Source organism: Heterodontus francisci, chromosome 9, assembly GCF_036365525.1.
Source record: "Heterodontus francisci isolate sHetFra1 chromosome 9, sHetFra1.hap1, whole genome shotgun sequence".
NCBI classification, from domain to species: Eukaryota; Metazoa; Chordata; class Chondrichthyes; order Heterodontiformes; family Heterodontidae; genus Heterodontus; species Heterodontus francisci.
In genome coordinates this window covers 114,058,278-114,118,543 of record NC_090379.1, presented here as the reverse complement: position 1 = coordinate 114,118,543, position 60,266 = coordinate 114,058,278, and the positions used below count along the sequence as shown (strand labels likewise).

At 44.7% G+C, this 60,266-nt stretch overlaps 1 protein-coding gene across 3 annotated transcripts; it reads right to left on the bottom strand.

Annotated features, from left to right (window-relative positions):
* Positions 1-23,765: 23,765 nt before the first annotated feature.
* nusap1 (nucleolar and spindle associated protein 1) lies at positions 23,766-59,294 on the bottom strand. Of its 3 annotated transcripts, XM_068039712.1 has the most exons (12): positions 59,170-59,292; positions 45,668-45,736; positions 44,139-44,321; positions 43,810-44,005; positions 42,803-42,931; positions 39,816-39,928; positions 36,095-36,160; positions 34,322-34,500; positions 32,968-33,161; positions 29,709-29,813; positions 27,590-27,704; positions 23,766-25,815 (listed from the first exon to the last, which is right to left on the bottom strand). In XM_068039712.1, the coding sequence occupies exons 1-12, from the start codon at positions 59,242-59,244 to the stop codon at positions 25,728-25,730; spliced, it is 1,512 nt and encodes a 503-aa protein (XP_067895813.1). In that variant the 5' UTR covers positions 59,245-59,292; the 3' UTR covers positions 23,766-25,727. The 3 variants fall into 3 exon arrangements, with proteins under 3 accessions (XP_067895813.1, XP_067895814.1, XP_067895815.1); XM_068039713.1 differs by lacking the exon at positions 29,709-29,813 and having other exon boundaries at positions 59,170-59,294; XM_068039714.1 differs by lacking the exon at positions 44,139-44,321.
* Between the last annotated feature and the right edge of the window lie 972 nt (positions 59,295-60,266).

Sequence of the window (60,266 nt, the reverse complement as noted above, 5' to 3'; positions counted from 1 at the left end):
TAAGCTCCCACAAACAGCAATGTGATAATGGCCAAATCATTTTTTTTTTAGTGATGTTGATTGAGGGGTAAATATTGGCCTGGACGCCAGGCAGAACTCCCCAGCTCATCTTCAAAATAATACGATCCTTTACTGTCCATTCTACGAGGGCAAACTGGCGTTCAGTTTAACGTCGTCTCTGAAAGACGACACCTCCCTCAGTACTGCATTGGAATGTCAGCCTGCACTTTTGTGTTCAAGTCTCTGGAGTGGGGCTTGAACCCACAACTTTCTGACTCAGGCATAAATGCTACCCATTGAGCAACAGCTAACATTAACTCCCAGTCTCTCCCATGTCCTCCTGAAGTCTCCTGCTATCCTACTCGCCATTTACTGCACTGTCAAGTTTTAGATCATTGGCAAACTTTGAATTTATACTCCCTATTACCAAAGTCAGTTCATTTTATATATAACAAGACAAGCAATGCCCCCAGAACCTACTCCTGGTGAACCCCACTGCATATTTTCAATCAGAAAAGTATTCTTGCTCCACCTACTCTCTGCCTCCTATTCCATAGCCAGTCATGTACACAATTACCCACTGTTCCATTCATCCCATGTGCTTTTTTCCAAATAAGTCTGTTATGTGGTACTTTATCAAATGCCTTTTGAAAGTCCATATATACATCTACTGCACCACATCCATCAACCCTCTCTGTTACTTCATCAAAGAGCGCAAAGTTAGTCAAACTTGATTTGCTTTTAACAAGTCTGTGCTGGTTGCTCCATGCTTCCCCCAAGTGAGAATTCATTTGTGCTTGACAACGGTGTCTAGTAATCCAAGGTGGGGTGATTCCCTGCCTGGGATGGGAAAAGGGTATTGGGATCGGGTGTGGATGAAGGGAGGTGGATCGGGGATGGGAGGAGGGGGGAGGGATTGAGGGGTGGAATCAGGGGTTGGGAGGGAAGGTGGGGGGGTCTCCCTGTCTGGGTGGATGATCTGAGTCTGCCCTGCTTCTAGTGGTTTCTGTACTGGGACTAGCGTCAGAGGATCTCTCGGCCTCTACCTGCTCTCACTTTACCCGAACAACAAAGGAAATCTTTTTTAAGTCTTTGATTCTTTTGCTACTCCAGATTCCGTTCTCCAAATTCTTTTCTGTCCAGTCGGGGGTCGTGTCCAGGATAACCAGCACCCATTGTGGGCTGGACAAGGTAGGAGAACTTCACTGAACTGTGTGACCCGGCATAGTGTTTTAACAGAGCCCTGTTCTGCTCAGGCTATTGTACCAATGATCAGCGGGACTTTCCCTAGTGTTTACATATCACGAGCAGTTGGGAGAGAACAGGGCGATGCAGGTTCTGATGGGTTGTAGTTAGCACATATGCACAGGATTGGCTGTGAAACCAACAAGTTTGCTCCCCTCTTGCCTAGATGTGCCCATTCGGGTTTAATAGGTCTCACTCATTCATCGAGTTTGAGCTGAAACGAGTTTGTGAGGCAGACATCACAACATATCTTGCCCCCACCCAGCAACATATCTGTACATTCGGGATAAACAGCAAAGGCTGAAGTGATCGCTTTTTGGAGAACAGTGAATAAATTCTCAAAGTGCTGACTTATCCCAGATTATAGACAATTTAGACAATTCTCCTGCAGCAGTCAGTGGACAGCAGGATTCATGCCTCTGTAACCGGGCACTGAGACTCACTGTCTTATGCAGTACCACTGTGGTTGGTCAGCTAGCTCTGCAGAGTGGGATCATACCTGGGACCTCGGTGGTCCTGGTGGTGTCTCTGTATTTCGGAATACTGGAGTTTCTTAACGCATGTACCCTCTGTACCGCTTATAGAAGGCACATTCTTGCAAATGCGATTTGCCTGCTATGTGCTATGGCTGATATAATGTTTGATAGACATTAAGGTGAGCTCCCAAAATAATGCCAGTTAACAGGTGTTGGAAATATTGCCAAGTTCTATGGACCAGCAGAATGTATTGTGTCAACTGTCAGTAACTTTGACTCTGAAACCGCTGGTCAGTTTCAAAGTCCTTAAACTGCTACTGCTTCCTTTATGAATGTCTCAGAAATTAGCATTTAATAAGAGGGTGGTTCAAGGATGGAATTTTATTTACTGAGGGCAATTGGTCTGCAAGTTTTGAGTTCTCTAAGGAAGATACTCAACTAGATTCCTCTGCACTGATGTGTATTGGATCAGTGAATGCTGGAAACATTCAGCAGGTCTGGCAGCATCTGTGGAATGAGAAGCAGTTCTGATGAAAGGTCGCAGACCTGAAACGTTAACTCTCTCTCTCTCCACAGATGCTGTCACACCTGCTGAGTGTTTGCACCACTTTCTTGTTTTTATTTCAGATTTCCAGCATCTGCAGTATTTTGCTTTTGTATATTGAACCAGTACTGTAGGGTGAATGGCAGTCAGCAGGAGGTGATCCCCAGACAGCTGCTTGAATTGCCTGAAATGGCCAGCACACTTAAGATTTAAGTGGGGCCTTTTGTAATTAATCCTAATGGTAATGATCAAAGGTCAGTGAAAATTGGCCAAGATAGGCGACTACTCGGGATAAACCGGAAAGGCTGAAGTGATCGCTTTTAGGAGAACTGTGAATAAATTCTCAAAAGTGCTGACTTATCCCAGATATAGACAATTTATAAATGCAAGTGGCTTGTGTCTGTGTGAAGTGTAACTCTGAGATTGGAGCCAAGACCTCCTGTGTAATCATTCAGCTGCCTTTTCACAGCTCAGGTTTGGAGGGGGTGGTGGTGGGGGAGTTATAGGAACAGGAGCTATTCAGTCCCTCGAGGCTGTTTCATCATTCAGTGAGATCCTGGATGATCTGTGACCTAACTCCATATGCTCACCTTTGCCCCATTTCAGTTAATGAAAATCTATCAATCCCATTGAAAATTAACAATTGATCCAGCATCAACTGCTGTTTGCAGAAGGGAGTTCCAAACTTCTATCTTTTGTGTGTAGAAGTCTTTCCTAACATCACTCCTGAAAGGTCTGGCTCTAATTTTTAGACAACCAGTGGAAATAATTTCTTTCTATCTCTCCTATCAATTCCCCTTAATAGATTGAAAATTTCAATCAACTCACCTCTTAACCTTCAAAACTCTGGGAAATACAATCCTACTCTATGTAAAAGCAAAATACTGCGGATGTTGGAAATCTGAAATAAAAACAAGAAATGCTGGAACCACTCAGCAGGTCTGGCAGCATCTGTGGAAAGAGAAGCAGAGTTAATGTTTCAGGTCAGTGACCCTTCTTTGGAACTAGCAAATATTAGAAATGTCAAAGGTTATAAGCAAGTAAGGTGGGGGTGGGGCAAGAGATAACAAAGGAGAAGGTGTAGATTGGATGAGGCCACATAGCTGACCAAAAGGTCATGAAGCAAAGGCAAACAATATGTTAATGGTGTGTTGAAAAACAAAGCATTAGTACAGATAGGGTGTTAACGAACTGAAGATTAAGCAGCAGCAAGTACAAACATGAAAAAAAACCATGGGTAAGCAAACTGAACAAACTACCATGAAATGAATTAAACAAAAGAAAAAAAATTGTAAAAAGGAAAAAGAAAAAATAACTAAAAATAAAAGTAAAACGGGGAGCCCGTCATGCTCTGAAATTATTGAACTCAATGTTCAGTCCGGCAGGCTGCAGTGTGCCTAATCGGAAAATGAGATGCTGTTCCTCGAGCTTGCGTTGATGTTCAGTGGATCACTGCAGCAAGCCCAGGACAGAGATGTGAGCATGAGAGCAGGGGGGAGTGTTGAAATGGCAAGCAACCGGAAGCTCAGGGTCCTGCTTGCGGACTGAGCGGAGGTGTTCCGCAAAGCGGTCACCCAGTCTGCATTTGGTCTCCCCAATGTAGAGGAGACCACATTGTGAGCAGCGAATACAGTATACTACATTGAAAGAAGTACAAGTAAATCGCTGCTTCACCTGAAAGGAGTGTTTGGGGCCTGTGATAGTGAGCAGAGAGAAGGTAAATGGGCAGGTATTACACCTCCTGTGATTGCAGGGGAAGGTGCCATGGGACGGGGACGAGGTGGTGGGGGTAATGGAGCAGTGGACCAGGGTGTCGCGGAGGGAACGATCCCTTCGGAATGCTGACGGGAAGGGAGGGGAAGATGCGTTTGGTAGTGGCATCACGCTGGAGGTGGCGGAAATGGCGGAGGACGATCCTTTGGATATGGAGGCTGATGGGGTGGAAAGTGAGGACAAGGGGAACCCTGTCACGGTTCTGGGAGGGAGGGGAAGGGGTGAGGGTAGAGGTGCGGGAAATGGGCTGGACACGGTTGAGGGCCCTGTCAACAACAGTGGGGGGGAATCCTCGGTTGAGGAAAAAGGAGGTCATATCAGAAGCACCGTCATGGAAGGTAGCATCATCAGAGCAGATGCGTTGGAGACGGAGAAACTGGGAGAATGGAATGGAGTCCTTACAGGAGGTAGGGTGTGAAGAAGTGTAGTCCAGGTAGCTGTGGGAGTCGGTGGGCTTATAATGGATATTAGTAGACAACCTATCCCCAGAGATGGAGACAGAGAAGTCGAGGAAGGGAAGGGAAGTGTCAGAGATGGACCATGTAAAGGTGAGAGAAGGGTGGAAATTGGAAGCAAAGTTGATAAAGTTTTCCAGTTCAGGGCGGGAGTAGGAAACGGCACCGATACAGTCATCAATGTACCGGAAAAAGAGTTGGGGGAGGGGGCCTGAGTAGGACTGGAACAAAGAATGCGGAGCAGTGGTTAGCACCGCAGCCTCACAGCTCCAGGGACCCGGGTTCGATTCTGGGTACTGCCTGTGCGGAGTTTGCAAGTTCTCCCTGTGACTGCGTGGGCTTTCGCCGGGTGCTCCGGTTTCCTCCCACAGTCAAAGACCTGCAGGTGATAGGTAAATTGGCCATTGTAAATTGCCCCTAGTGTAGGTAGGTGATAGGGAATATGGGATTACTGTAGGGTTAGTATAAATGGGTGGTTGTTGGTCGGCACAGACTCGAAGGGCCTGTTTCAGTGCTGTATCTCTAAATAAAAATAAAATAAAATATCCCACAAAAGAAGGAAGTGAGCGGGGTTGAAGGAGAAGTTGTTCAATGTGAGAACAAGTTCAGCCAGGTGGAGGAGGGTGGTGGTGGAGGATTTTTTTCATGTTTGTACTTGCTGCTGCTTAATCTGCAGTTCGTTGACACCCTATCTGTACTAATGCTTTGTCTTTCAACACACCATTAACATATTGTTTGCCTTTGCTCCATGACCTTTTGGTCAGCTATGTGGCCTTGTCCAATCTACACCTTCCCCTTTGTTATCTCTTGCCCCACCCCCACCTCACCTGCTTATAACCTGTGACTTTTCTAATATTTGTCAGTTCCGAAGAAGGGTCACTGACCCAAAATGTTAACTCTGCTTCTCTTTTCACAGATGCTGCCAGACCTGCTGAGTGGTTCCAGCATTTCTTGTTTTTATTCCTACTTTATGTAATCTGGCCTCATAATTTAACCCTCGGAGTCCAGGTATCATTCTAGTAAATCTACACTGCACTCTGCCCAAGGCCAATATATCCTTCCTAAGGTGTGTAGCCCAGGTGTGGTCTAAACAGGGCTTTATATAGCTGAAGCATGACTTCTATCCCCTTGTATTCTATTCCTTTAGATATAAAGGCCAGCATTCTATTAGCCTTTTTGATTATTTTCTGTATGTGTCCATAACATTTTAATGATCTGTGTAGCGGGACCCTCAAGTCTCTTTGAATCTTCACTTTCTAGCTTTTCCCCATTGTGAAAATAGTTCAAAGTGGATGCCCTCTCATTTGCCTTTATTGACATTCATGTGGCACAGTTTTACCCATTCACTCAATCTAGCAATATCTCTTCATAATTTTAAGCTTCCATCTATGCTGCTTACAATGCCACCTCTCTTTGTGCCATGGACAAATTTGCATATGTTGCTTTCTATCCCATCGTCTAAGTTGTTAATAAATACAGTGAATAGTTGAAGCCCCAACACAGATCTCTGTGGTCACCACTAGTCACATTCTGCCGATTAGGGTTAAAGCAATGTGCACCTGAATGGTACAAACTGGGAATTTCCAATGTATGCTGGGGTATGATTAGGTGTGGCTATAATTACCTATTTGGGTCTTCGTTCCCCGCCCATGATGATCCAATGCTGAGTTCCCAACCCTTCCAGAATGACTGGGAGTTTCCTGGTATTGTAGGTACCTCCCCCAAGCTGTGCCTCCAGCAGCCAGGAGATTCAATGGTTTTAAATTTCTCGCTGCGGTGCCCCCTTCCCAGAGCCAGGACCATGTGGAGAAGGCTAGAGTGTGAAGAATCGAGAGGGCTTGGAATCTCAGGTTTCAGCATTTGGAGATTCTCAGCATTCAAGGCGGGTGTTGGTGTGGTTTGGTGGGGGGTATCTTAAATGGGATGAGTGGGGACTTGGGTTCCCCTCTTAGCCTGCTCTCAGATGGCCTCCAGGTTCTTGGAACCACAAGCAAGGATACTCAATTACAGAGGACCCAACCTTTATTAGGTAAATGAAATAGTATTTGTAGAAGTCATGTGAACAAATGTCACATGGTCAGATGATATAAACAGGCATCAATCACGTCACATGGTGAGGTGTCATGCCAGAATGTCACATGATCAAATCTCTAGGCATGCCTTCAACTATAGTTAGCAACCCTATCCACTGACCTCCGGCAGCTCTGGGGGCACCTTCTGAGGGGAGGATCCAGATCGCCTGCAGAACAGTCCAAAGTTGCCAATACTTGGGCCAAGGCTGGACAAGTGGTCAAACACAGCAGCATAAAAATGTGCTCACATTAGGGAGGGGGAGAGGTGCATTCAAATTATGCACAATGGGAAGAACATGGCCTCCTCCATTTGCACAGTTAGAACTCTGGATGATGAGACCCACAGCCTGCACCCTGAGCCTGTCACAGCTCCCTGCAGGGCTAGGGAGCCCACCTTTCTCGTTCAGACAATCCTGGGGTTGGAACAGTGGGCTCCCCGGGGGTGAGGGTGAGATACCTCTAAGGTGGAAGTCCTTTCCCTTTGAGATTCTCCTCCAATCAGAAAGTCTGAGCATCACTGTGTAGGCTCATATGGAGAATGGGCAATTGTGTGGGTTGAAGGGAACAGACCTAGGTGCTGGTGGAACTGCATTCCAGCAAAGGAAATAACCCTTTTGGAAGAGATACATGAACTGTTTTGGTTGCCTCTCATCTCAAGGCTCTGTTTTAAGCAATGAGTATCTGTAGTTACTGGGTTCAGGGAGGGGTGGGTGGGGTGCGCAAGCCAAAGGGGCTACTGATCTTGGGGACAAGAAAGCAGTAGAATGTACAGGTCCTCGGTCACGTCCCTGAAACGTTTTGTATTGTTATAGATCAACACAATTGGCTTCACACTGGGTGACAAAGTGGACGGGCCATTCCAACTGGAAATTGACTTCATTGCTGTGTGCAATGACCGAGCTCACACTGAGGAATTCGCCTACGAGAAATACAAGAGGAATCCAGAGGTATAAGCAGGATGCACAGGGCTGCATAACCTCAACCAGACATGCACAGGCTGTACACAGGAGCACTTGCACATGTTTAGTGACGATCCCCTGGACTGACTCTGCTTCCTCAGCCCATTTGAAGGGAGTGGTGACTGAGTCTGCACACATGAGCAGCAGTGGCATCTCGCCTGGATCTTGAAGAGGTGAATGTATGCAGAGAGCTCGTAATAAATTCTGTTTTTGTAATTATTGTCCTACACTCTCTCTCTTACACAAGAGCCTGACATTCTCTGTGGGAGCTGGCTGTTGTTCCTGGTGTGTGCTAGCAGCTCCAAGGTTGTAAGTTGTCAAGTTAAGTTTTGTGAATCTGGTAAACTGTGGACTGAATTTAACGTCCTTAAAGAGTATGTGATTGCAGCATGAAAACAAAAGGAAAGGCAAGTATAAAATTCACCTGTTGCCTTTCCAACAACTTGTGTTTATATAGCACCTTTAATGCTTCATGGGAGCATTAATCTGGCAAGATTTGACACAGTCACACGAGCTACTGTTTTCAAATGCTTCCATGGCCTCATCCCTCCCTATCTCTTTAACCTCCTCCAGCCTTACAACCTTCAGATATTTGCACTCCTACATATTGAGCCTCTTGTGCAACACCAGTTTTAAGAGAATAACAGACAAAAGGGAAGGAAAAACACAAGGGTGATACTGGGAGAGGGGGAGGAGCTTATAGCGAAAAAGGGTGATACTGGGAAAGGAAAGAGGAGAGAATATAGGGGTTAACTCAGTGCCTCCAACAACAGCATACATTTTACATGAACTCTCCCTAGAGGAGTGCACTAGTAAGGGTAACCCAAACAAACTCAAATATATTAAAGTACAGGATTATTTTGTCCAGTGATCAAATAACCCATATTCGGTGGTATGCCTGGCGGCTGCAAAAAGACCTTGAGCTTCCCGCTGGACGCCGCTCAACCCCTCTTCACAGGACTGCAGAAGGTAGGCAAGCAGTTGGAGCAGCCCACATGCAAGATCCTATGCACCCCGGAGCTGTAGTCGCCGGTCTTGGCCAGCCCCAGGCATAGACCCACAAGGAGGTCCTCTGATCAACTCATTCCCCTGTGCCTCAGGTTACCAAAGATGAGCAGTCAGAAATGGAGGAATAGCTCCTTTAGAAAATGACACTGGCTGCAACCTCTGGCACTGCATAAAGATGCAAAATTTCTGCATCTTGGCTGCAGAACTGGCAAGCAGCCTGGGTGTCCATAAAGTGGCTTTAGAATAATCAAAGCCACCACTAGAAACATGGGTAGAGGAGGAGGCCATTCAACTGGATCAGTTAGATCATATTCAATTAGATCATTGCTGATTTGTACTTTAAGTCCATCCACCTGCCTTGGTTCTGAAACTCTTAATACCCTTACCTAGCAAGAATCTATCAATCTCAGTATGGAAATTTTCAATTGACAACCCCCCCCCACCCCCCCCCCCCCCCCCCCACCCCGCAGCCTCAACAGCTCTCTGGGGAGAGAGTTCCAGATTTCCACTATCCTTTGTGTGAAGAAGTGTTTCCTGTCATCACTGTTGAACGTCTCAGCTGTAACTTTAAGGTTATGTCCCCTTGTTCTGGACCCCCGTCACCAGAGGAAATAGTTTCTCGCTTTCCAACCTATCAACTCCTTTAATTATCTTCAATTAGATCACCACAGAGAGGAATATAAAGGACAATTCTAAAGGTTAGTACAATGTGGGCAGCACAGTGCCGCAGTGGTTAGCACTGCAGCCTCACAGCACCAGCGACCCGGGTTCAATTCTGGGTACTGCCTGTGTGGAGTTTGCAAGTTCTCCCTGTGTCTGCGTGGGTTTCCTCCGGTTTCCTCCCACAAGCCAAAAGGCCTGCAGGTTGGTAGGTAAATTGGCCATTATAAATTGCCCCTAGTATAGGTAGGTGGTAGGAGAATATAGGGACAGGTGGGGATGTGGTAGGAATATGGAATTAGTATAGGATTAGTATAAATGAGTGGTTGATGGTCGGCACAGACTCGGTGGGCCGAAGGGCCTGTTTCAGTGCTGTATCTCTAAACTAAACTAAATGAATTAAGAGAAAGAGGGTGGATAACAGTAATGTGGATCCCGTAATGACAGATGCAAGCAACATTGTAATTGAAAATCAAGAAATAGCAAACTTATTGAATACTTTATCATGCTATTCACAGCAGCAGAAGAGGACAAAATACCAGAAATACACAGAAATCTACAAATAAATCAAGGGGCCAAATATACTGGAGTATATTTAAAAAGTGGTGATGGAGAAACTAATGTTATTAAAGATAAGACAAATCCCCAGACAGGAACTGATGGTCTCCATCCCAGGGTAATAAAAGATGTAGGTGAGGAAATCGTTGATGTGTTAGTCATGATACATACGAAGCAGGAGTAGGCCACTTGGCCCCTCGAGCCTGCTCCGCCATTCAATAAGATCATGGCTGATCTGATTGTAACCTCGACTCCATATTCCCGCCTACCCCTGATAACCATTCTCCCCCTTGCTTATCAAAAATCTATCTACTTCTGCCTTAAAAATATTCAAAGATTCTGCTTCCACTGCTTTTTGAGGAAGAGTTTCAAAGGCTTACGACCCTCTGCGAGAAAAAATTTCTTCTCATTTCTGCCTTAAATGGGCGACCCCTTATTTTTAAATTGTGACCCCCCAGTTCTAGATTCTCCCACAAGGGAAAACATCCTTCCCACATTCACCCTGTCAAGACCCCTCAGGATCTTATATGTTTCAATCAAGTCGCCTCTTACTCTTCTAAACTCCAGCGGATACAAGTCTAAATCTTCCAAAATACTTTTGATTCAGGAATTGTCCCTTTGGATTGGAAAATTGCCAATGTCACTCCACTATTTAAGAAGGGAGAGAGAGATAAACTAGGAAATTATGGGCCTATCAGTCTAACACCAGTTCATAGTAATCTACAGCACGGAAGGAGTCCATTCGGCCCACCCTGTCCACGTCGTCCAATAAGGAGCCATCCAGCCTAATACCACTTTTCAGCTCTTGGTCTGCAGCCTCGTAGATTGCAGCACTTCAAGTGCATATCCAAGTACTTTTTTAAATATGAAGAGTTTCTGCCTCTATCACCCTTTCAGGAAGTGAGTTGCAGCTCCACACCACTCACTGAGTGGAAAAAATTTCTGCTCAAATCCCCTCTACACCTCCTATCTCTTACCTTGAATCTATTCCCCCTGGTTATGGGCCTCTCAATCAAGGGAAATGGGGTCTTCCTATCCACTCTATCTAGACCCCTTGTAATTTTATACACTCCCAATTAGGTCTCCCCTCAGCCTCCCCTGTTCCAAGAAAACAACCCTAGCCGAACCGATTTTTTCTCATAATTAAAATTCTCCAGTCCAGGCAACATCCTTGCAGATCTCCTCTGTACCCTCTCTAGTGCAATCTTGATTTTTCCTACAGTACAGTGACTGGGCAGTAGTCCAGCTGTGATCAATGAACAGCGGGAAAGGGCGAGATCAGTAGCAGGGATAAAAGCAGTGCAGAGGCAACGGGAAAGAGCAGGGAAAAATCGAAAAGTGACGTCATAATCAACAGAGAGCTGGAAAACAGAGAGCCACCGCAGTGAGTATACAGGTAAGCTTGTAATTTAACTTAAATCAAACAACACAGGTAAGCAGGTAGGTGATTGGTTTGGGAAGATGCTACCTGTTTGGTGAGTATCTAGTAAGTGACTAAAGTAAGTAAAGTGGGTTAGTAACTAAAATAAAGAGAAAGTTAAGGTTTACAGTGTTTTTTATATACAGTAAGTAGTTTTTTTTAGGAAATCAAGGTCCCTAGTGTAAATAATCTCTAATTTTTGAGTAAATTAAGGGTAAGTCATGGCAGGGCAGCTCGGCAGTGTGGAGTGCTCCTGTGCAATGTGGGAAGTCAGGGACACTTCCAGTGTCCAGGGCGAACACGTGTGCAGGAAGTGTCTCCAGCTGCAGCTACTTGAAATCTGCGTTTCGGATCTGGAGCGGCGGTTGGAGACATTGTGGAGCATCTGCGAGGCTGAGATCGTCGTGGCTAGCACGTATAGGGAGGTGGTCACATTTCAGGTAAAGACTGCTCAGGCAGAAAGGGAATGGGTGACTGTCAGGCAGAGTTGAAGAACTAGGCAGGTAGTGCAGGAGTCCCCTGTGTTCATCTCCCTCTCTAACAGATTTTCCACTTTGGATACTGTTAGGGGAGATTGCTTCTCAGGGGAATGCAGCAAGAGCCAAGTCTGTGGCACCATGGGTGGCTCAGCTGTACATGAGGGGAGCTATCGTGATAGGAGATTCTATCGTAAGGGGTACAGATAGGCGTTTCTGGTGCTGCAAAATTGACTCCAGGATGGTATGTTGCCTCCCTGGTGCTCGGGTCAAGGATGTCGCGGAGCAGGACATTCTGAAGGGGGAGGGTGAACAGTCAGAGGTCATGGTTCACATTGGTAACAATGACATAGGTAGAAAGAGGGATGAGGTCCTGCAACAAGAATTTAGGGCGTTAAGTAGCAGATTAAAAAGCAGGACCTCAAAGGCTGTAATCTCTGAATTACTGCCGGTGCTACGTGTGAATGAGTATAGGAATAGGAGGATAGAGCAAAAGGGATCAAGGGATATGGGAACAGGGTACTGAATTAGACGATCAGCCATGATGTTTTTTTGAATGGCAGAGCAAGGCCGAATGGCCCACTCCTGCTCCTGTTTTCTATGTTTATATGTTTTCTGTGAGCAGGTGAATGCGTGGCTGAAGAGATGGTGCAGGAGTGAGGGCTTTAGTTTCCTGGATCACTGGGTCTCTTTCTGGCGAAGGTGGGACCTGTACAAGTTGGACGGGTTGCACCTTTAACCAGAACGGGACCAACATCCTTGCAGGGAGGTTTCATAGTGCTGTTGGTGGGGTGGGGGCGGGGGGGGGGTGGTTTAAACTAATTTGGCAGGGGATGGGATACAGAGTGGAGGTACAGTAGGGGGTGATGCACAGCCAAATATAGAAGAGAAACTAAGTCAGTCTGAATGGCAGAGCAAATTTAGACCTGTTAAGTCACAAGCGAATAATGCAAGGCTGGATTGCATCTATTTTAATGCTTGGAGTCTTACTAGTAAGGCAGATGAATTGAGAACGTTGATTAAGACATGGGAATATGATATTATTGTTATCACAGAGACATGGTTGAGGGAAGGGAAGGGCAGGACTGGCAGCTCGATATTCCAGGGTATAGAATCTTCAGGGGGGGGTGCGGGGGGTCAGGGGGTGATTGTAAAAGAGGAGGTAGCATAGCACTATTGATCATGGAGTCATTTACTGCAGTAAGGAGGGATTCTCAAATGAGGCCATATGGATAGAACGTAAAAACAAAAAGGGGGCAATCACTTTGCTGGGAGTGTACTACAGGCCTCCAAACAGTCAGGGAGAGATAGAGGAGCAGATATGTTGGTAAATCTCAGAAAGGTGTAAAAATAATAGGGTAATAACGGTAGAGGATTTCAACTTCCCCAATATTAACTGGGATAGTCTTAGTGCAAACGGCTTAAAGGGGGTGGAATTCTTAAAGTGCATACAGGAGAGCTTTTTGAGCCAACACGTAGAAAGTCCTACAGAGAAGGGGCAGTACTGGACCTAATCCTAGGAAATGAAGCTGGACAAGTGGTAGAAGTGTCAGTGGGGGAGCATTTCGGGGATAGTGACCATAACTCTGTAAGATTTAAGGCAGTTATGGAAAAGGACAAAGATGGATCAGAAATAAAGGTACTGAATTGGGGGAAGGCCGATTTTAATATGATGAAACAGGATCTGGCCAAAGTGGACTGGGAACAGCTACTTGTAGAAAACTCTACATCAGACCAGTGGGAGATATTCAAAAAGGAAATAGTGAGAGTTCAGGGCCAACATGTTCCCGTAAAGGTGAAGGGTAGGACCAACAAGTCCAGGGAACCCTGGATGTCAAGGGATATAGAGGATTGGATAAGGGAAAAAAAGGAGGCTTATGGCAGATTCAGAGGGCTGAAAACAGCAGAGGCCCTAGAGGAGTATAGAAAGTGTAGGGGGGTATTTAAAAAAGTAATTAGGAGAGTGAAGAGGGGACATGAAAAAACACTGGCGGGCAAGATAAAGGAAAATCCCAAGGCGTTTTCTAAGTATGTTAAGGGCAAGAGGATAGTGGTTTTAGCGGGCATAAAAGTGGATAAATCCCCAGACCCACATGATATGTGAGGCAAGGGAGGAGCTTGCAGGGGCTCTGACACAAATTTTCAAATCCTCTCTGGCCACAGGAGAGGTGCCAGAGGACTGGAGGACAGCGAATGTGGTACCATTATTCAAGAAGGGTAGCAGGGATAAACCAGGTAATTACAGGCCAGTGAGTCTAACATCAGTAGTAGGGAAACGATTCTGTAAAAAATTCTGAGGGATAGGATTAATCTCCACTTTGAGAGGCAGGGATTAATCGAGGATAGTCAGCATGGCTTTATCAGGGGGAGATCATGTCTAGCAAATTTGATTGAATTTTTCAAGGAAGTGACCAGGTGTGTAGATGAGGGTAGATGTAGTCTACATGAACTTCAGTAAGGCTTTTGATAAGGTCCCGCATGGGCGATTGGTCAAGAAGGTATGAGCCCATGGGATCCAGGGCAATTTGACAAATTGGATCTAAAATTGCCTTAGTGGCAGGAGGCAGAGGGTGATGGTCGAGGGTTGTTTTTGCGATTGGAAACCTGTGACCAGTGGTGTACCACTGGGATCGGTTCTGGGACCCTTGCTGTTTGGAGGTATGATCAGTACGTTCACAGATGACACGAAAATTGGTAGTGTAAATAGTGAGGAGGAAAGCCTTAGATTACAGGACGATATAGATGGGCTGGTAAGATGGGTGGAGCTGTGCCAAATGGAATTTAATCCTGAGAAGTGTGAGGTGATGCATTTTGGGAGGACTAACAAGGCAAGGGAATATACAATGGATGGTAGGACCCTAGGAACTGCAGAGGATCAGAGGGACCTTGGTGTACTTGTCCATAGATCACTGAAGGCAGCAGCACAGGTAGATAAGGTGGTTAGGAAGGCATATGGGATACTTGCCTTTATCAGCTGAGGCATAGAATATAAGAGCAGGGAGGTTATGATGGAGCTGTATAAAACGCTGGTTAGGCCACAGCTGGAGTACTGTGTACAGTTCTGGTTGCCACACTATTGGAAGGATGTGATTGCACTGGAGAGGGTGCAGAGGAGATTCACCAGGATGTTGCCTGGGCTGGAGCATTTCAGTTATGAAGAGAGACTGGATAGGCTAGGGTTGTTTACCTTGGAGCAGAGAAGGCTGAGGGGGGACCTGATTGACGTATACAAAATTATGAGGGGCATTGATAGGAAGAAACATTTTCCCTTTAGTGGAGGGGTCAATAACCAGGGGGCATAGATTTAAGTAATATTTTATTATTATGGCATAGATTTAAGGTAAGGGGCAGGAGATTTAGAGGGGATTTGAGGAAAAAAAATTTTCACCCAGAGGGTGGTTGGAATCTGGAACACACTGCCTGAAGGGGTGGTAGAGGCAGGAACTCTCATGACATTTAAGAAGTATTTAGATGAGCACTTGAAACGCCATAACATACAAGGCTACGGGCCAAGTGCTGGAAATGTGATTAGAATAGATAGGTGCTTGATGGCTGGCACGTAAACGATGGGCCTGTTTCTGTGCTGTATAACTCTGATTCTAACTCTGTGGTCTAACTAGTGTTTTATACAGTCCCAGCTCTTACATTCTATGCCTCAGCCAATAATGGCAAGTATCCAGTATGCCTTCTTGACCACCTTATCAACTGTCCAGCCACCTTCAGGGATCTATGGACATGCACTCCAAGGTTCCTCCATTCCGCTACACTCCTCAGAATCCTACCATTTATTGTGTATTCCCTTGCCTTGTTAGTCTTCCCTCACACTTCTTCAGATTGAACTCAATTTGCCACTGTTCCGCCCACCTGATCAGTCCATCAATATCTTCCTGCAGTCTACAGCTTTCTTCTTCATTATCAACCACACGGCCAATTTTTGAATCATCGTCAGACTTCTTAATCATACCTCTCATCTTCAAGACCAAATCATTGATCTATACCACAAAAAGCGTGGAACCCCACTGGGAGCAGCCTTCCAGTCACACAAACTCCAATCAAACAATACCCTTTGCTTCCTGCCTCTGGGCCAATTTTGGATCCAACTTGCCAATTTGCTTTGTATCCCATGGGCTTTTACTTTTGTGACCAATCTACCATATGGGACCTTATCACAAGCTTTACCAAAATCCATATAGACTACAACAAATGCACTACCCTCTTCAACCCTCCTTGTTACCTCCTGAAAAAATTAAATCATGTTAGTCAGGCACAACCTCCTCTTAACAAATCTGTGCTGACTGTCTTTGATTAATCTGTGTCTTTCTAAATGAAGATATATCTTGTCCCTCAGAATTTTTTTCAATAATTTTCCCACCCCTGAGGTTAGGCTGACTGGCCTGTAATTACTCGGCCTATCCCTTTCTCCCTTTTTATATAATGGTACAACATTAGCAGTCCTCCATGCCTGTAGCTAGAGAGGATTGGAAAATGGTGGTCAGAGCCTCTGCTATTTCTTCTCTTGCTTCCTTTAACAGCCTAGGATACATTTTGTTTGAGCCTGGTGATTTATCCATTTTCAAAGATGTTAAATCCCTTAATACTTCTTCTCTCGCTGTGAATTTCATCTAATATTTGACACTCTTCCTCCCTGGTTTGCAATATTTGTATCATCCTTCTCTTTCGTGAAAACAGATGCGAAGCATTCATTAAGAACCATACCAACATCCTCTGCCTCCACACACAGGTTACCCTTATGGTCCCTACTCTTTCTTTAGTTATCCTTTTGCTCTTTATGTATTTATAAAAAAGCTTTGGGTTTTCCTTGATTTTACTTGCCACTATTTTTTCATGCTTGCTCTTTGCTTCCCTACTTTCATTTTTAATTTCACCTCTACACTTTTTATACTCCTCTAGGTTTTCTGCAATTTTGAGCCCTGGATATCTGTCATCAGCTTCCCTTTTTTTCTTTATCCTTTCTTTTAAGCCCATTGACATCCAGGGTGCTCTGAATTTGTTGTTCCACCCTTTTTCTGTAAGTATACAGTTGTGGGGGAAATTACTATAATGCTATTAGGGACAGAGTGACTGAGCATTGGGACAAACATGAGCTGATCAGAGAGAGTCAGCAAGGATTTGTAAAGGATTAACCATTACCCCCACCACCTCGTCCCCGTCCCAGGGCACCTTCCCTTGCAATCGCAGGAGGTGTAATACCTGCCCATTTACCTCCTCTCTCCTCACTATACCAGGCCCCAAACACTCCTTTCAGGTGAAGCAGCGATTTACTTGTACTTCTTTCAATGTAGTATACTGTATTCGCTGCTCACAGTGTGGTCTCCTCTACATTGGGGAGACTAAGCGCAGACTGGGTGACCGCTTTGCGGAACATCTCCGCTCAGTCCGCAAGCAGGACCCTGAGCTTCCGGTTGCTTGCCATTTCAACACTCCCCCCTGCTCTCATGCTCACATCTCTGTCCTGGGATTGCTGCAGTGTTCCAGTGAACATTAACGCAAGCTCGAGGAACAGCATCTCATTTACCGATTAGGCACACTACAGCCTGCCGGACTGAACATTGAGTTCAATAATTTCAGAGCATGACAGCCCCCCATTTTACTTTCATTTTTAGTTATTTTTTCTTCCTTTTTTTTAACATTCTTTTTTACATTTTTTTACAATCTTTTTTTTGCATTTATTTCATTTCATCTTTGTTTGCTCAGTTTGCTTACCCACTGTTTTTTTTCAGGTTTGCACTTGCTGCTGTTCAATATTCAGTGTATTTATACCTAATCTGTACTAATGCTTTGTCTTTCAACACACCATTAACATATTGTTTGCCTTTGCTCCATGACCTTTTGGTCAGCTATGTGGCCTGGTCCAATCTAGACCTCCTTTGTTATCTCTTGCCCCACCCCCACCTCACTTGCTTATAACCTGTGACTTTTCTAATATTTGTCAGTTCCGATGAAGGGTCACTGACCCGAAACGTTAACTCTGCTTCTCTTTTCACAGATGCTGCCAGACCTGCTGAGTGATTCCAGCATTTCTTGTTTTTATTTCAGATTTCCAGCATCCGCAGTATTTTGCTTTTATTATTATGGAATTAGAGGCAATCTATTGGCTTGGAGAGGGAATTGGTTAGGAGGTAAGAGACAGAGATTGAGGATAATGGCTATATACTCGAATTGGTAGGATGCGACTAGTGGTGTCCCCCAAGGATCTGTACTGGGGATGCAGCTTTTCACTGTATTAGTCCGGCATGGACTCGATGGGCCAAATGGTCTCCTGCTTCGTAATGACTCTGACTTGATTGAAGGAATAGAGAGCTGTAAATCTAAGTTTGTTGATAACACTTAAGGTAGGTGGCACAGCAAATCGTGTAGCTGGGAGCAGAAAATTACAAAGGACATTGACAGCTTAATAGACTGGTCAAAACTGTGGCAGATAAAGTTCAATGTAGGATAGTGGGAGGTCATCCAGTTTCCAAGATAGATCAAAATATTTTCTAAATGGTGAGAAATTACAAAGTGTAAATTAGCAGAGATCTGAGGTCCAAGTACAGAAATCACAGTTAATGGACAGGTGCAAAATATAATAAGATTAATGGAATATTGGCCTTTATCTCAGTTATGTTATAGCTGTGCATTCAAAATGTGTGCTGCACCTCAGGAAGGATAAATTGGTCATGGAGCAGGTTGAGTGCAGATTCACCAGCATTATACTAGGGCTAAAAGGATTAGATTACAAGGATAAGATGAATTGAATAGACTTGTACTTCCTTGAATATACAATATTAAAGGGCGAACTAATTTGGATATTTAATTTGATGAAAGAATTTGATAGGATCAATAGAGAGAAACTATTTTCTGTAGTGGGAGAGTCTAGAACACGAACAAGGGCATAACCTTAAAACTAGAGGTAGGCTGTTCAGGGGTAATGGCAGGATGCACTTTGTCACACAAAGGGCAGTGGAAATCTGGAACACTCCCCCAAAAGGCTTTTGATCAATTGAAATTTTCAAGATTGACTTTGATAGACTTTTATTAAGTGAAGGTATTAAGAATATTCAGTGACTGCAATCTAGTATAAGGACCATTTATATTCCAAGGGATTGGGATCAGAATATAGTCACTGAAGCCTGCTCTAAGTGCACAGTTATACACTAAGAGATTGTGGCGAGAATATGTTGATTGTAATCTTTAGAGTCTTTATTTCCTCAAGCTAAACATAAGACTAAAGCCATTGTCTTCAGCCCTGTCAATGCCAGACTTTATTCCCCCTCCCAGACCACCATTGCAGGTTGAACCTGACTGTAACCTGGCATTGACTTGAGTTCAAGCTCAATTTCAAACCCCATCTTCTCTCTATTGCAAAGAGCACCTACTTCCACTCTTAACATTAACTGCCTCTACCTATCTGGTGCTGAGCTCTTCAGCATTGCCTTTTGTCACCTCCAGATTTGATTATTACAATACTCTCCTGTCTGGCTGCCCACCCTTCTTAAAGTTCAGTTCATTGCACCTGTCCTAAGTAACCTATGGTTTTGCAGGCCTCCACCCCCATCAATTTAATTTTTTGTCCTTGTTTAAATCCCCACCAACCCTCCCCCACCCCCCTTATCTGTAATCTTTTACAGTTCCACAAAAATGAGCTTCCTAGGGCCCCCCCCCAAAAGAATTTCCTCAAAACCCAGCCCTTTGATCAAGTTTTTGTCCTTAATAGCTCCTCCTTTGCCTCAGTACTATTTTACCTATTGCCATGTAGTTTTCGTTTGAGGCGAGTCAGATGTGTGGTTTGGATAAGGTGGCATAATTATGAGCTGATACACACAGACAAGGGCATTTTTAACGGGTCGAGAAGTAGGCAGGGTAGTTCTGATGAAAGGTCACCGACCTGAAACGTTAACTTTGCTTCTCTCTCCACAGATGCTGCCAGACTTGCTGAGTATTTCCCGCATCTGCAGTATTTTGCTATTATTGATAACAATTGATTAAAACCCCAATTAACTAATTAATAAGTAGAGTAACTAAACCAGAGGGAGGAGATTACTGTATTTAGTTAGTATTTAATATTTATAGTAGGAATCTAGCACTAGGGACCATATAGTTAATTATAACAATTTAGTAAGGATTTAATAAGTATTATCTATTTTAAATTAATTTATTAATTAGTGCTAGAAATGTCAGTTAGAGGGGTGAAGTGCTTCACCTGTGAGATGTGGGCGGTCCGTGACGCTTCCAGCATTCCGGACGACTACATCTGCAGGAAGTGTACCCAGTTGCAGCTCCTCACAGACCGCATGGATCGGCTGGAGCAGCAACTGGATGCACTTAGGAGCATGCAGGTGGCAGAAAGTGTCATAGACAGGAGTTTTAGAGAAGTGGTTACACCCAAGGTGCAGGCAGATAGATGGGTGACCGCTAGAAGTGGCAGGCAGTCAGTGCAGGAATCCCCTGTGGCTATCCCCCTCTCTAACATGTATACCGTTTTGGATACTGTTGGGGGGGATGGCCTATCAGGGGAAAACAGCAGCAGCCAGAGTAGTGGCACCACGGCTGGCACTGTTGTTCAGCAGGGAGGGACAAAGCACAGAAGAGCAATAGTTATAGGGGACTCGTCAGGGACACAGATCGGCGCTTCTGTGGACGTGAAAGAGACTCCAGGATGGTATGTTGCCTCCCTGGTGCCAGGATCAAGGATGTCTCTGAACGGACAGGGGGCATTCTGAAGGGGGAGGGTGAACAGCCAGAGGTTGTGGTACACATCGGTACCAAGGACATAGGCAGGAAGATTGACGAGGTCCTGCAGGGGAAGTTAGGTAGAAAGTTAAAAGACAGGACCTCTAGGGTTGTAATCTCGGGATTACTCCCTGTGCCACGTGCCAGTGAGGCAAGAAATAGGAAGATAGTGCAGCTAAACATGTGGCTGAACAGCTGGTGTAGAAGGGAGGGTTTCAGATATCTGGACCATTGGGATCTCTTCAGGGACAGATGGGACCTGTACAAGAAGGACGGGTTGCATCTAAATTGGAGGGGCACAAATATCCTGGCTGCGAGGTTTGCTAGTGTCACTCGGGAGGGTTTAAACGAGTGTGGCAGGGGGGTGGGAACCAGAGCAGTAGGAGAGCAAGTGAAATAAATGAGGCGGAACTAGTAAATAAGGCCAGTAAGACTAAGAGGAAGAGCAGGCAGGGAGATGTTGCGGAGCACCATGGGACTGGTGGTCTGAAGTGCATTTGTTTCAATGCGAGAAGTATAACAGGTAAGGCAGATGAACTTAGAGCTTGGATTAGTACTTGGAACTATGATGTTGTTGCTATTACAGAGACTTGGTTGAGGGAAGGACAGGATTGGCAGCTAAATGTTTCAGGATTTAGAAGCTTCAGGCGGGATAGAGGGGGATGTAAAAGGGGTGGAGGAGTTACATTACTGGTTAAGGAGAATATCACAGCTGTACTGCGGGAGGACACCTCGAAGGGGTCATGCAGCGAGGCAATATGGGTGGAGCTCAGGAATAGGAAGGGTGCAGTCACGATGTTCTACAGGCTTCCCAACAACCAGCGGGAGGTAGAGGAGCAGATATGTAGACAGATTTTGGAAAGATATAAAGGTAACAGGGTTGTAGTGGTGGGTGATTTTAACTTCCCCTATATTGACTGGGACTCACTTAGTGTTAGGGGCTTGGATGGGGCAGAATTTGTAAGGGGCAGAATTTGTAAGGAGCATCCAGGAGGGCTTCTTGAAACAATATGTAGATAGTCCAACTAGGGAAGGGGCTGTACTGGACCTGGCATTGGGGAATGAGCCCAGACAGGTGGTCGAAGTTTCAGTAGGGAAGCATTTCGGGAGCAATGACCATAATTCCATAAGTTTTAAGGTACTTGTGGATAAGGATAAGAGTAGTCCTCGGGTGAAGGTGCTAAATTGGGGGAAGGTTAATTATAACAATATTAGGCAGGAACTGAAGAATTTAGATTGGGGGCGGCTGTTTGAGGGTAAATTAACATCTGACATGTGGGAGTCTTTCAAACGTCAGTTGATTAGAATCCAGGACCGGCATGTTCCTGTGAGGAAGAAGGATAAGTTTGGCAAGTTTCGGGAACCTTGGATAACGTGGTCCCAGAGGACTGGAGAATAGCCAATGTTGTTCCTTTGTTTAAGAAGGGTAGCAAGGATAATCCAGGAAATTATAGGCTGGTGAGCTTTACGTCAGTGGTAGGGAAATTATTAGAGAGGATTCTTCGGGACAGGATTTACTCCCATTTGGAAACAAACAAACTTATTAGCGAGAGGCAACATGGTTATGTGAAAGGGAGGTCGTGTCTCACTAATTTGATTGAGTTTTTTGAGGAAGTGACAAAGATAATTGATGAAGGAAGTGCAGTGGATGTTATCTATATGGACTTCAGTAAAGCCTTTGACAAGGTTCCTCATGGCAGACTGATACAAAAGGTGAAGTCACATGGGATCAGAGGTGAGCTGGCAAGATGGATACAGAACTGGCTCAGTCATAGAAGACAGAGGGTAGCAGTGGAAGGGTGCTTTTCTGAATGGAGGGATGTGACTAGTGGTGATCCGCAGGGATCAGTGCTGGGACCTTTGCTGTTTGGAGTATATATAAATGATTGAGGAAAATGTAGCTGGTCTGATTAGTAAGTTTGCGGACGACACAAAGGTTGGAGGAGTTGCGGGTAGTGTTGAGGATTGTCAGAGGATACAGCAGGATATAGATCAGTTGGAGACTTGGGTGGAGAAATGGCAGATGGAGTTTAATCTGGACAAATGTGAGGTAATGCATTTTGGAAGGTCTAATGCAGGTAGGAAGTATACAGTAAATGGCAGAACCCTTAGGAGTATTGACAGGCAGAGAGATCTGGGCGTACAGGTCCACAGGTCACTGAAAGTGGCAACGCAGGTGGATAAGGTAGTCAAGAAGACATACGGTATGCTTGCCTTCATCGGTCGGGGCATAGAGTATAAAAATTGGCAAGTTATGCTGCAGCTGTACAGAACTTTAGTTAGGCCACACTTAGAATATTGCATGCAATTCTGGTCTCCACACTACCAGAAGGACGTGGAGGCTTTGGAGAGGGTACAGAAGAGGTTTACCAGGATGTTGCCTGGTCTGGAGGGCATTAGCTATGAGGAGAGGTTGGATAAACTCGGATTGTTTTCACTGGAACGACGGAGGTGGAGGGGCGACATGATAGAGGTTTACAAAGTTACGAGCGGCATGGACAGTGGATAGTCAGAAGCTTTTTCCCAGGGTGGAAGAGTCAGTTACTCGGGTACATAGGATTAAGGTGAGAGGGGCAAAGTTTAGAGGGGATGTGCGAGGCAAGTTCTTTACACAGAGAGTGGTGAGTGCCTGGAACTTGCTGCTGGGGGAGGTGGTGGAAGCAGGTACGATAGCGACATTTAAGAGGCATCTTGACAAATACATGAATAGGATGGGAATAGAGGGATACGGTCCCCGGAAGTGCAGAAGGTTTTTGTTTAGGCAGGCATCAAGATCGGCACAGGCTTGGAGGGCCGAATGGCCTGTTCCTGTGCTGTACTGTTTGTTATTGTAGACAGGGTAGTGCATGTGGTGGGCTTGAGGCAATCGATCAAGTAGTCTCCTGTCACATTAAGGTCAGTGGTCGCTTCTACAAGATTCTCCTCCACTTGGTCTTTATGGCTGTTCAGGATCTTCCTTCTCCAGGACCTCAATGATGAGGCCTCTTTATAAGTTAAAATTGTGCAGTATGCCGTATACTGCCACAATCCTCGACACCCCAGCTGGACTGAAGTACAGGATAGCAGCAGACAGATCCAGGTATCAGAAGTGTACCCTCAGAATCACAGTAGTGGGCTTTGGTGTCAGAAATGTCTTGTTTTAGTGGTGCTCAGCTGGTGTCCAGAGATTAGCTACTTGTAATCTCTAGGATCTATCCTAACACTTGCCTTTCTGATTTAAAGAATGATGGCATGTGGACTGCAATAAAATGAAGGCATGGTGGCAGCTGCCAGGACAGTGATTTACTTAGTGTTACTGGTCATGAAGTTGGATATTGAGTGTGTGCAATCCTGTGCTATTATAGGAGATGGGATTGATAGAGTAACAAAGTGAAGAAATCCAGCTCTCAATTAGCAAAGTAAGTTTTATTTTAACAATTTTCATCCTATCTTACAAAAACTTTAATTACAATGCAAAAACAACTACGGCATAGTTTTTCTTCAAAAGTTTTCAAAAAAGGGACAGGAAAACATCAGCTGCCAAGGAAGAACTTCAAAGTTGTACTTTCCCCATATTCACCCCTTCCAGTTAACTGGTTACTCACTTCCCTGAAGGTGCTGTTTTGTGTGAACCCACAGTGTTGAGCTTTGACAGGACAGTCAAGGAGGGCACCACCAACAGGCCTGATCTTTTCCGCACCCGATATCCACACAACCAGGTGTGGGAAGTTGGAATTTATTTTAAAAACCTTCTCAATAGCCTGACCACAGGCAGGGACAGCTTTTAATGATCAGGATGTACTTAAAATGAAAGGCAAAATACCATTGATATTAAAAATCTGAAACAAACACAAAATGCTGGAAATACTCAGGTCAGGCAGCATCGGTGGAGAGATGTTGCCTGATCTGAATGCTTCTAGCATTTTCTATTTATATATTTCATACTGAGTGGCTTTGTGATAAAAATCTACCACAACAGCAGCAAGTTTGATGTTTATTAGGGCACCGTTCCAACAGAATATGAAAGAAAATACAGCCCTAAACATGTCCATAACAGCTCAAGTTCTGGTCTCTGATCTAAAAGAACAAGTGGTGCACTTGACGTGTTCAGTCCCCATTCCTTTACAGAATTAAGAATTTTCACAGGAACATAAGTGAAACAGGGTGGATTAAAGGAATATGCAAAGTACCTTAACTGTAGGAAAGGCATCTCTACACTGTTTAAAAAAAGTTTCAGCTTTCTACAGAAAGCTCTAAAGGAAACAAGATTAGCACATGCAATCGAACAGAAACAGGACACAATATATACAAAAAGCAGTGGCAAACTGCTGCAATTGGGATTGGGTAACAAGACTCGCATGTTTGTTTGTTTGTGTGTGTGGGGGGGGGGGGGGGGGGGGGTGGTGGTTCAGTGAGCCCAGCCAGGAGGATCTTATTGGCTCAGTAAAGATTTTAAAGGTGAAAAAAAATCAGCACCCCAAACCACTGTACCATCCAGTCTCCCTCCTCCTTTCCATCCCCTAGCCCCAGCTAATTATTTTTGCAAATAAACAAAGCAGGAAGTCTACAGGCGGCACTGCAGTTCCTTGGGAAGCAAATTAAGCTTTTTGCACATTATAAACAAAGAAATACCACTGAACTAGGGCTTTCTAGACTAGGATGTGATTAAAGCTTCAACAAAGCAAGGAAAAGATGGACAGTAAAGAGGCAAATATTCAAATACAAGAATGAGACAGAATGCTCTTAGCTAAACATAGAAGTGCTTCAATCAGTGTCCTGCCAGTTAGAGTTTGAAGGGCCTTTAATACAGATTTTACTACTGGAGGCAGCCCAAGGTCTTCAAAAGTAGAAAGCAAACATTTAAAAGCAGGTAATCAAGTAAACAGACAACAGGAAAATACACAGATCTTCGAGCAAGGATGTATCCTAAATAAACTCATGCTGATACAGGTGATGGAATCCAGTGCTGGAGAGTTGGAATCATTGCTTCACAGTGTTACACACTCAGGTATAGTAAGCTTCACATCACTAGGGTTTCCTGTATGCAGCAATGAGGCATTTCCACTTCCCACACAGGCCATCACTTGACCCAAGCTTCAGCACTTGATTCAACAAGAAAATAAAACCAAACGTAGAACCCCCAGGTTTTCAAATAAAAAATGATATTATGGTGTAAGGAAATTACTGAATGATAGCATCAATTTGTGTTGCTTCAGGAAGACATATTTGACTGCAAAGTTATTCAATTTCAAGGTTGAAATCACATGAACACACACACAGGAAAAAGCTAGATTAAAATATGGGAATATTCAACCAAAACATGAAAAATGGCAAGTAGTAGAGCGGGCAGTGCACAGCATTGGTTTCTTTCACGCCATGACCAGTCCTCGCCTTGCTCCCATCAGGTTGTTCTTTCTCTCGTTCCGTTTTTCCACAAGCTTTTCCCGTCGGCTCTCCCTGTAATGAAACAGCTTTAGTTAAAATCCCCAACAGTTAACACAGGCTTCAAATCTATGCTCCAGCAAAAGCAGGTTGAGCCGTGCAGGCCACAATGGCTCAGCTATTAAAGATGGAATAATATGTCTCTCGGTCCCTGGGCTAAGTGGGGCGGTGGGATGGGGAAACGTGTCAAGGATCACATTCTGATCATTATCCAAAGAACATATGTATTAGGAGTAGGCTATTTGACCCCTCGAGCCTGCTTGGTCATTCTAGAAGATCATGGCTGATCTGACAAATACATGAATAGGAAGGGAATAGAGGGATATGGGCCCCGGAAGTGCAGAAGGTGTTAGGTTTAGGCAGGCATCAAGATTGGCACAGGCTTGGAGGGCCAAATGGCCTGTTCCTGTGCTGTACTGTTCTTTGTTTGTGGACACAACTCCACTTTCCTGCTTACCCAGATACTCTTTGACCTCCTTGTTTGTCAAGAATCAGTCTACCTCTGCCTTAAAAACAAACATTCATTGACCCTTCCTCCACTGCTCTCCAGGGAAGAGAATTCCGCAGACTCCTGACTCTCAAAAGATTTCTCCTCATCTGTCTTAAATGGGAAATCCCTTATTTTTAAACTGTGTCCCCTAGTTTTAGTCTCTCCCACAAGGGGAATCATCCTTTCAACACCCATCCTGTTAAGTCCCCTTCGGATCTTATGTTTCAACAAGATTACCTCTCATCCTTCTAAACTCCAATGAATATAGACCCAACCTGTCCAACCTTGCTTCCTTCTCTGAACTGCTTCCAATGCAATTATATTCTTTAAGTAAGGAGACCAAAACTGTACACAATACTCTAGATGTGGTCTCACCAATGCCCTGTACAACTGCAGCAAAATACCTCTACTTTTATGTTCCATTCCCTTGCAATAAAATGTCAACATTGCATTTGCCTTCCTAATCACTTGCTGTACTTGCATACTAACTTGTTGCCTTTAGTGGACTAGGACACCCAGATCCCTCTGCATCTCAGAGTTCTGCAGTTCAATGACCCTTGCTGTGTAGTACATGTGAATGTAGAGTGAACATTGTGTGCAGCTGTGATTTCTCCCACAGTTGAATAGCCTGCCACACATACAGGAAGACATTGCATTGAACAGTAACTGCCACCTATGGAATTGCACAGCTGGCAAGAAGCTAACACCTACTGGTGAGAATGGGAATTGTCAGGAAAAGGAATCTCCTTCTGCCACCCTAAAACAAAAAATGTTTCAAACTTCTAACTAAAAGAACAGAATATTAAGACACCAACTGACAGTGCGACTGAAAAACACATTAAACTGCTTTGTGAGCTGCACTGTCTCTTCTGTTGTTTTCCAGTGGATACTACAACAGACATGAATTACCCAGCTGACTACTAATTGAAATGCTGAATCAATATGTCTCTGTCCCTTATTTCTCCAGATTATCCTCCAGGTAGCCGAGAACACTCCAGGGTTTGCCTTGTGAGGCAAGCCACCCCCCCTGATGAGCCCAAAGTCAGGAATGTTAACTCTGTACACACACAGAATCCTTTCACTTATCTCTGAGAAGCCCCAGTTGAGGTCTGAAATTCATGTATTTTTCTGCCCTGTTCAGAGTTTGTTCCTACGCCAATATGTATCCTGACCTCACAAAACACTCATCAGAAATCAACGGCAAGGGTCCACACACCTTGTTTACCAGATTCTAAATGCAGTACATCAAACTAAAACACTGGTACATGGATTGGAGGCCTAACGGAGAGAACACCTCACCTGGTCTGTAACTTCAGCTGCTTTGGATCCTTTTTGTGAGAACAGGCACTTGTATTCAGGATTTTATTTTGAGCCATCTTGTTCTCTTTCGTCTCCTCCCAATTTTTCAGCTTCCCTACAAAGCAAAATGAGTCATTAGGTAGAGCAGGTCAGTGGTGATTCAGGACTGTTCAAGTGGAGTTGCAATCCAAATTAAAAACAAAGTTAACTGTGAACCCATGAAAACAACTCATGGAACGCTATCACATTCAAAAAATGGGGGCTCCTTGGTCTCAGCAAGGTCATTTCCTCCCCCTCCCAGTTCTGGTCCATTCAGACAGGTGAATAAACTGCACCCAAGCCTCTGTCAATCTGACTAGAGCACAGAAGCATTGTGTGGGGATGAGTCGAGTCACACCCACTCCTTCTGTTGGAAGAATATAATTCAGATCACTACTTTCCTACCCACAATTGGGGATCAACACTATATTAAGCCCGTAGGGGTTGAAGTGCATCATGTTACTCCACAGACCTGAGTAGTTCTAGCGAGACCCAAAGTGAATGTCAGTGAGTAGGTGTTGCTTATTGGCAGCATTGATGGCTCCTTCCATCACTTCATTAAAGATTGGAGGAGGCTGATAGGAATTAGATTTATCTTGCTTTTTGCCAATAAGACATACCTGGGCAACTTTTCATTTCATTGAGTTGATGACCGTATCATAGCTGTACTGGAACAGCTTGGCTGGGGAGTGGTTTGCTCTGGTGCACAGTTCTTTAGTACCACAGCCAGGATTATCAGGGCCTTTAGCCTTTCTGTATCTAGTGTGCTTAGCTGCTTCTCATTGTCAGGTGAAACAACCCAAATTGGCTGGACACTGGTATCCACAATGGAAGGGACCTCAGGAAGAGGTCGAGTAAGATCATCCACTTAGCACTTTGAACTGAAGATGCTCATAATGCATCAGCCTCGTCTCTTGCACACACATTGCTGGGCTCCACCATGGTTTTGGTTGAAGATATTCATGGACAATCCTTTGTTCTTGCTGTCAGTGACACAATCTACTTAAGGGCTGCAGTTCCCCAAAGTGCCTTCAGGTTACTGGAATTTAAGCAGCTAAAACCGTGCATCCCAACAGCACAAAAGGATTGGTCAGCTGTTTGTCATTATCAGAACTAGGATCTCACAGCCCTTTAGGGCACTACTTGCAGAACTGCCTGGACTTGGGTGGGAAGAACCCCAGCCCAGTGAGAGGCTGCTGAAAAATACATGTGGGCATCAAGTGAAAACAAGATTAGGCTTGGCCAGTATTACTGTGGGTGCATAATGTGTTGACATTCACCATCTAGGAATCATACATAAAGAATGGCCACTTGTTTGAGGGACCAGAGGGCTGCCAACACCTGCAGATTTCAAGCCCAGCAAAAATAGGCAGTCTCCATAGCAGGAGGGTGAAATCCTCAATGAAATGGTAATATTAACCCTGTACAAATTGTTGCTTAGACTATTAGTTAAATCACAGAAGGGAGCCATTCGGCACATCAACCCTATAGCAGCTCTGAAAGAGCTATCCAATTATTCCCACAACCCTGCTCTTTCCATATAGCGCAAAAAACTTGTTAGATTATGTCCAAAATAAGGCTCCTTACTTTAAGAAAGTCAAGGCCAGAAGAAATTTACTAAGATGATTGCGGGATAACAGTCTTCAGTTTTGAGAGACTAGAGATATCCTTTTCAATAGAACAGGTTTAGAGGTGATAGAGATAAATATTCATAATTAAAGAGGGCTCAAATCTGGAAAAACCTTTTCATTGGTGGGTGATTGAGTAACCAGAGAGGGCATAACTATATCACCAAAAGAACAAATTAAGATGTTAGGAGGGTTAATAGATGGAATATCCCATCAGAAACAGGGGTGGAAGCAGAATACATGATAGCTTTTAAAAGGGAAGTGGATTACAAGATAATTTTAATCGGGTAATAGCATTAAATGCATTGCTTTTTCAGAGAATTGGCATGGGCATGATAGGCAAAGTGACATTCTTTGCTGTAAAATTCTAGGATTTTAACTTTGCCAATACTCGTACTTTGACCTGACAGACTAAACTTTGCCAAAGTGCAGTTGAAGCGATGCACACTGACCTTTGTGTGGCTTGTATGGAAGAGGGCGAGACAAGCTTGCCTGCAGGTTGAACTTTTTGTTAGTTCCAGGAGTAGTGATGCCAGAGAACCGGTATGGAGTAACCACTGAAACCAGGAAATATCAGTGAGACCATGAAAAACAAAGTAAAATTAAATTGTTCAGTGCCCTGCCCCATCCACCCTCTGCAGCTAATAGATTCATTTTACGAGAAGTCTTGTGCTCTGGTTAACTCAAGAATTGGACAGATAGAAATCTCTTCATTATTCCAAAGTGCAGAAAAATCCCAGTGTCTATAGAGTGGCAGGTTCTCCCATCGAGTGTAGCTAAGGTTTTTCCTCCCTGCACCACCCTTACCGTAGTACTTTCAGGGGAGGACTATCTATAGCTTGGGTAGGGTCCAGTGGGTACTAGCAGCTCTCACATACCCTTTTTGGGCAAATTAAGAGTCAGCAGGTGGAGAACATCACAGTCAAGTTTGATTGTTTACCCAATGAGCCAGAGGGTAATTGTAGCATTCCAAATGTATCAACTAACTCAGCAGGGGCTTGTGATTTCATAGGAACAGGAGTAGGCTGCTCAATATACCCAATATACACAAGATTTGGTTATACCCAATATACACAAGACTTCAAGCAGGCAGAAAGCCAGACAGGGTGGGTTAGTTGAAGACACGTGCTTCAACACTACTTTGGGGTGTTGCTTGGAGATGCACCCAGTCAAATGACAGGCCCCAGTCAGGCAGACTAATAAATTCAAGTGCAACTATTCAATAGAAAATAGGGAATTCACAGAAACACAGAGAAAGTTGTCTAGAGTTGGTATAAACTCCTCCCACCCCACAAAAAAGTAACAGTTTTAAATTTGCCATTTGTTAATTTGACCTTGTATCCCTTGATCTTCTTACAATTTAACATTTTCAGCTTGGAAGCAATTTTACAGGTTTATCTTTTCCAAGTCTAGAAAAATCACCTCACAAACATCTTCTCATATCTTGGTGCACACAAAACAATTTGATAATTATGCTCTTGGAACATAGGTAAAGAAGCCAGCTATTTAAGCCACTCCCCCACCACTGCTTTAAGCCTGTTCCACTATTCAATGTGATCATGGTGAAACGGTGCCCTAACTCCATATATCCACCTTCGGGTTATCAAAAATCTATCAGTCTCAAATATAAAATTATGAATTTGACCTAACATCAATTGCTGCTGTATCTCTATGACTATGACTTCTACCATCCTTTGCATATAAAAGTATTTCCCAACTTCACTGCTGGAAGATCTGGCTCTAACTTTTAGGCTGCATGCCCTAGTTTTTCTCTATCTACCCTATCATTTGTCCTTAATATCTTGGAAACTTCAATCAAATCACCCCTTAATCTTCTAAATTCCAGGGACTATAACCCTATTTTGTGTAATCTCACCTTGTCATTTAACCCAGAGTGTCCAGGTATCATTCTGGTGAATCTGCATTACACTCCCAGGGCAATATGTCCTTCTGAAGGTGTGTTGCACAGAACTGCTCACAGTACTCCAAGTGTGGTCTAATCAGGGCTTTGTATAGCTGAAGCATGGCTTCTACCCCCTTGTATTCTAGTCCTTTAGATATAAAGGCCAGCATTCCATTAGCCTTTTTGATTATTTTCTGTACCCCTTCATGACATTTTAATGATCTATGTATCTGGATCTCCAAGTCTCTTCGGACCTCCACTGATCCTAGCTTTTCTCAATTTAGAAAGTGCCCTATTCTACCCTATTAGGTCCAAGGTGCACAACCTAACACTTGCTTACATTGAAATCCATTGGTCACCTTTTCTATTAATATGTGTCATTTTATGCTACAACCTTACAATTTGCCCTATCTTTGTGTCATCAGCAAACTTGGATATGTGGTTTACTATCCCTTCATGTAAATTGTTAATAAATACAGTGAGGCCCCAACACAGATTGCTGCTGAACATCACAAGTCACATCCTGCCAATTAATTAGAGTATCTGCCCATTATCCCTAATCTCCGTCTCCTGCCTCTCAGCCAATTTCCTAACTGGGTCAATAATTTGCCTTCAGTTGCAGGAGTTTCAACTTTAACTCTTATTAGGAACTTTATCAAATGCCTTCTGGAAGTCCATATAAATAACATTCATAGACATTCCCGCTGTCCACTACTTTAGTCACCTCTTCAAAAATTCAATCAGGTTTGTCAGGCGTGACCCTTTACAAATCCATATTGTCTCTCTCTGATCAGCTGAAAGTTTTCACGGTGTTCAATCACCCTATCCTTAATTATAGACTCTAGCAATTTCCTGACAATAGACGTTAAGCTAACTGGTCTATAATTCCTTCATTTCCCTATTTCATCTTTCTTAAAATAGTGAGTGACATGTGCACTGACTTGTACTCTGTTAAAAAGGTTAACATTCTATTGGCCTTATTGATTAATGCTCTGTGTTGCTTGGTCAAGTCTATGAAGACACCAATGTCTATTACAACTTCATCCTTTGTAATTCCAACACAATTAGCGGACAGGTGTTATACATGTGCAGTACTTCAGATTTCATCTGCCATTATTCTATCTGTTTACATACTTGGTCTGACTCATTGTCATTGTTGCTTCTTCTGCTTCCACTGCCCTTTCCAATTTGACAGCATCTGGATATTTGACCAGTTTGCATCGAGTTTGAGTCCAGGTCCTCAATTAAAAAGTAGCAGTCCCAACACCAATCTCGGACACCACATCAAGTTCTCCCATTCACCATCCCCACTGTCCACTGCCCCCCAAAACCCCTACTTATATAACACCTTAAACAAGCTCTCTATTTCCTATGTTCACCAACTTCTTATCCATTCCCAGAGTTTACCATGAATCCAACAGCTTTGAGTTTAAATAATAGCCTTTCTTATGAAACTTCTTCTAAAAGTCTAGTCTATGTCTACAAGCTTTCCATTATCCAAGTGAGATGTCAGTTCTTCAAAAAAAAACTTCAAGAATGGTCAAACAGGATCTCTTTCTCCTTCTGAAAGCACAGTGACAACTGCTTATTTGGCTATTGAGCACATTTATGCCTGGTAATCAGTTCCATTATTTTACACGTTCCAGGTGGATCGCTACCAAAAGGAGCCATTGGTCACCAGGAACTGGCCTTGTAACTACTATAGGGCTCACACATCATTGGGATTTCAATTGATCATGGGTGCCAGATAACTAGCACTGCTAAGGTGTAGCATACAAAAACAAACTGGGACACTACTGAAGCAGTACCTTTAGTCTGAGCAGGGTTAGTAGTGCTGGTGTCTGTTGGTTTCTGGCCTATAGATTTCTTGCGTCCAGCTGGTTTGACTTTTTTCACTTCTTCAGTGCCTGGGATACTGGACATTTCTGTGTAGGGTGACTTCCGGGTTGGAGTCTTCGTTGCAGCCCATTTGTTATCATTGTCCTTGGTAGTATCTGTAAACCTGTACATGATAATGGATAATTAAATCTACACACACATATGTGCGGTGGGGAAGGAGGAGTGTTGAAAAAAAACAATGAGCCAGAAAGAGAAAAGTAGAGGAGCAATAGCATTGAAAAATTAGCACATTCATTATTTTGGCAATGTACCTCCACTCCAACTGTAGAGCGTTGCACTCACATTAAGTACAGCGATTGAAAATACAATAACACAACCTGAAGAGTTATAAAAATGGACTTGTCCTTTTAAAAAGTGGACAATGTGCTTCAAAATGGCCAAAGGTCAAAAGACCTGGCCTTGTATATTCAAATGGTCTTACTGTCTAGCAAGGACAGAAGGATACATTCCAAAGCTAAGAGTTGTCAGTTATACCCATCAAACGACATTTTTGAACTGAATGGGTTCTTCTGAAACAAAGGTGGGAAGTAGCCACAGGGAGGAAGAACTACGTCTCCCAACAGAGGCAATATGTGAGACTTTTAGCTTAAAAAGTATTCTCGAGAGAGAGAGAGAGAGAGAGAGAGAGAGAGAAATCAGGACAAAACATCACTATAGCCTGCCCAGCTGGGAGAAAATCCAGCAGTTCCCTGCTGTGATCCCGTCTTCAGACTGAAATTTCAACCAGAGAAATCTACAAACAACTCGGGTCTGCAACCTTAAAGAGAAATTGACCTCCAAGAAGATTCAACAGGTTTATTGTGAACCCCACAACTCTACCTCACTTCAAACCACTTACCCCTTTTCCTCTCTGTCCCTTCTTGTGTGCATGAGCGTGTGGGTGCGGTTGCAACCATTTTGGGAGTGCATAGTTGCTCAATAAATAGTTAATCTTCTGTTTTAAATTTACAAGGAAACTGGTCACTGTCTGTTTATTTGACAAATAAAACACAGAGGGGTTAAAACCCTAATAACAAAAACACTTGCTGCGCTCATGTGGGAGCTGAACAGTGGGGGGCCATCCACATCCCTCACCATGTAGCTGCAATAATAGGTTTCCACTTCATACATTTTCTATTCCTTAAAGTTTACAAAAACAGGTAGGCTACTAAATTGGCACAATATTCAAGGACAAAAGATGAACAGAAATGGATTTGAAATCAGAATAACTTAGTAGTCAGCTCAAAGCTTCCTCTAGATCTCGGAAGTGATTGAGGACATTACCTGACATTCATTTTGGTGACAGAGTACACAGAAGGTTTGAAGACTAATTTTTCATTCAAGGTGACTGCAGCAGCAGAGCTACGCGGTGATCTACGCCGGTTGGCAGGTGTGGAAAATTGGGCAATTTTTGATGTCTGATGCATTGGGCTCTTCAGATTTTGTGGTTCATTCACTGATTTCTGAGAGAGAGAGAGAGAGAGAGAGAGAGAGAGAGAGAGAGAGGGAATTATACAAACCTACTTACATAACTTATAAAAGTATGAAACACAAAGTTGCACCCCCATTAAACTAGCACCAGATACAATTTTGAATCAGGTACAGTTTCTGTTCCTACCTATAGGATTTATTGGAGTTGAAGACTGGGCACTGGAGACGATGTTCCAACAGAAAAAGAAGCATTGTAGAACTAGGTGGACTTGCATCTCTTCCATTCACCAACCACCCTCCACCCCCGTCACCACTCAGCCAGAAAACTAAATCAAACAAACAGTCTCACAACCCCACTGGAAGGTCACAAGTGACCTAACAGGGAATTCAAGTCGCACCTAAACGGCACATTTGAACCCTTTACAATGTCTGCACTTCCACTACCTAATAATTTTACGGCTGTGTTTGCTGACAACCCAACACCAGGTGGTGCAGTACATGCGCAAATGCAGCCTCTTCCACAAACATCAGTGTCTGCGACATTCAGACATCTGCCAGGATTAAAGATGGCACTGCTCAATTTATCACAGAAAAACAAGACGGAACTCTAGTATGATACTGCTATTGAAATTTGGAATGTAAAGCAACTTTCTATGGTTGGTAAAGTCAACATTTACACGGTGAAGTTTATAGAGGAAATAACTGTGAATTACTGTCCCCCACCGCCCCCATTCCACAATCTCCCATTTTCCCAATCCACACATTCACACTTGCTACAGCCTCCCTCGGCCGCTCGCTCCAGACCTTGCCACTGCTCCCCCACTTCCCCTCGGCCGATTGTTCCCCGCTCCTCGCCCACCCCCCCCACCCCCCCCCCCCACCAGCCCGCTCTCCGGCCGCTCGCACCTCACTCCCCCCCACCAGCCGCTCGCTGCCCACTCTTCCCCCCCCCCCCCACTTCAAAAGCTAGCTCTAGGCCGCGCCACTTCCCTCCTCTCGGCCACTCGTTTCTACATTGTCCCATCACCCCTCATGGCCCGCCTTGCTTCTTCAGGCAGCGGGTGAGGAACGATCAAACATGCAAGCAAGTGGCCGAGGGGAGGGAAGTGGCATGGCCTGGAGCTAGGGCGGGGAGTGGGGAGCGATTGGTTGGAGAGCGGGATGGGGTGGGGGAAGTGGCCGGAGAGCTGGGGGTGGGGGAACCGAGAAACAGGGAGCGGGCGGCCGGAGAGTTGGGGGAAGTGCAGTCAGTGGGGGAGAAAGCGTTGAGGCCCGGAGCAAGTGACCGAAGGGGGAGAGCGGCCAGTGGGGTGGGAGAGAGTAGCTGAGTGGGGTGGGAAGAGAGTAGCTGATGATGTTTTCCCATGCATGTGCCAATTAGTCCCGACAAGTGGGAAGCTGCACATGCGCAGCATTTCACTGAGCACAGGAGACGGTATGTGCATGTGTGCAGCTTGGAGCATTCTGATGACGTTGGTGGGCCACTGCGTTGTCAGGAGTCACTTTGTAATTTTAATGGGAGTTATATGTGGTTTTTAGTCAATGCAATATAACATTTTTAATTGTTTTTTTTTAGTACTGGGAGAATTTAATGGAGTAGATTTTCAATTTCATAATCCTTCTTACCTTCGTATTGCTGCCTGGAAGCTTTATTTCAGGTGCCTTCTGAGGGAGAGAGTTTTCAGCCAACATCTAAAATAAACAGTAAATCAGCTCAATCTACTTCAGAAGGCAGCAAACATTTAAGTAACAAGGTCAAGTCTGCATTAACACCTTATACTGGGTCAACTACTATACAGCAGTCAAGTGACATTAACTCCTTAAAGAAAATTCTAAAATTCTTCAAATAATTAATCCATACTTTGAAGATTTCATATTATGACAGGAAGAGGTAAATTAATATGAAATCTAGCCATGTGTTCAGTGGATTTCACTAGAGTAGCGGGAGAGTGATCTTGATGTACAGATACATATAGGGTAAAAGGTGGGAAAGGCCAGGAGCACAAATGGAATTCTGGGCCATCGAATATGAAAGTAAAGAGGCAATGAGGAATTTGTACAAAATATTGGTTAGCCTTGGTATACTGTGTGCAGCTTTGGATACTCCATCATAGAAAAGACATTGGAGTCTTGGAAAAAGGTGCAGAGATTGACTAGTAGAAGGTGTCCATGAAGACCCTGCCAGTTCTTTTGAGGAGCAATCCAGTTAGTGCCATTCCCCTGCCCTTTTCCCCATATTCCTTCAATATCTTCAAGTATTTGTCCAATTCTATTTTGAAAGATACTTTTGAATCTTTTTCCACACCTTGTCAGGCAGTGCATACTAAATCCTAATCAGCACCTTTTGAAAGACCGTATACACATACAAAAACTGCACAGTCCTCATCCACCCTCTATTACCTCATCAAAAAATAAACTCAAATCAAACAAACACAATTTTCCTTTTAGTCCAGACATGTCTAAGTGGCTGTTAATTTTCTCCTGGATTATTGTTTCTGAAAAGCTTCTCCAGCACCGATGTTAAACTGGTTTATTCTTGCTGGGCTTATTCTTCTCCATTCTTTTGAATGAGGGTGTAACATTTGCAATCCTCCAGTCACAAGTAGGAGCAGAAGTAGACCATGTGGCCCATCGCGCTTGCTCCGCCATTCAATATGATCATGGCTGATCTTGGGCTTCAATTCCACTTTCCTGCCCACTCCCCATATCCCTCGATTCCCCGTGAGACCAAAACTCTATCTATCCCAGCCTTAAATGTATTCAACAATGCAGCATCCACAACCCTCTGGGGTAGAGAATTCCAAAGATTTACAACCCTTTGAGTGAAGTAATTTCTCCTCATCTCAGTCCTGAATGATTGGCCCCTTATCCTGAGACTGTGTTCCCGTGTTCTAGATTCCTTGACCAGTGGGAACAATCTCTCAGCTTCTACTCTATCAAGCCCTTTCAGAATCTTGTATGTCTCAATTCAATTACTTCTCATTCTTCTAAACTCCAGAGAATATAGGCCCAATTTACTCAGCCTCTCATCATAGGACAACCCCCTCATCCCAGGAACCAATTTAGTAAATCTTCGCTGCATTGCCTCCAGTGCAAGTATATCCTTTCTTAAATGTGGAGGGGCGGCACAGTGGTTAGCACCGCAGCCTCACAGCTCCAGCGACCCGGGTTCAATTCTGGGTACTGCCTGTGTGGAGTTTGCAAGTTCTCCCTGTGTCTGCGTGGGTTTTCTCCGGGTGCTCCAGTTTCCTCCCACAAGCCAAAAGGCTGCAGGTTGATGGGTAAATTGGCCATTATAAATTGCCCCTAGTATAGGTAGGTGGTAGGGAAGTATAGGGACAGGTGGGGATGTGATAGGAACATGGAATTAGTGTAGGATTAGTATAAATGGGTGGTTGATGGTCGGCACAGACTCGGTGGGCCGAAGGGCCTGTTTCAGTGCTGTATCTCTAAACTAAACTAAAACTGCACACAGTATTCCAGGTGCAGTCTCAGCAAAGCCTTGTACAATTTTAGTAAGACTTCTTTATTCCTGGACTCCAATCCCCTTGTCCTCTGACATCACCCCTGTACCTAAGGAGGATTCGAAGATTGTGGCCAGCACCTCCTCAATTTCTACCCTTACTTCCCTCAGCAACCTTGGATGCATCCCATCCAGACTGGGTGATATGTCCACTTTAAGTACTGCCAGCCTTTCCAGTACCTCCTTTTTACCTATTTAAAAAAAAAATCTCATCCAATAACCCAGCTTAATTTACTGGAGCTTTGGCAAAGCCTTCTTCCTTGATAAACACCAATTTCAAGTACTCATTTAGTGCCTTCTGCCTCACCAATAGACCTCCATTTTTGTCCCTAATTAGGGCTATTGCTCCTCTGCCAATATTCACCGTTAAATATTATGAAACTTATAAAGTTACTGATGTATTCTGTGGTTCAGAGATGTGATAGAAATATTCAAAATTATGGGATGGTAAACAGTGAAAGTATTTCTACTGGTTGATACATCAGTAACACGTTGGTATAAATGTAGAGTGAGTACTAGAAGCAGAGGGGAAGGGGAGAAGAATTTTTTGCACGCTAAAGCATTATTACAATATGGAACATGCTGAAGCAGAATCAATCTGAACATTTAAGAGGGAATGAGAATTAAATTATTAAAGATTTGGGGAAAGAGCAGTGAAATGGAGGTCAATAGCCTCAATGTGGAACTGGCATCAGCACTGTGGGGCCAGTGGGTTCCTTAGATGCCAAGATGTGCAATTTTAATTTTCTATAACACTAATTCTAAATTAGATACCATAGAGATGATGAAAAGTCAGTATGAAAACTAACTCATCAATTTAAATTTATTAAATCTTTGTACCCAGGGCTATTAACAGCTAAAATGCTTCACACAGGAGAAGAGAATGCAAACTGTATATGAACCAGGTGAATGAAAAGTAGATGCTGAAAAATTTGAAAAAGTTTTTGAAAGCAGATAGGGAAGTAATAAAGAGGAAGGGTTTAAAGAGGCAGTCGCAGTGAAGAGGGCTGTGGAGTGATGTGAACGGGACAGAAGAGTTGGAAATAGAAATGTATCAGAGGCAGCAATCTTCCTGTTTCTTGCAGGTTGCTATCAGTCATATTCTGTAGCACTGTGGGTTAGTGCAATGCAATCCTGGAAAAGTGAAAAATCCCAAATCTGGTGTACAATTTCATAAATTACAGCTGCTTTCTTGGATTATGTCAGAACAGTGTTCTGACAGTGTTAGCAGGTTATTTGCCCACAGAAGGCATCATCAAACCCAATTACCCAACATTTACAAGCTCATTTCCCACCAGTGGTCATTGTACAGAGATCAGCAGCAGGAACTCTAGGTGAGTGGGGAAATGGAGACCATCTGAAGTAGCCTTGCTGAGATCAGACAACACTGCACTGAGCAAGAAGGGAACCCGGTCCTTTTGGTCTGTACAGCTAGGTGCCACACAACATGACACACTTACTTAGCTACTAAAATAGAATTTCAAGTACAGTAAAGATCTGAAAAAACTAAACCAAAAAGATCCTGAAACTTTTGTACTTCTATTTGACCTCCAGGAGTAAGGGGACAGCACACTCAGTTGGGAATTTATTTTACAACATATGGATTATTTTCCTACATGGTACGACTTGCATGGACACACCTGCTGACTGCACACAGAAACTCGAGCATGCGCTGCATAAAATTGTCCACTGATAGAAACTACTAATGTTTTAGATGGGCGCAAGCAATGACTCCCTCGTTAGGAGGGCACTACAGATTATTAATGAGAGCTTGTGGATTGTGCATATGACTAAAGATGTCAATCTGTGTAATTCTAGACTTACCTTCACCTGTTTGATAGAATTACCAAAAGCTTCAATGCGTTTCCTTTTCCGTTCAACATACAAGTCAATTGACTCCATCTTGTTGAAATTAGCTTGATGAATCTTTTTCCAGTCTAGAAATATCAAATACCACACTGTATTAACACATGGATCTCAATCCCAAATATCACAGCATTATCAAAACGAGGATTGAAGAATTCCAATTATCGCACTGAATTAGTAACACACTGACCCCATGAGGGTCTTATGTGGCACCTTATCACAGGCCTTCTGGAAATCCGTGTATATCACATACACTGCATTGCCCTAGTCTACTCTGTTACTTCTTTGAAGAATTCAGTACGATTCTTAAACACAACCTTTTTAAAATTATATTCTTTGTCTCTAGATATTTAGTTATTTCATCTTTTAGCAAAGATTCTAGTGTCTTTCCTACCACTAACTTGAAGCTAGTTGATCGATAGCAGGTTGTCCAACATACGGCCCATGGGCCAGGAAATGGCCCACCAAAGGTTTCCATCCAGCTGCAGATGTAAACTGTACGGGGGTCGGTCCTCATCCTCGCCAGGGGTCCATGACATTTGATGAGAAATTTCTCTCTCTTCTTCCATGACCTGCTTTTAAAAAAGATCGCAAGTGTCCGTTTCACAGCTGCTGACATCAGGAACAGCGATTTCCCAACTTCAGACAGATTTGGGATTTTCTGGCGGGCTTATAAGAAACCCCAAATCTGTCTGCAGTTGGGAAACCGCTGTTCCTGATGTCAGCAGCTGGCAGCTGGGAAACTGACAATTGGGATTTTTTTTTAAAACAATCAACCATCTGGCTGAGCGTTCTGCTCTCTGCAACTGTTCAAAAGGAGGAGAGAGGGAAGGGGGAGGGTGAGAGAGAAGGAGAGATGGAGAAGGAGAGGCGGGGGGAGGGGGGTGGGAAGAGGGAGAGATGGAGGAGGAGAGGCGGGGGGAGAGGGGTGGGAAGAGGGAGAGATGGAGAAGGAGGGGTAGGGGGAGGAGAGGGGGAGGCAGGCTGTGGTGGTGGGGGGTGGGGGGAAAAAGAGACGAGGAGAGGCTGGGGTGGGGGGGAAAAAGAGACGAGGAGAGTCTGGGGTGGGGGGGAAAAAGAGACGAGGAGAGTCTGGGGTGGGGGGGAAAAGGAGACAAGGAGAGTCTGGGGGGGGAAAGGAGACAAGGAGAGTCTGGGGGGGGAAAGGAGACAAGGAGAGTCTGGGGGGGGAAAGGAGACAAGGAGAGTCTGGGGGGGGAAAGGAGACAAGGAGAGTCTGGGGGGGGAAAGGAGACAAGGAGAGTCTGGGGGGGGGAAAGGAGACAAGGAGAGTCTGGGGGGGGGAAAGGAGACAAGGAGAGTCTGGGGGGGGGAAAGGAGACAAGGAGAGTCTGGGGGGGGAAAGGAGACAAGGAGAGTCTGGGGGGGGAAAGGAGACAAGGAGAGTCTGGGGGGGGAAAGGAGACAAGGAGAGTCTGGGGGGGGAAAGGAGACAAGGAGAGTCTGGGGGGGGAAAGGAGACAAGGAGAGTCTGGGGGGGGAAAGGAGACAAGGAGAGTCTGGGGGGGGAAAGGAGACAAGGAGAGTCTGGGGGGGGAAAAGGAGACAAGGAGAGTCTGGGGGGGGAAAAGGAGACAAGGAGAGTCTGGGGGGGAAAGGAGACAAGGAGAGTCTGGGGGGGGGGGCGGGGACGAGGAGGAGAGGCTGGGGGGGGGGCGGGGACGAGGAGGAGAGGCTGGGGGGGGCGGGGACGAGGAGGAGAGGCTGGGGGGGGGGTGGGGACGAGGAGGAGAGGCTGGGGGAGGCGGGGACGAGGAGGAGAGGCTGGGGGGGGGGCGGGGACGAGGAGGAGAGGTGGGGGGGGCGGGGACGAGGAGGAGAGGCTGGGGGGGGGGTGGCGGGGACGAGGAGGAGAGGCTGGGGGGCGGGGACGAGGAGGAGAGGCTGGGGGGGGGGGGGGGGACGAGGAGGAGGGGCTGGGGGGGTGGAAAGAGAGAGGAGAGGGGGGGGCGGCGGGGGGAAAAATGAGAGGAAGATGAGGGAGACGGACTGACCGACCAAGCGATGAAGCAAGATCACTCCTGACACAATTACATCTATCCGGATTACTCTGCATCGCTACAAGTGTGCAAACAAACACTGGCATTTTATTGCTTGCACAAGTAGCAAGGTGTCTCACTAAAATCAATGTCCAACATATTGACGAGAAAGTAAGTCAATTAATTCATCTTCTCATTTCAAGCTTCTTCACAAAAGTGTACATTTGTTGTTGTTTTCATTACTAGCAAGATAAATTTTTAATGCCTTTATCTTTCCAAAATTGTCTCACCAGCCCCCTAAACTAGACAAGAAATGCAATGTGCCCCCCCCCCCCCCCCCACCATGCGAAAAGACTGGACAACCCTGGTCTTTAGGTTTATCTCCCTTTATGAAGATAGGATTTACATTTGCTGTTCACTACACCTGTATCACTATTTCCTATATCTACTGATGTGTTATACATTGATTCTAATCCCTCCGCTATCTCCTCCCTAGTTTCTTGCAGTTTCCATGGGTGCAATCCATCTCGCCCCAGTGTTTTGTCATTACGTTTGGCTAGTGCCTCCTTTTCCTTTCTAACTGAAATATTATATATGCCTCCTGGTTTCTACTACAGTAATTTCCTCATTAGTAGCTACTTCAATAAAAACAATGCATTACAAGTTGACTGATACATGTTGGAGTTCTCACTCAAATTTACTAAAAGATATTTGTCATTAAGGTGAGGGGTTGTCAGTAAAGGGAACTGGGAGATCGTCTTCTCTTTGCATTTAGTGTCAGCATTCCCAGCAGTTACACCACAGATTGTCATATCTTGTATTTAATCTTAACATTTGCACAGAAAGGCATCTCGCATTGCTTTTCCAGCCTATATTGCTGTTTACAATGTCCCAATATCAAACTACATCTTTGCTTTACACAAAGACAATCGCATATATTCTTACCAGGAGTGACATGGTTTAATCCAGTTTTTCCAACTGCAACGGGAGACTTGAATCCAGGTTTTCTGGCCGCTCCAACAAAACGTGGAATTTTCCCACTTGGGAAGGCAGTTTTCGATTGAGCCGCAGTTCCTAAAGTAAAGACAGGATCAATAACTAAGCACTTCTAAGATTTTTTGATCAGCATCTCCCAACTATTCCCACTTTGGAAGCTAGACTTATTACAGAAGAAACAAATGAGATTGCTGACAGCACTCAGCACAACTGGAACTCAGTTGTAATTTTAAGGTGGTGTGCACAGCTTCTGGACTCCAGAAGGGCTAATTTCACAAATTGTTAACCTTGCAGCTAAACAAATTGCTTGAATTTGATCGAACAGTTCTCAAACTGTTCTACTTTCTCCCCTCTTCAGACAAGCATCACAACCAAACCCAAACCCATCATTCACATAGCATATGATTGTAGGGCAAGTGGTACAGCCTTCTCAAATTAAAAAAAATCAGGCTATACTGCTGGCTATCTCAGTGTGGCTACGTGGCCATGAAATTCACCTACCCAGGGGTTCACATGTCATGTCACCTTCAACAAAGGGCAATCCAAACATATATATACATCCCAATAAGGATCACTGGCTGATCCTTTTCGCTCTAGCCCCGGATTCTGATACCATAGAGACCAGCGCACTGAATACAAAGTAAAGATCAAATTTGGGAAATTTTGGCTGTTTCTGAATTCGGAGCTGCCTGGAAATGTGCAAGGACCAAGTGCTTCCACCTTCAAGTAAAGCTGAAGGGTGCATATTTTAATTTACTTTGTATGACCAAAATCAGCTGATGAAAATATTTTTGGTTCTACACACCGGGATTTTAAATTCACTTGAGTAGATTCAGTTTCTTTAAAATAAAAGCAGTATCAAATGGTCAATAGCTATCCATTCCAACATATTAATTATATCCCAAAGAATCTTTTGAGCATGCATGTGATGAGGTTAAATAATTGCCCAGAATTACCTTTAGATGTACTGGCTGCTCTCTCAGGTGATAAATGTGTACACTGGGTCACAGCAGCATTTCCATCAACCACACTTCCTGTACTTTCAGCCCCAGTTTCTGTAGAATGCTCAAATTCTGCACGGCGTTTTCTTTGTCTCCTCTTGGAGTCTGACCCCTCTGTGTTTTGGCACTTTTCTGAATGAGGTGAAGGCTCCTACACAAGTATTTCATAATATAAAAGTATTTAAAATACCTTGGAACAGAATCGTAACAGATAAAATTCCATGTTAGATAGGTCAGAGTGTAAACTCGTGCAGATAGTAATTCAGCAGTAGCAATGCTTATACCATTGAAGACTGCTCATTTTCAGAGACTGTGATGGCCCGCAGGTGAACAGATTCATTCTGATTTCTGTTCTGCTCTCCCTCGCTTTTATTGGGCAACCTCTCTTTGCGCCGCCGTTTAGTCACATTAGAGTCTTTTCCCTTTTCCAGCTCAGCTGTATTACATTTATTCACTTCTTCAGTAGCCTGCAAACAAAACATCAGCATAAAATCTAGAAATGCTTCAGCAACACAAACCAGTCTTGCTTTATAAGCAGGGAAAGTCCCTTGTGCTGCATGACAACATTCAAATGTGGCAGGTTTCACATCCTATTCACTAAAACCAAGGGCCACATGCAGCCTCTCCTCAGTTTAACTGCTGCTACATTCACTGGACCTCTATTCACTACCCATCTAACTATAAAAGGTCACATCTTCAGTTTTGTTACTTCACCTCATACAACTCAGTGAGAACACAAGCTATCATTAGGAAGCATCAGCATCTACAGAGCAAGAGTTCCGTGTAGATCACATATTGTCCTGATACAATTCCTACCAAAAATAAGCAGAAAGACTAGAATGTGGACTCTCACCAAGCAACATATGTAGGTAAACCGGTGTTTTTTAAAAAATTCTTTCATAGAATGTGAGCGTCACTGGCAAGGCCAGCATCTGTTGCCCATCCCCAATCACAACACATATAACACACATCAGTAGGTTTTTAGAAACAGGGCTAACCCTACCAATTTAGCATTCTATACTTTCAATATTAGATTGTTAGAGACATTGGGCTTCTCACTCTCTTATTACTGTATGTTCAATACACCTGAAAGACATCGAGCAGAGATGGCAAAATCTCAAACATAAAATTGGCAAAGCTTTGACTAAATCCTTCCATATCTAACGTAAAACAACTATCTGCACTGTTCCAGTAAGTTGTTATACTCACCCTTTAAAAGTGCGACACTAACTGCACTGCTTGAAACTAATCTATTCACATGCCTGAGGCAAAAAGAATGCTGCAAATCTTGCAAAAAACTGAGAATCTCTATTGGTTAATTGCATCACAGGATCTGTAACATTATTTTTACATTTATGTGTCAACTGGTTAAGCTGAAAAAAAGTCGGACCGTCACCTTCTCTGGACCTAGCCCTATCCAGATTGGTGGTTCACCCAGAGAAAGTGGAATGTAGGGCCATTTAGCCCCTCAGTCCTGTTCCTCCAGGATGGAGTCAGAAAGCACTGTTCAAGAATAAAATTAAAGCCATTTCTTCCAATTCTGGCCTTGTGTATCCCTGATTGGCAGCCGTGTCTTTAGCTATCGAGGCCCTAAGCTCTGCAATTCCCTACCTAGATCTCTCCACTTCTCTGCTTCTTTAAGACGTTCCTTAAAATCCACCTCTTTGACCAAAGCTTTTGGTCATTTGCCTTAATATCTCCTTATTTGGCTGTGTCAAATCTTGTTTCATAACGCTCCTGTGATGCACCTTGGGACGTATTACTATGTTAACATACTCACAAATATTGTTGTTTACTCTTAGTTTGTTCGTACCTTCAGAGCAGCATCGCCTTTTTGCTCTTGTTGGAAATATTCTTGCAAGCTTTTCAATAACTTATCAGCCTGTGTTTAAAAAAAGTGGATAAGACAAAGAACAGAGATATCAGACAACTTCAGGAGAAACCTGCATATTTTTATGAACACATTCATGACAACAACCATATGTGGTGTTTGCAGACAATGCTCTTTAGAACAAGTTGCACACAAACTTAAAACACCAGGTCTTGTCACTTACAGTCTAAAACGTCAACACGGTTTGGGCTGACCTGTTTACTTAATTTGTTTTTGTAACTTTAATCGAAACAGAAAAATTCACAGGAGACCATTCGGCCCATCGTGTCCGTGCCAGCCAAAAAGTTATCTAGCCTAATCCCACTTTCCAACTCAGTCTGTAGCCCTTTAGTTTACGGCACCTCAAGTGCAAATCCAGGTGAGTTTTTTTTTTAATGTCATGAGGGGATCTGCCTCTACCACGCTTTCAGGCAGTACATTCCAGACCCCCAACAACCTCTGGGTGAAAACGATCACTCCTTAACTCCAGTCTAATCCTTCTACCAATGGTTTTAAATCTATGCCTCCTATCCACTATCTAGGCCCCTCATAATTTTATGCACCTCAGATAAATTTCCCTACAGCTTCCCCTGTTCCAAAGGAGAAAACCCCAGCCTATCCAATCTTTCCATATAACAAATTCTCCATTCCTGGCAATATCATCTCCTCTGTACCCTCTCTAGTGTGACCATATCCTTCCAGTAATGCAGTGACTAGAACTGTGTGCAGTACTCAAGCTGCAGTCCAACTAGTTCTACATAGAACTAGCATAATCTATGCTTTGGACAATAAAGGAAACTATCCCATTTGCCTTCATAACTACCTTATCTACCTGAGCTTCAGGGATCTGTGGACATGCACTCCAAGGTCCCTCTGTTCCTCTATACTTCTCAGTATCCTACTATTTATTGTGTATTTCCTTGCCTTGTTTGCTCTCTTCAAATGTATTACCTCACATTTTTTTTAGATTAGATTAGAGATACAGCACTGAAACAGGCCCTTCGGCCCACCGAGTCTGTGCCGAACATCAACCACCCATTTATACTAATCCTACACTAATCCCATATTCCTACCAAACATCCCCACCTGCCCCTATATTTCCCTACCACCTACCTATACTAGTGACAATTTATAATGGCCAATTTACCTATCAACCTGCAAGTCTTTTGGCTTGTGGGAGGAAACCGGAGCACCCGGAGAAAACCCACGCAGACACAGGGAGAACTTGCAAACTCCACACAGGCAGTACCCGGAATCGAACCCGATTGAATTCCATGGATTGAATTCCATTTCGTACTTTCCTTCCCACCTGATCAGTTCATTGATATTTTCCTGCAGTCTACAGCTTTTTTCATGATCAACCATATGGCAAATTTTCATTATCCACAAACGTCTTAATCACACTCCCTACATTTAAATCTAAATCATTGATTATATAGCACAAACAGCAATGGACCCAATACTGAGCCCTGCGGAACCTCACTGGAAACTGCCTTCCAGTCACAAAAACACCCATTGACACTACCCTTTGCTTCCTGTCAGAGCCAATTTTGGATGCAACGAGCTTTTAATTTTCTGACCAGTCTGCTATGTGGGATCTTGACAAAAGCCTTAAGATTCACGCAGACTGCAAACATGCTACTCTCATTGACTCTCCTTGTTACCTCCTCAAATAAATAAAATTGTTAGTCACACACAACCATCTCTTAACAAATCTGTTGTCCCCTTGTTCAAGAAGGGGAGTAGAGACAGCCCTGGTAATTATAGACCTGTGAGCCTTACTTCGGTTGTGGTTAAAATGTTGGAAAAGGTTATAAGAGATAGGATTTATAATCATCTTGAAAAGAATAAGTTCATTAGAGATAGTCAGCACGGTTTTGTGAAGGGTAGGTCGTGCCTCACAAACCTTATTGAGTTTTTCGAGAAGGTGACCAAACAGGTGGATGAGGGTAAAGCCGTGGATGTGGTGTATATGGATTTCAGTAAGGCGTTTGATAAGGTTCCCCACGGTAGGCTATTGCAGAAAATACGGAAGTATGGGATTGAAGGTGATTTAGATAAGAAATTGGCTAGCTGAAAGAAGACAGAGGGTGGTGGTTGATGGCAAATGTTCATCCTGGAGTTTAGTTACTATGGTGTACCGCAAGGAACTGTTTTGGGGCCACTGCTGTTTGTCATTTTTATAAATGACCTGGATGAGGGTGCAGAAGGGTGGGTTAGTAAATTTGCGGATGACACAAAGGTCGGTGGAGTTGTGGATAGTGCCGAAGGATGTTGTAGGTTACAGAGGGACATAGATAGGCTGCAGAGCTGGGCTGAGAGATGGCAAATGGAGTTTAATGCGGAAAAGTGCGAGGTGATTCACTTTGGAAGGAGTAACAGGAATGCAGAGTACTGAGCTAATTGGAAGATTCTTGGTAGTGTAGATGAGCAGAGAGATCTTGGTGTCCAGGTACATAAATCCCTGAAAGTTGCCACCCAGGTTAATAGGGCTGTTAAGAAGGCATATGGTGTGTTAGCTTTTATTTGTAGGGGGATCGAGTTTCGGAGCCACGAGGTCATGCTGCAGCTGTACAAAACTCTGGTGCGGCCGCACCTGGAGTATTGCGTGCAGTTCTGGTCACCGCATTATAGGAAGGATGTGGAAGCTTTAGAAAGGGTGCAGAGGAGATTTACTAGGATGTTGCCTGGTATGGAGGGAAGGTTTTACGAGGAAAGGCTGAGGGACTTGAGGTTGTTTTCGTTGGAGAGAAGGAGGAGGAGAGGTGACTTAATAGAGACATATAAGATAATCAGAGGGTTAGATAGGGTGGATAGTGAGAGTCTTTTTCCTTGGATGGTGATGGCAAACACGAGGGGACATAGCTTTAAGTTGAGGGGTGATAGATATAGGACAGATGTCAGAGGTAGTTTCTTTACTCAGAGAGTAGTAGGGGCGTGGAACGCCCTGCCTGCAACAGTAGTAGACTCGCCAACTTTAAGGGCATTTAAGTGGTCATTGGATAGACATATGGATGAAAATGGAATAGTGTAGGTCAGATGGTTTCACAGGTCGGCGCAACATCGAGGGCCGAAGGGCCTGTACTGCGCTGTAATGTTCTAAATTCTAAAATTCTAAATTCTAAAATCAATCTGACAGTCTTTGCTTAATCCCTGCCTCTCCAAGAACTTTTTTTCCCAATAATTTGCCCACCACTGAGGTTAGGCTGACTGGACAGTAATTACTCTGACTATGCCTTCCTTCCTCTCTAAATAACAGCACAGCATTAGCAGTCCTCCTGCACTACTCCTGTAGCCAGAGAGGATTGGAACATGATGAAATAAAAACTACTCAGCAGGTCAGGCAGCATTTGCGGAGAGAGAAGCAGAGTTAATGTTTCAGGTCTGTGACCTTTCATCAGAACTAGCAAAGGTTAGAAAAGAATTAGGTTTTAAGCAAATGAAGCGGGGAGGGGTGGTGATGAGAACAAAAGGGAAGGTGTGTGCTAGGGCAGAGGGCAGGAGAGATTAAGTAACAAAGCTGTCATGGGAGAAAGGCAAACAGAGTGTTAATGGTTATGGCGAAAGATAAAGCATTAGTCCAGAGAGAATGTTAATGGCAGAATAAATGAGCAGCTCTGAATACATGAAGAACAGGCACCTGGTCAAAAAATTAAATTTAAAAAAAAGAAAATTAAATAAGGTCAGTTACGCTCTGAAATTGTTGAACTCAAGGTCAAGTCCACAAGGCTGTAGAGTGCCTAAATCGAAAAATGAGGTGCTGCTCCTCGAGCTTGCATTGATGTTAACTGGAACACTGCAGCAGGCCAAGGACAGAAAGGTGGGCATGAGAGCAGGGTGGGGTGTTGAAATGGCAAGCAACCAGAAGCTTGGGGTCATGCTTGCGGACTGAGCGGAAGTGTTCTGCAAAGCGGTCACCCAATCTACGTGTGGTCTCCCTAATGTAGAGAAGACTACATTCTGAGCAGTATATTAAATTGAAAGTAGTACAAGTAAATCGCTGCTTCACCTGGAAGGAGTGTTTGGGGTCTTGGATGGTGAGGAGATAGAAGGTAAAAGGGCAGGTATTACACCTCCTGCGATTGCATGGGAAGATGCCGCAGGAAACGGAAGAGGTGTCGGGAGTGATGGACGAGTGGACCAGGGTGTCACAGAGGGAATGATCCCTTCGGAATGCTGACAGGGGAGGGGAAGGGAAGATGTGTTTGGTGGTGGCATCATGCTGGAGGTGGCGGAAATGGCGGAGGATGATCCCTTGGATGTGGAGGCTGGTGGGGTGGGTGCAGAAGTGGGGCAATAGGTCGGACATGGTTGAGCACCCTGTCGACCACAGTAGGGGGGGGAAAAAGAGATCCTCAGTTGAGGAAAAAGGAAGACATGTCAGAAGCACAATTGTAGAAGGTTGCATCATCAGAACAGATGCTTCAGAGACAGAGAAACTGGGAGAATGGGATGAATCCTTAATGGAAACAGGGTATGAGGAAGTGTAGTCAAGATGGAAAATGATGCTCAGAGCCTCTGCTATTTCTTCCCTTGCCTCATTTAGCAGCATGGGATACATTTCATCCAGGCCTGGTGATTTATCCACACTCAAGGATGCTAAACACTTTCACATTTCTTTCCTCACGATGTTTATTCTATCCAATATTTCACACTCCACCTCCTTAACTACGATGTCTGCTTCGTCCTATGTTTTGTGAAAACGGACACAAAGTATTCATTAAGAACCATGCCCACGTCTTGCGCTGGCACACACAAGTTACCTTTTGGTCTCTAATTGGCCCTACTCTTTCTTTAGTTATTCTCTTGCTCTTTAAGTATTTATAAAACATCTTTGACTTTTACTGCCAATAATTTTCCAGCCCCCACCCACTTCCCCAATTTCCTTTTTAATTTTACCCCTGCACTTTTTATACTCTCCTCAGCATTTTAAAAAAAAATTTGTTTCTGGGATGTGGGCATTGCTGGCTCAGCCAGCATTTATTGCCCTTCCCTAATTGCCCTTGAGAAGGTGGGGGTGAGCTGCCTTCTTGAACCGCTGCAGTCCATTTGGGGTAGGTATACCAACAATGCTGTTAGGAAGGGAGTTCCAGGATTTTGACTCAGCGACAGTGAAGGAACGGCGATAATAGTTCCAAGTTAGGATGGTGTGTGACTTGGAGGGGAACTTGCAGGTGGTGGCGTTCCCATGCATCTGCTGCCCATGTCCTTTTAGGTGGTAGAGGTCATGGGTTTGGAAGGTGCTGTCGAAGGAACCTTGGTGAGTTGCTGCAGTGCATCTCGTAAATGGTACACACTGCTGCCACAGTGCATTGGTGGTGGAGGGAGTGAATGTTGAAGGTGGTGGATAGGGTGCCAAGTGGGCTGCTTTGTCGTGGATGGCGTCGAGCTTCTGGAGTGTTGTTAGAGCCGCACCCATCCAGGCAAGTGCAGAGTATGCCATCACACTCCTGACATGTGCCTTGTAGATGGTGGACAGGCATTGGGGAGACAGGAGGGGAATTACCCGCTGCAACTTTCCCAGTCTCTGACCTGCTCTTGTAGCCACAGCATGTATGTGGCTGGTCCAATTCAGTTTCTGGTCAATGGTAACCCCCAGAATGTCGACAGTGGGGGATTCAGCAATGGTAATGCCATTGAACGTCAAGGGAAGATGGTTAGATTCTCTCCTCTTTGAGATGGTTATTGCCGGGCACTTAAGTGGCAAGTAACATTCATGCCACACATCAGCACAAGCCTGGATGTTGTCCAGGTCTTGCTGCATATGGGCATGGGCTGCTTCAGTATCCGAGGATTCGCGAATGGTGATGAACATCCCCACTTCTGACCTTATGATGGAGGGAAGATCATTGATGAAGCAGCTGAAGATGGTTGTGCCTAGGACACTTGCCTTGAGGAACTCCTGCAGTGCTGTCCTAGGATTGAGATGATTGACCTCCAACAACCATAACCATCTTCCTCTGTGCTACGTATAACTTCAACCAGTGGAGAGTTTTCCCCCTCATTCCCATTGACTCAAGTTTTGTTAGGGCTCCTTGATGCCATACTCGGTCAAATGCTGCCTTGATGTTAAGAGCAGTCACTCTCAACTCATCCCTGGAGTTCAACTCTTTTGTCCATGTTTGGACCAAGACTGTAATGAGGTCAGGAGCTGAATGGCCCTGGCGGAACCAAAACGGAGTGTTACTTAGCAGGTCATTGCTGAGCATGTACCGCTTGATAGCACTGTCGATGACCCCTTCCATCACTTTGCTGATGATCTGGAGAAGACTGATAGGGTGGTAATTGGCCGGGTTGGACTTGTCCTGCTTTTTGTGCACAGGACACACCTAGGCAATTTTCCACATTGCCGGGTAGATGCCAATGTTGTAGCTGTACTGGAACAGCTTGGCTAGGGATGTGGCTAGTTCTGGAGCACAAGTCTTCTGTACTATTGCCAGAAAGTGGTCAGGGCCCATAGCCTTTGCAGTATCCAGTGCCTTAAGCTGTTTCTTGATATCACGTGGAGTGAATCGGATTGGCTGAAGACTGCTATCTGTGATCTGAGGATCTCAGGAGGAGGCCAAGATCGATCAACCACTCAGCACTTCTGGCTGAAGATTGTTACAAATGCTTCAGCCTTGTCTTGTGCACTGATGTGCTGGGCTCCCCCATTGTAGAGGTTGGTGATATTTGTGGAGCCACCTACTCCCGTTAGTTGGTTAATTGTCCACTACAATTCACGACTGGATGTGGCAGGACTGCAGAGGTTTGATTTGATCCATTGGTTGTGGGATCGCTTAGCCCTGTCTATTGCATGCTGCTTCTGCTGTTTGACATGCAAGTACTCATGTGTTGTAGCTTCCCCAGGCTGACACCTCATTTTTAGGTATGCCTGGTGCTGCTCCTGGCATGCTGTCCTGCACTCTTTATTGAACGAGGGTTGGTCCCCTAGCTGGATGGTAATGTTAGAATGGGGAGAATATGCCAGGCCATAAGGTTACAGGTGGCAGTCGAATACAATTCTCCTGCTGCTGCTGATGGCCCACAGTGCCTCATGGATGCCCAGTTTTGATCTGCTAGATCTGTTTGAAATCTATCCCATTTTGCACGGTGGTGGTACCACACAACACAATGGTGGGTATCCTCAATGTGAAGACGAACCTCCTCTCCACAAAGACTGTGCGGTAGTCACTTCACCAATACTGTCATGAACAGATGCATCTGCAACAGGTAGATTGGTGAGGACGGGGTTAAATAGGTTTTTCCCTCTTGGTTCCCTAACCATCTGCCGTAGACCCAGTCTAGCAGGTATGTCCTTTAGGACTCGGCCAGCTCATGTCAGTCTTGGTGCTACCGAGCCACTCGGTGATGGACACTGAAGTCCCCCACCCAGAGTATATTTTGTGCTCTTGCTACCCTCAGTGCTTCTTCCAATTGGTGTTCAACGTGGAGAAGCACTGATTCATCAGCCAAGGGGAGGCGGTAGGTGGCAATCAGCAGGAGGTTTCCTTGTTCATATTTGACTTGATGCCACGAGACTTCATGGGGTCCGGAGTCAATGTTGCGGACTTCCAGGGCAACTCCCTCCCAACTGTATACCACAGTACCACCTCTCCTGGTGGGTCTGTCCTGCCGGTGGGACAGAACATACCCAGGGATGGTGATGTCAGGGACATGGTCTGCAAGGTATGATTCCATGAGTATCACTATGTCAGGCTGTTACTGGACTATTCTGTGGGGCAGCTCTCCCAATTTTGGCACGTGCCCCTAGATGTTAGCCAGGAGGATTTTGCAGGGTCGACAGGGCTGGGTTTGCCGTTGTAGTTTCCAGTGCGTAGGTTGATGCCGGGGGTCCATCCGGTTTCATTGCCTGGCACTTGTGTGGCGCGAATGTTACTTGCCACTCATCAGCCCAAGCCTGAATGTTGTCCAGGTCTTGCTGCATTTGGACATGGGCTGCTTCAGTATCTGAGGAGTCGCAAATGGTGCTGAACACTGCAATCATCATCAAACATCCCCATTTTTGACCTTCTGGTGGAGGGAAGGTCATTGATGAAGCAGCTGAAGATAGTTGGGCCTGGGCCACCATCCTGAGGAACTCCTGCTGTGATGTCCTGTGACTGAAATGAATTGACCAACAATCACAACCATCTTCCTTTGTGCTAGGTATGACTGCAACCAGCAGAGATTTCCCTGCACACCACCCCCACCCTCCCAATTCCCATTGACTCGAGTTTTGCTTGGGGTCCTTGATGCCATACTTGGTGTTATGACCAGGTGAGAAAGAGGTCCAGGGTTCCCTTTCAGCCTTCACCTGGTCTTAATGTAACAGTGTTTAATTTTAAACAGACCGGTGTTTTTAGCTCCCCTTGGTGAATCCTTGCTCACCGCTTTCCAATTATAAGGCAAAGAAACCAGCACAAACAGGCTTTCTTAGGTTTAAAGAAGAAAGGTTGAAATTTATTCAACTCAAACTCTAATTCGGTTGACGCCTATGGATACACGACATGGCCACGCTAGCATGCATACGTGATACATGAGCAGAAGAAATAAAGTGGAAAAGTTTGAGGCAATATCTGAAGAGTTCTTGTTATGGGTCTTTGAGAGTCCTTGCTTTTCATTGGGGCCCAGTTTTCTTCTTAAACCTTGTTCGCTGTAGGAGACTTTCCTCTCTTGGGGTTCATGTGTCTTCACTGGATTCAGAGGCTTGTGAGAAAGAGATGGGAGCAGGCAGACAGGAGAGGCTGTGGCGAGCCAGCCAGGAGAGATCTTCTCAGTCCAGGAGCATTCAAGCTTTTCTGACCAAACTGTTTGTACAAATTCAAAAAACTCAGGTTGCCCAGCAGGTTAGTCATGTGACTAACTGGTTTGGCCATGTCTGTTTGTGTATTCGGTCATCTTGGCAGTCAACCTGGAATGCGAGCTCCCCCACCTTCAGCGTCTGGTGATCAAAAGTCCATTGTGGGTTGAATGTGTCAGGGAATGGCTGCTTTGTCCTTCCAAACACTGTCTCTTAACATGCAAATGTATTTTCCAGCCACGGCTGATCTGTTTAACAAGTCCTTTCTTCACTCCAGTAACAGTTTAAAATCAATGTTCATGACAAAATTAACGTGCCTCATTCTTGGCAGGTGGGGGCCTAGCATGACGTCAGTCAAATGCTGCCTTGATGTCAGGACAGTCACTCTCACCTCACCTCTGGAGTTCAGCTCTTCTGACCATGTTTGGATCAATGTAATGAGGTCAGGAGCTGAGTGGCCCTGGCGGAACCCAAACTGAGTGCCACTGTGCAGATTATTGCGGAGTAAATGCCACTTGATAGCACTGTTGACAACCCTTTCCATCACTTTGCTGATGATTGAGAGTAGGCTGATGGGGTGGTAATTGGCCGGGTTGGACTTGTTCTGCTTTTCCTGCACAAGTCATACCTGGACAATTTTCCATATTGCTTGGTAGATGCCAGTGTTGTAGCTGTACTGGAACAGCGCGGCCAGATGCACAGCTAGTTCTGGAGCACAAGTCTTCAGTACTATTGCTGGAATGTCGTCAGGGCCCATAGGCTTTGCAGTATCCAGTGCCTTCTGCAGTTTCTTGATATCACGTGGAGTGAATTGGATTGGCTGAAAACTGGCATCCATGATGCTGGGGACCTCAGGTGGAGGCCGAGATGGATCATCCACTCAGCACTTCTGACTGAAGATGGATGCTCATGCTTCAGCCTTGTCTTTTGCAGTGATGTGTTGTTTAATTGTCTACCACCATTCATGACTGGATGTGGCAGGACTGCAGAGCTTAGATCAGATCTGTTGGTTGTGCGATCGCTTAGGTCTGTCTATTGCGTGCTGCTTTCACTGTTTGGTGTGCAAGTAATCCAGTGTTATAGCTTCACCTGGCTGACACTTCATTTTTTTTTTTTAGGTATGCCTGGTGCTCTGCACTCTTCATTGAACCAGGTTTGCTGCCCTGGCTCGATGGTAATGGTAGAGTAGGAGGATATACTGGGCCATGAGGTTAAAGATTGTGGTTGAATACAATTCTGCTGCTGCTGATGGCCCACAGCACCTCATGGATGCCAAGTTCTGAGTTGCTAGATCTGTTCGCAATCTATCCCATCTAGCACAGTGGTAGTGCCATACAACACGATGGTTATCCTCAACGTGAAGAAAGGACTTCACCTCCACAAGGACTGTGGGGTGGTCACTCCGACCATTACTGTCTTGAACAGATGCATCTGCGACAGGTAGATGGGCGAGGACAAGGTCAAGTAGGTTTTTCCCTTTTGCTGGTTCCCTCACCACCTGCCATAGACCCAGACTAGTAGCTATGTCCTTTAGGATTCAGCCAGCTCAGTCAGTAGTGGTGCTACCGAGCCACTCTTGGTGATGGACATTGAAGTCCCCCACCGAGATTACATTCTGTGTCCTTGCCACTCTCAGCGCTTCTTCCAATTGGTGTTCAACATGGAGAAGTACTGATTCATCAGCCGAAGGGAGAGTGGTAGGTGGTAATCAGCAGGAAGTTTCTTTGCCCGTTTGACCTAATGCCATTAGACTTCATGGGGTCCAGAGTCAATGTTGCAGACTTCCAGGGCAACTCCCTCCCAAGTGTATACCACTGTACTGGTGGGACAGGACATACCCAGGGATGGTGATGGTGGTGTCTGGGACATTGGCTGTAAGGTATGATTCCATGAGTATGACTATGTCAAGCTATGGCTTGACTAGTCTGTGGGACAGCTCTCCCAATTTTGGCACAAGCCCCCAGATGTTAGTAAGTAGGACTTTGCAGGGTCGACAAGGCTAGGTTTGCCATGGTCATTTCAGGTGCCTAGATTGATGCCGGGTAGTCCATCCAGTTTCATTCCTTTTCTCAGACCTTGTAGCAGTTTGATACAACTGAGTGGCTTGCTAGGCCATTTCAGAGGGCATTTTAAAAGTCAACAACATTGCTGCAGGTCTGGAGTAGCATGTAGGCCAGACCAGGTAAGGACAGCAGACTTCCGTCCGTAAAGGACATCAGCGAACCAGATGGGTTTTCACAGCAATCTACAATGGTTTCATGATCACCATTAGACTAGATTTTAATTCCAGATTTATTATTTGAATTCAAATTTCACCATCTGCGTGGTGGGGTTCAAACCCATATCCCCAGAGCAATAGCCTGGGACTCTGGGTTGCTAGTTTAGTGACATTACCAATGCACCACCACCTCCCCAACCTGTCATAGACAGTGTCATAGAGTGATACAGCACTGAAACAGGCCCTTCGGCCCAACTGAGTCTGTGCCAACCATCAACCACCCATTTATACTAATCCTATATTAATCCCATATTCCCTACCACATCCCCACCTTCCCTCAATTCTCCTACCACCTACCTACACTAGGGCCATTTTATAATGGCCAATTTACCTATCAACCTGCAAGTCTTTGGCTGTGGGAGGAAACCGGAGCACCCGGCGGAAACCCACATGGTCAAAGGGAGAACTTGCAAACTCTGCACAGGCAATACCTAGAACTGAACTCGGGTTGCTGGAGCTGTGAGGCTGTGTTGCTAACCACTGCGCCACTGTGCCACCCAAAGCCTGTCAAATCTTCCAATCCATCTCGGCTGCAGTTCGGCCTGATTGGGCCCCACTGCTCACTCGAAGCTTTCTGGTAATGGTATTGATTTTTCCATGTTTCTGTTCTGTTTTCTTATGCTGCAAAAGTCATTTTTACCACTGCCACCATGTACTATCTTGTCAGTGTGCTATTAGTATTGAATGAGGAGAGTAGACTTTGGGTTAAAGTAACAGGAATTTATTTACAGGGGTCTTCTTACTAGGGTATCTACATGCACACTGAACAGCACTAGGTAGACACATCACATCCCATTCTGTGATGGTGCTTAAGAACTCTGATGAAAGGTCACGGACCTGAAACGTTAACTCTGCTTCTTATTTATTTTTATTTAGAGATACAGCACTGAAACAGGCCCTTCGGCCCACTGAGTCTGTGCCGACCATCAACAACCCATTTATACTAATCCTACACTAATCCCATATTCCTACCATATCCCCACCTGTCCCTATATTCCCCTACTACCTACCTATACTAGGGGCAATTTATAATGGCCAACTTACCTATCAACCTGCAAGTCTTTGGTGGCAAGTCTTTCTCTCTCCACCTATGCTGCCAGACCTGCTGAGTATTTCCAGCACTTTTTGTTTTTATTTCAGCTACTGTGCATATGCATTGCATCATTAATACAATACAAAATTAATCTTAAAGTGCTGGCTATTTCTTCCCTTCATCCTGAAACTTAAATATATCATTTGCAAAGGTGCCGAACCAAACAAATGCACTATTACTTGTGTCTGCGGCTTTAAATGGAAACAATTTCATGTTAGATTTCTAGACGAAGAACACTCGCTCTTAGAAAACGGCTTTACCACGAGATTTGCTTTCACTACAAAACCTGCCTATGTTAAACAACAGAAGAATAACTCCAATACCATGCTAAACTCAGTCTTTTTTTCTGTACACAGATTCTTTGATTATTTATTGACCTTACACAGACCCATCAATTTTAAAGTTAGATTTTTCTTAAAGTTTCATAGATACAGCTTAAATTACAACAGAAATTTAGATCGAATTGGATTACTAGCTGTTAAACCTATAAAACGCGGTTTCCATAAGATCTTTTCTCGGTGTCAAATACACTAACCTAAATCGGCCATATGGTTACTTGCAGCTACGGTGTGGTGTTCCTCCACTGAAATCCTATCATTCTAAACACCCATACTAAAGGAAATGCCATGTTTATTGGGCTCCCTTTGAGCCAGTCAGGCGCTATAATAACGGACTACTTTGGATCTGACTGACTATGGGGGGGGGGGGACAAACATATTTGTATTTCTGGCAACCCTAAACTACAGTAAGCTGCTCATCACACTGAGATGTAAATAATTGGTTTACAGGAACACGCACTTCAGTTTAAGTATCATCACCGGATCACAACATACATTACATTGTCACCAAGATTGTTGGCATATTGGTACCAATAACACTGCAACAAAATTGGTGTTATTGTAGCAGATTTTTACTTTAACACAACTACTTCAACTCCCTACACCTGTCACTCCAGACACAGCTTGGAGGAGGGGGGCGGGGAAAGGTTTTCAACCCCTAATATCACAAGCTAACCAGGACACAATGAAATCGCAGTGACAATACACCCATTTGTGTATATTCATATATAGCAAAAAGGAAGCGTTTAAACAAGTTCTTCCCACTTCTAGTGCTTGTGATCAGCGCAACATCAATATTAGCAACCTCAGTATAAATGATACAGCCACCCCACCACGCCGCTCCCCGACAGTGCAAGCGGCAGCTTCTCCCGCAACTCAACTCCCCGGAGGACCTGGCCCAGGCCGGCCGGTGCCCCTCTCTCCCCAGGCGGGTGACCACTCTGCCTCGCTCACCTTCAGGTTGGCCTTCAGTCCATACTGCTTGGCGACTCGCTGCAGCTCGCTGTACCTCAAACCCTCCAACTCCATCTCCGCTCCGCTCAGCGCTCCTGCCCACCGCCCTCTAACGGTCACCGTGCCAGTTTGAATCTTCCCTCCCAGCAACCCCATTGGCTGAAAGGAAAGCGCGCCAGCCACCGTCAAAACAATCGAATTCCACAACTGCATTTCTATTGGTTATCGAACTCCGTTATCATCGCCCCCTCTCGGTATCACAACCAATGAAAGCGTAAAGCTCCATGGCGGTCCTACGTTGAGTGACACCCACTGTGTCCAATCATTCTGATTCACTAGAATTGGTCTTCACTATTGAGGATCCAAGTCACATCCCAGTATTAGCTGTTAGTCAGGAAATGGAAGGGAGTGAGGAACTGAAGAAAATTACAACCACCAGGGAAGTGGTTCTGAACAAATTGTTGGAGCGAAATGGTTGCTAAATTTTCTGATGACACAAAAATCGGTAGGAAAGCAGGTTGTGAAGAGGACACAAGGGGGCTACAAAGGAATATAGATAGGTTAAGTGAGTGGGCAAAGACCTGGCAAATGTGTGAAAGTGTGAAATTGTCCACTTTGGCAGGAAGAATAAAAAAGCATATTATCTAAATGGTGAGAGATTGCAGAGATCTGACATGCAGAGAGATCTGGGTGTCCTAGTGCATGAATTACAAAAGGTTAGTATGCAGGTACAGCACGTAATTAGGAAAGCTAATAGAATGTTATTGTTTATCGCGAGGGGAATTGAATACAAAAGTAGGAAGGTTATGCTTCAGCTGTAGAGGGCATTGGTGAGACCACATCTGGAGTACTGTGTCCAGTACTGGTCTCCTTATTTAAAGAAGGATGTGAATGCGTTGGAATCAGTGCAGAGAAGGTTTACTAGACTTAATACCTGAAATGGGCGGGCTGTCTTATGAGGAAAGATTGGCCAGGCTGGGCTTGAATCCACTGGAATTTCGAAGAGTAAGAGGCGACTTGATTGAAACATATAAGATCCTGAGGGAAAAAAAAACAAGAAATGCTGGAATCACTCAGCAGGTCTGGCAGCATCTGTG

Excerpts from the sequence above, each read along its gene's own strand:
- nusap1 (XM_068039712.1), bottom strand. The coding sequence starts at position 59,244 with ATGGAGTTGGAGGGTTTGAGGTACAGCGAGCTGCAGCGAGTCGCCAAG. Across the intron at positions 34,501-36,094 it reads TTCCAGGCAGCAATACGAAG|AAATCAGTGAATGAACCACA; the intron begins GTAAGAAGGATT and ends TCTCTCTCTCAG. Across the intron at positions 33,162-34,321 it reads GTCACCAAAATGAATGTCAG|GTTTACAGATACTACCAAGG; the intron begins GTAATGTCCTCA and ends TATCATGTACAG.